General features: G+C 36.1%; 1 protein-coding gene across 1 annotated transcript; it reads left to right on the top strand.

Annotated features, from left to right (window-relative positions):
• Positions 1–15,479: 15,479 nt before the first annotated feature.
• On the top strand, positions 15,480–47,313 carry LOC142358432 (uncharacterized; the record flags this gene model as incomplete). The annotated part of the gene is made up of 3 exons (XM_075409831.1): positions 15,480–15,577; positions 27,197–27,925; positions 47,128–47,313. Coding segments are annotated over exons 1-3 (920 nt in total), but the record flags the coding sequence as incomplete, so codon positions are not given.
• Between the last annotated feature and the right edge of the window lie 24,776 nt (positions 47,314–72,089).

Here is a 72,089-nt window from a genome sequence, read left to right on the forward strand (position 1 = left end):
GCGTTAAAGTGGGTAGTTGGCGCAGGTGGGCAAATCTTTTGCCCCAAAGATGTGGCGTGTATACTGGTGTACCACAACATTTGATGTGGGGTCCCCCGCCACAAAAAACGAAATGATGTCTGATCACATGGTAACACTCCAACTTGGAGGAACATTCCCTCGATGTCAACGGATACGGCAAATGGATGTTGTCTGAACCGTAGGAGTACATAGATTAGGTTTTGCAGTAAGTCAGGTCCGGTGAGTAATGACTTGTTAAGAGATGCGCCGTGGAATTTAGCTGCTCCGTTTAGTACCCTACGGACCTTGCCCGGCTTGTTTGGGTTAACAACCGGATGGTGTGGTAGGTACCACTCTCGTTCCGAGCCACTTTTGCACCTTATGAGCATCATTGACCCTTACTACGTAGCCCTTGTCTAAGTCCTCTTTGATGGTATTCGAGTGCTTTTCCCTTGAAGTCTGATCTTTCATTAGCCGCTTTTCCAAAGATTTTAACTGAACCAGCGCTGAGAAATAATTGTTGGGCAGTTCGAGGTTGTCTTCAGCCCATAGCATTCCTACATCGTACCTTTTTCCATTATGCACGGTGATGTTTTCATGAATATCATGCGCACGCGCATCCGAGCCGGATTGTGGGTCTACTTGCTTAAAGGCGCCGTACGACTCCATGTCGTACCAAGATTTTACCTGATCGGCGAGTTCAAAATTCTGCTAAATATTTGCTTTAAAACAAGTCGAGACTAAACCTGAAGACGCCGGTAGAGGGCCGCTTAGAATCCAACCGACGGTTAAGCGAACAGCGAAGGGCGAGCACTTCTCGTCGGCAGCGGAGTACTCTAATGGGCAGATGGCATGATACACATCCTGTCTAAGTATCATCTCAATGTTTCCATAGCAATATGTAACTTGGTCCAGAACTGCTAGATGCGGGTATGTTTCCTGAAGTGCTTTAATGTTGATGACATCGGCGCCTACATTCTAATCTTCCTTTACGTAAGGGCTTACTTTAAATGGTTCAAATGCTTGGTTGTCGCGTAGTGTTACAATTAGTTCAACTAACTTAGTGTCTACAACCTCCTCGGTGTTTATACCCTTGACTTTTAGTTTCAATGCTGTACCGTGCAAACCAAGTCTATTTACAAGATCATTGGACACCCAAGAGTTACTGCAAGTGGTATCGAACAAAACTAAAGCCGTGGAATCTTTACCAGAAGAGCTCTTCAACTGTAATTCATTCACCTGAAGGAGGCCTTTCACATTTCTCACAGACGACAACGTAGTGGTCTTACTCGATGATTGGACACTAGAAAGTTTTTTTTTTGATTTGCGCCAGCATTAGAATTACTATTGTTGTTTGAAGGGGATTTTGATGGATAAACCCTCTCAGCTCCATGAAGAAGTGTTTTATGGGAGCTGTTGCAACCGTCCCTCCTGCATTTCCTGGGATTTGGGCACTGCCTGAACATATGCTTTTCTCTCAAACATGAGAAACACAGTTATGCTTCCGCCACTACCTTTGCTCGCTGAGTGGGAGCCTTTTCTTTAAATACCCTACACTCCGAGATGCGGTGGTTACCTTTACACACAATGCAGCGAGGGGTTGGAGGTGTTGTTGATGTTGAGGCTGGTCTCTGTGTGCCCTTAGATTGCGTAATAGCAGCGAAAATTCTTGAGGCATTTTTGGTCTTTACTACTGAGTTGGTGTTATCCTGAGTTCCTGCCTTTGATGAAGTTTGTTTCATTAAGTCGTGTGCCTCTGCCTTCTCCTTCAACCAATCGTTAAGTCAAGGAGTGTTGGCTTAACCCAATGTTTCCTCACAGTGAAGAGTGACCAAGACTCTTTTAGACTGGGCGGCAACTTTTGCACAGCCTTGTTTTGAAGTGAGGCGCTCCTAAGGTCCGAGTCATATGAAAGTGATTTAAATACCCCAACAAGACTTGAAATTGTTGCAGAATAGTTTATGATGTTATCACTCTTATGCATCTTTAATGGAGGAAAAGAGCTGAGTTTTTCTAAGTGTGCACTGACTGCTGCCTGTGGTTGGCCAAAATTACGCTCCAGTGTCTTATGTGTGTCCTTATACATTACACCACAGTATGCGAACTCAGCTATGACGTGTTTAGCTTTTCCAGTTACAAGAGTTTTTAAGTATGTTAACCTGACATCATCAGTCAAGGACTGTGCGTCTATGGCGGTTTTAAATTGTCCGAACCGTTCGTGCCACTGCAGTGGATCACCATTGTACTCGACAGCTTCCACTCGGGCAGTGGATCGTTCTTCTTACAAGTAATTGCGTCCGCCAACTACTTTATCAAATCCGCAGAGTCCAAAGAAGTCGCCGAAGGTGTGGGATGCGGTAAGGTGGGGGCGGTACCTGTGGAAGAACTAAAGGGATTCGCTTGCATGAAGTCTGATGTTACGTAATTTTGAGCACCTGCTGCGGCTTGTACATGAGAGGAGCGGAGCGATGTAGTGATATGAGGGTTGATTAACGGGGCCGGTTGTACGGTGTATAAGTTTGCAGATGTACGTACAAGTGGTACTGCATTAGATGGGACTGCTGCCGGGAAACGCCAGACATTTGGATCCAGAGGAGCAGGAGGTGCGTGGGTTATAGGGACACAATTTTTGGGCTGGATGAATTAATTGAGGTACAAAAACGCGTAGGAAATGAATGGTGCAGGCAGAGAATGGGGTAACAGACAGATTGACATTGTTCGCCACGGGGTTAGTGGCGTGTAGTGGGAGTGCTTGTGGCGGCGAAGGAGGAAAGCGGAGTGCTGGTGGGATTAACGGGAAATGCGGTGGTGCGGGGTTTAAAACGGGGGATAGGGGGCTGGTACATTTATGTGTGCTTGTGGCGGATTAGGTGCTAGCGGAGCAATAGCGAGTGCATTTAAAGTGGTGAACGCGGAGGGCTGACTAAATTCAACTCTCCCGGCACGCTCGACCTGCGCGGGAATTGATGATCTAACTGTAAACCATCGAAGTGCATTGTTGCTTGAAACTGTTGTCGGGCTGTGTTTGGGGCGTTTAGTTGAGTTGGCATACCAAAGTTTACTTGGGGTGATGGAGGCGTATATTGAGGCTGTTGCTGCTCTTGCATGATGTTGTTTGCATTATGTGCATCATTGGTTACATTGGTTCTAGTACTTGGTTCTTGCGGCTCATGGCCAGGGAGGGTGATGCTGGCCTCAACATGACCATGTGTTTTGAGATTGAAGTGTGAGTTTGGAAGTTGAGTTGATGAAGGTCATTGGACAATTGCTTGGTTGGATTGGGCGATGGAACCAGAAAAGTGCAAACTCGGTTCGTTTGCAACATCTGCCATGTTCCCGGCTGGTGACGAATTAACCCAATCTTGAACAAGTTTCTTGCTCTTGACTGAACTTCTTTCCGTAAAGAGTCCACTCATTTTGACTGTACCAGATCCGTCTTGTGATGTTTTTGTCATCAACTCAATTTCCTCAAGGGCTGCAGCAGCTAATTCCTTGCGATGATCCTCCTCAAGCTGCTCCATTTCCAACTCCCGCAGTTTTGTTTGTTTTTCAATTTCAAGACGCTGTCTATCAATGCGAAGCTTTGCCTAATGTTGTTTCTTAAGTTCCTCCCTTTTGAGTCTTGATAGTTCTAAGTCTCGTTGACGCTGACTTGACCTTTTTGAGGAAGTCATATGTGAACCTGATCTTGAATGGTGAGATGTGTACAGCTCTGCTGTCTCTTTGTCATGGACCGAATTGATATACCCTCGAGCAGCAGCAATGAACTCATCAGTTTTCTTTGTTACAGTCTCTAACCATTTTTCAAGTTTCTTACAGGCAGCATCTGGATCTTCAGTCTTTTGTGCCAGATCGAAGAGCTCTTCATTCTTATCAACTACTCTAGTAAAAGCATCCTTGCACTTCACAATCAGACGTTCAATCTTAACTTTCCTGTCTTGCTTATCCACAGCATTTTCAATTTCACCATAGATGTTATTAAGTACCGCCTCTAATTTTGCCCTCGCACTATAAAGTTTGTTGAATTCGTCCTGCAATATTGTCATGTCCTGCAATGTTGTCAGTACACACACATGCCACAACACAACACAAATGGGGTAAACCGAACCATAGTGTGACGGTTTGCCTAACAAACCGCCAAAGAGCAAAATGGTTCGTCGAGTACAATAGTACCCAGCGAAAAAGGAAAGAACGGTGAGCGCAGAAAGCGCGACGCGGGACAGAACGGGAGACGGGAAGGACGGGAAGGGAGGCGGAGAGAGTAACGCACGTTGCAACGGAAACCGCACGGACGAACGGGAGCGTCGGGCAAACAGCGCGCGACGAAGCGGAAAAATGGCACGGGCGTGGCGGAAACGTCGGGCGGACGGCGCACGACGAAACGGGAAAACAGTACGGACGAGGAGACGTCGAGCGTTGAGCGCGCGACGGGACGGGAAACCGGGATAGAACGGACGGGAGACGGTAAACCACAAGCGAGGAGGCGGGAAGATCGATGCTAACAGACAACAGCAACAAACTCAACCAAAAAAACTAGCCCTAACTCCAGAATAAACTTAAGTCACACCCTAGAAAGAGGGAGAGAAGCTACTGCCAAGAAAACTAGCACAAAACATTATGGGGCTTTATCTACGGCATCAAAACACCAAAAAAGTCAATTATTTTACGGCAACGAAGTAGTATAAACAAAAGTGGAAAAGGTCAGGAAATTTACTAGCCGCAACTCCTGAACAAACTTAAGTCACACCCTAGCAAACCACCAGACCCAGACAACAAAAGTGCATACTACCAAAAATAATTAAGCTACAACAAATTGCTAGCAAACAAGTGTGGTGAAAGTCTTGAAACAAACCAGCCGTAACTCCAGAATGAACTTAAGTCACACCCTAGCAAGCAACGAGACTAATCAACCAACCATCATTCTAGCAGAAAAAAAATTACTACTGCAAAACTCAACATACTACATCATACAACAGATTAACGGGCAATAGAAAGAAACAAGGAGACACGGAAACAAAAAGGACGGAACGAAAAAATGAAACCAGATAACCTGCGGAAAACTGACGGTAGTGAATAACTCAAAAAACGGGGAGAGCGAAACGTTTAGTAAAGCGCTATTGGAGAGGACCAACCACAAACTAACCCGTAACTCTTGACTAAACTAAGTCACACCGCCAGTCAGCGGGTACACTCCCACAACAACGCAAGACTAAGAGACATTCAGGGGTATCAAAGGCCTGAGGGAGTTCCAACTCCTCGAACGCATGACGGGTGCGGAGCGTTTTACGGCGGCGATTTGAAAGTTTTTTCGGTCGGGCGCGTGTCATTAAGGACCGGAGGTTGTTCTTATGGGCTAACACTATATTGAGTGTTTTCAGCTCAATCGCAGGCCTTTGGTGTAATGCTCTGTACTCTTTAAGTAAACTAGGGTCTTTCTGCTTACGTTTAGACACAATGTCTTTCACAAAAAGGATGGTAACTATAGTACTACGCTTGAGCTGATTGTAAATATCAGGAGTTCCCTCTCTGGGGCAATACACTATAGCTTCTATGCGCTCCTGATACTCTTCAAGCATTGCAATAAGCTGCGAAGGTGTTAAAGGCTTATTGTTGTTACTGCGATGACGGGATAATGAATTGTTCACCACATCATTCCATATAACTAGCCTCTTTTTATCCCGGAAGAAATGACTCAATTGGAACTTAGCGGTTTTTCGTACTTTCACCGCGTTAGGATTGAAACTCAGACCCGGTAATGCGTAAATTCTTTTTTTATAATGTTCTTGTAACGCTTGACGCAATGTTTTTATGGCGTGATGCAGTGAACTTGCAGCTAATATGAAAACCATAGAATGTTTTTTACAACATAATTGATTTGAGCTTTGCTCAAACTCCGAACTCTGATGTTAAGTGCACAATTTTCACGAGTTACCAAGAATAAGAGCTTATGTGCCAAAAACAATCAGTTATAAGTATGCTAAAATGATCGGACAGATTTTTTTTCTCAATTTTTCAGATTTGGTCAATTTTTTCAAACTTTTTTGCTTCGCTTAATGTGTATTAGACTGTACCCAAGTACCAACCTTCAAACCGATTTGGTCAATTCTTATTTTGACCAAAAATTTTCAAAAGTGGTGTTTTTTAACAAAAAATTATAACGGATAGGTTATTGGTGACCAGGGGTAATGTCGAAAATACCGGATTATAGGAAATGAAACCGAAAAAAAATTGAGGGGGTTACTAGATTTGCCGGTTTTTATAGTATTAATTTACTGCTTCAAATTATCAAAAATCACGTTCAAGTTGTCCGGATAGTTCTTACAGTTTTTTTTGTTGATTTATCCCTGATTGTTGCTCAGTTGTAGACCATTGAGGAGCCAATCACAGTTTATTCGTGGCCCAGTCCCCGTTCAGTGATGCTCTTGAGTGCTTGTACTAATGAATGCAGTGGGCAGCACTGTGTTGAGGAGCTTAAACATGGTGTTCTTCTAATGTTCAGACTGAACTCCTATTCGGTATAGTTGCCCAACGGCTCCCAGTCCTCGTGGTACTGTACTTGGTACGGGATCAACTCGCACTCACTGTTCTTCATGTAGCTAAATGTTTCCGCAGCAAAGTTCCCGGGTTTCACACTTAATTCGAATGGCTTGTAAGTCCAGGAGCCAATGTTGATTGTACAGTTATGGGCATCAAGTATCTTTCTGGGAAGGCGCATATTCCCATAACTGCTGCCGTTTTCAATCTAACCCCAACAAGCATAAACAAACGTTTAAAAAATCCGTTCACAAGTAACGATTAATATCAGTAACTATAATTGCTAAAACATTTCTCAAGCCGGTCGCAGCATCAAAAGTAAAGGTCTTAAAACAATCTTTCGAACAAGGTTAATTGATCATAAATCCGATAAGACAACTGTTCGTAACGTCATCATGGCAAAAAAGCACATCTAAATGGCCCGGCAAATCTAGCTATATTTGCTAGCAGGTAAATTGTCTGGGCCGATTTTCGGCTCAGATTGCTCACCGCTACGTTTTCGAAACATAAAAATATTAAGCCTAAAAGGAGCGCAATCGATTCAGTATATTAGTAGGCACAACGAAAATTACGTTTAACCAACTTTATGCCACATAGAAGTTATTTTGTGTGCATTTAATGTTTTTAAGGGAATTTATGGTTAAGAAATTATGACGTAATACTTTCTCGCTGGATAGATTTAAATAGCGCATTTCAATCCTCGCTGCTCTTTTGTTTACTCAGTAACACGCAGTCCGAGTAAACAAAAAGCTTGTGCAGAATTCTATAGCACCAAAGATCACATTAAGAGAGCAAAAGTGATTAATACTCTCGGGGTAAAAGGCTATCCCAAGCTTTTCAACATCATCTGCAACTCACCCGTACAGAGCCAGTGGGCACAATGCACCAGTTTTATAAGGGAGTGGCAAAAAGATGCTTGATTTTTTGTGACCTCGATTGGATCAAGTTCGTCAGTAGATTGCGCAATTGAAATATTCAAGCCTCACAGCGAATTTAGGCTTCAAAATAGAGCACTGAAATATAGGAGTTATTTTAAAGCCAAGGAAATGAAAGTTGTTCTGATGTATATGTTTCCGAGAATTTTTTGTCTATGTATGAGTGTCATCAATCTAGTAGATTCTCATGCAGAAAAAATTTTTGATCGAAATGGTCTACGAAAAAAGTGCTCAATACGTTGTCAAATTTTGTGCTCAAGAAATTGGCTATCTGCATTTTCAAGAAAAATTGTTTTTCCATCTAGTCAAGGACTTATTCAGTTGATTTGATGGTCTATGTAGGAGTGTCATCATCCTAGTAGGTTCCAATGCAGACAGTTATTTTGATCTAAATGGTTTACGAAAAAAAGCTCGATACGTTGTCAAGTTTTGCGCTCAACAGATTAACTATATGAATTTTCAAGATTTTTTTTTCAATCTTGTCAAGGACTTACTCAAATGATTCGAGATTCTATGTAGGAATGTCATCACCTTAGTAGGTTCTAATTTTGTCAAATTTCTCAAATTTCTGTAAAGTGATTCAACATAAATTGCTTCTCTCCCTCTCTATCTCTCTCTCTTTCTCTCTCTCTCTCTCTCTCTCTCTCTCTCTCTCCTTCGCTTCCCTCGCTCTTTCCAGTCTTCTTTGCTCATTGCAAAGTCTTTTAGTGTTTTTTAGGATGGCCTTCTGTGCAGATTTGGTCGATCGCGCTGTTTCGTTTTTGTTTCGCTTGTTTTGCGCTCGCTCTTTTTTCGTTTGTTCGCTTTGACGCTCGTTCGTTTTCGTTTCGCTTGTTTTGCGCCTGCTCGTTTTTCGTTTGTTTGCTTTCACGCTCGTTCGTTTTCGTTTCGCTCGTTTCGAACCCCCTCTTTTCTCTGTGCCCCTTTCTTGTGCTTTTAGATGTTCATTTACATGTTTGTTTGCTTCTTTTTTCAGCGCGATAACCCCCAAGCCTTGTTTGTGACCCCTTCGAGCAGGACAATACCCCCCGCCATCTCTGTGCCTCCTTCGATGTGCATTTAGAAGTTCATTTATATGTTTGTCTGTTTTTATCTTCAGCGTGATAACCGCTGCCCTTGTTTTGAGACTCCTTCGCGCAGCGCGATAAACCCCGCCCTTGTTGATGACCCCTTCGCGCATTAGTCTTAGCTATTTTGGGTCCTTGTTTTTTGATGGCTAGGTCAATTGCGCTCCTTATGCAGCACAGTAAAAAACCGGCTCTAGTCTTCAAAGAAATTAAAAAGGCCCATACAAAAGCTCAGAAAAGTTTAGAAGTTGCGGTTTCCAGTTGGTCTTTTACCTACTGCTGTCTTTATTATCTGCTTGCTTTGTTATTTTTTTTATTTTTTTTTTGTTTGTTTCGGAGATCGAGTTTTTGGCGTAGGCTTTGTACCTAGTGCTCTGCTCAGTTCTCCTATAGCTATTTTAAAAGTAACTCCGCCAGTGCCCGTCCCAAGCCAGGAAAAAAAGGAGGAGGGTGAAAAAACCAGAACATACTGGAAAATTCTCGAGGTGGGGTTTCAACCACACTTGAGACAGTTTTCCGACACAGTATTAGCTACTTAATCCGCTCATTCCAACCATTCCGCTCATTTCTTACAATTTTCATTCCGCTAAAATTCCGCTCATTTCTTGCAGTTTTTTTCCGCTCAAATTCCGCTCGTTTCCTTCTCTTTTATTATTTCGCTCAAACTCTGCTCATCTCTTGAATTTGTTTCCGCTCAAACACCACTCGTTCCAGTCGAAAAAAAATGTAAGCGCTTTGAGCAGATTTTGGTAAACTATCGGCTCAAATTCCGATCATTTCCTGCATTTCTTCAGCTCATTCCTCGGCCCGGGAGCTCTTTCTCAGTTTATATGCAACGTTAAAGCTCTTTAAAGACAAAAACACTTTTTCAAATTTGTAATATCTGACGTTTTAAAAATCTCACAGAGCTAATTGTTGCACTTCGCTAATGTTTGTGCTTGGGTTAAAGGGTAGATTTTAAAAGCAGAGCATTTGTTCCGAGGTACTTTAGCGTCTTTAGTAGTTTAGCTCTTTCCTTACAACTTTTATTTTTTTTTTGTTCAAACCGCAATTGTGGGGGAAGCTATTTACTCAAATGGTTTTTTTTGTTCCGACAATTTTGGCCGATTGATATCTTCATTGCAGAGAAATGTGAGTGGTGTCATTAAAAGCTCGTCCAGTGTAGAAATCGAAAGAAAATAAACTTTTTTGAAGTCCGTAATTTTCGAGGAGTTATGGCGGGTTAAATTTTTGTGTGAACACAGGAAATATTTAGCATGATTTTGTTCACTTTTAGCGTTATTTTGGTTCAAATTAAGATTTCTTGCAAAAAAATATTAAATGAAAATTACATTTCACACTGCAAAAGGAAGTAATTTTGTGTTGCCAATAGACGAAAAACAATAAAAAGGCAAGTTCAGGTCTACTAGGGAAGTTCACTATCAAAAAAATTGAATTCACTTTGAGAGCTGCTTTTTTTAAAAGAAGTTTTCATTTTTTTTTTGTTTTTCAAGTCACTTGGAGACAAGTCACATTCACTTCGAGGTTCCGTCAATTAAAAATCTTAATTGCAGTCAAATGATGCCCAATCAACAAAAAATTCGTTTACAAACTCATATTATTTTTGGATTCAACTCTGAGTTATTGAAATTTTTAATGAAAGTTTGGTTTCTTTTTCGAGATTTTACTAAATTTTTGAGACCTATGGCAAAGACTCGTTGACTAAAAGCGCAATTCGCTTTCTAATGATTATTAGACGGATATATCTAGTGATTTGAGTGGACAGCTAATGGTTGTTAATACTTCAGAAACATTTATCTGAAAATTTTACTTGAAAATCATCCGATATTAATCTTATCTTCGTGAACCGTTGGTCAGTTTCAGAAAAGAAAGTAACCCCGACCTATCTATTGTAACCAAAATCAATCTGGTTAGCGGTTTGATCTTGTAACTATTGTTTTTATAATTTTGATGACACAAAAATTTTCCAAAATTTTTGCTCTTTTTTAATATTTTTTGGGATATATTTTCCTAAAATTTGTTTGCTTTGAAATCTCTTTAGAATATCATAAAATTGATAGTTCTTATTGGTTTAAAGACGACATTCAAGGGATCATAGATATATTTTTCAGGGAAAAAACTTATAGTTTAATTGGCTTCGTCACATTCTTCTCAAATTTTCTAGTTGTTGCCTGTATTGTTGTGTTGTTTTCATAGTCATAGTCATCTTTGTCCTACACTCAAAGCATATCTTAGTGTATTTAATGACTTTCTTTGAAAGCTATTGAATTTAATTGCTGTAAAGATCTTAAAAATAAATTTCCGAAAACTGTTTGAAAATCAACCCATCTTAAACTTAACTGCGTAAACACTCAGACCGACCGCCATCATTTCAACTGAAACCAAAAATTTTCTGGTTAGCGGTTTAGACTTCTAACTATTGGTTTTATGACTTCAATTCCTAGAATTTTCATTTTTTTTAAAAAAAAAATGGGTAATTTTTCCTCGTAATATTGGTTCCTTTTGAAATTTTATCTTTTCATTCGACAATTATTAGTTCCTATTGGCTAAGAGAAGACGTCCAATGGATCACAAACAAAGTCTTTTAGGAAAAAATTGTTTTTAATGGTTTCATCACTTTCATCTCGCAATTTTCTACAGACCTTTTTTTTGCTTGTATTTGTTGTTGTTGTCATAATCGTAAGACATATTTTGATGTCTTATTTATAATATTTGATTAAAAAAAGTCCTTATCTTCCCATCGAGGCATATTTTAGCGTATTTTATGACTTCTGTTGAAAGCTAATGCATTTAATGGCGTTAATACTACAGGTTTTCTCCAAACGTATTGTTATTTTAATGTTTTATTCAAAATTGTTGATTTTTTGAAGTCAGATTGTTTAAAACAGAAGAATCCAAATGCTGAAAAGATCTTAGAGAATGGAAAACATTGCTCTAAGAAGTTTATTTTCAATGACTTCGACACTTTTCTGTCTTCATTTCTTTTGAAATTGCTGTTTTTGTCTGGATTATTCTTTGAAAATTGATCCGTCTTAAGTAATTGATCGGTCTTAAGGATTGAAAGAATAATGTTACTCTTGCGATCAGTTTGTAGTGAATAGTTTTAAGTTTTATGATAGTATTCGTTATCAAAATTTTTTAAACTTTTTCAGTTTTTGTTGTTTGTTTCGTTATCTTGTAATTCATTCTCATCATTGAGCGGTCTCATCCAAATCTCTTGATATTACAAATCTTTACAAAGAAAAACAAATCTTTTGATATTATCATTTAAATGATGTTTTGTATGTTGGACAATCAGAGTTTTCATAAAAGTTTCTTGGGTTGTCAATATTTGTGTTTCTTTTTCTCTACTTTTAGCACATTCGCGTTATAACAGAACCCAATGATTTTTAAGTCTGGCATATGTGAACTTATTTCAATTTTCCATCATAGTTGTAACTGAAGAAGTATAAATAACAATTTAAAGGAAAACTCATAATATTCAGATAATAGCTAAGGATTTAAATGGCTTCTAAAATTTGTGTTTTCGCAAACTGTTTGTAATTTTTTTTTCTTTTTTTTCTACATCTTTAGTCCGTTTCTATGGGATAGTCTAAACAAAGAAAGGTTCTATTGGTTGCATTTTGACTTTTCAGTAAAATTATCAAGAAATATTTTCTCTAAAAATAATGATTTTTAAAACTTTTGAAATTATTTGGTTTAAAAAACGTTGATTGACTTATGGGATGTTTTTCAATTGTACCTCACAGGACATTATGCGCCCCCCGTTACAGAACACGCGTCAGTGCAAAAAAAATCGTTTTATGAACATATGGCACGTGCTTCTGTGGGTTGCAAAAAACATGCCCCACTAAGCCGTAGGCGCACCAAAGAACAAGATCTCATATTTGAATTTCGCCTCATTTATTCTTCTTTTTTCGACTTCTTACCCAGTTTTATTACAGAAAATTCCCATCTGATGTGTAGGTAAGAAAAAAATTAAATTTGCGTTGTTAAGGTTTTATCTGATTGCTCCTCGTCGTTGTTTCTCGGTGCTTTTAAATTTAGATATTGAGCTTTTTCCGTGATTTTTTTGTTCTTGCTTATTTTGTTGATTGTTTTTTTCTCGTAATCGTTTTAATAGCAGATCTCGTGAGCGCCCGAATGACGCATGCCATTATAAAATGCAATTAGTAGATCTTTGGCTGTGTAGCGTTTTGTTCTACCTCAATCAATTATTTTGATTATCTCTTCAATTAGTAATTGAGACAAAAGTGTTCAGTTTTTGTTGTTTGTTTTGAAATCTTGTAACTTATTCTCATCATTGTGCGGTCCCTTCCAAATATCTGTGAGTGAATGAAAAACAAATCTTTTGATTTTATCTTCTAATTGCTGTTTTATATGTTGGACAATCAGAGTTTTCATAAAAATGTCTTGAGTTGTCAATATTTGTGTTTCTTATTCTCTTCTTTTAGCACATTCGCGTAATAACAGAACCCAATGATTTTTAACACTGGCATAAGCGAACTTATTATCCATAATTTTTAATTATCATAATTAAAACTGAAGAAATATAAATAACAATTGAAAGGAAAACTCATGATATTCAGATAATAGCTAAGGATTTAAATATTTGGTTTAAAAAAGGTTGATTGACTTGTGGGATGTTTTTCTTTTGTACCTCACAGGACATTATGCGCCCCCAGTTACAGAACAGGTGTCAATACACAAAAAATCATTTTATGAAAATTTGGAACGTGCGTCTGTGGGTTGCAAAAAATATGCCCCACTAAGCCGTGGGGGCACCAAAGGAACAGACCCATATTTGAATTTCGCCTCATTAGTTCTTCTTTTTTTGACTTGTTACCAAGTTATATTAAAGAAAATTCCCATCTGCTGTGTAGTTAGTAAAAATTGAATTTGCTTCGTTAAGATTTTATCCGAGAGCTTTTCGACGTTGTTTCTGGGTGCTCTTAAATTTAGATATTGAGCTCTTTCCGTGAAATTTCTGTTCTTGCTTATTTTATTGATCGTTTTTTTTTGTTTTTTTTTCTTGTAGACATTTTAATGGCAGATCTCGTGAAAGCCGCAATGACGCATGCCATTATGTAGTTCAATTAGTTCTATGGCTGCGTAGCGATTTCTTTTACCTCAATCATTTAATTTTGATTATCTCTTCAATTGGTAATTTATTCAAAAATGTAGATGAGCTCGGGTCGGAACATCTTGTTTTCCTTATTTTAACCTCAATTTGTGTCCTCCAAATCTGTGCAGTTTTTTGACATTCTATGGCTACTTGTTTTATAGATTTTGAATTGGCAAAAAACCGTTTTGAACGCTAAACATTTCGAAAAAGACAACTTAGCGATGGCTTTTGCATTTTTCTTTTTTTTCAAAAAGATTAGTCTCGAGACTTCTGGACGTCAAGTGTCCAATTGAAAGTTGCTTGAAATTTTGCTTGAAGTTTCACATCAAAAATTGTTTTCCAGGAAGGCAAAATGCCTTGAAACTTAAAAGGATCTTATCTATTTCCTGCATAATTTAGCATAGTTAAGATTTCTTGTCAGCTTTTTTTCCGCCTGACTTCGCAAGGCCAGGCCAAACTCCCTCTAATCTGAAGTTATTTTAAATTTATGACATTGTCTTGCAGGAGTTAAAAAGACAAATTATCATAAAATGAGCAATGATCAGAGCAAACTTCCCGGCGAAATTTTTGAAGCCTTAAGGCATGTTTCTGGCAAAATTTTGGGTCTTTCTCTTTGCAGACCTCAAGGAATTATAGCCGCCATAATATTATAGTTACAATGATTTGGACTCTAGGTAATTTTACCACCAAGCTGGGGGCGGACTATAATAGGAAAGACCCAATTTTTTATTATAGAATCCAGGGTACAAATTTTTTGGTCGCTAAAATTTGGAGGCACGTGCAATTAGCAATTAGCTCGATGTAATGCTAATTTTTGCGGCCCTAAGATAGCTGCGCGCTCGCAGTAAGGAAAAAAAATTTTTGGCGTTGATGCCAAACTCACTAATAGCTTTGACTACATGAGCCAGCAATCCAAATCAAAAGTTGAGCTAATTCAATGTTCCAGCAATTTTGAAATTGTTGCAGACGCTACTAAGACGAAGAAAGCTCAGCTTTCTGGTGGTAAAGAGGTCAACTTCTCTCAATGAAATTATTGGATGCCAAACAGGCAAAAAAAGGTATCATGATAGCAACGATTTTATTAGCGATGACGAATTGGAACAGAAAATGATTGAAATAGGTAAAAAAAAACAGGAAAATTAGAAAAATTGACGAAAACTTCTCGTTTAAAAATTTGCAAAACTGTACACTTAATGTAAATTTTATTTAATTTTTAACCCCTTCGTGCCCTCCGGTTCTCTAAATAAGTTAGCTCATAAATCTTGGCGCACCTCGGGCCTTATGCCCAACACCAATTTGTACAAGATCAGACACCGCAGTATCGACTGATAATTTCATAATTCCACCACTATTATGTTGTGTATAGTTTGCTTTTTCAATATGTTGAAAGATTGAACATGCACCTAACAAATTGAAAGTCGCATTTTTGTGCTAATAATAGTGTCCAATAGGACCTTCCCCTATTAGAGTCTAAATATATTCTTTCAAAGTAATCGACCTTTCACGACTCATTGGTGACCTATGAAATCGAACCCTGCGTTTTTACGAGTTTTGAACGGCGAATTTGGGCTCTGAGTTAGACAACATTTCGGGGAGACTCTGGCAACTCAGCTTCGGTCGCAAGTGCCCGCAGGTTTGAGCTTATATTGCCTAAAGCTTCCAATGAATTATAAACAAAATACACTCAGACTTCCCAGATTTTTATTTGAACTAAAAGTTGTTGCCCGTTGTTTACATGAGTTAAAGTCATCTGCATAAAAAATGAAGGTGGAACGGGGGATGTTTTTGATGACTTTCACAAAAGAAGATTGATGACTTTATAATACAACATTCAACTCACTGGATTTAACCAGAGCATCAATCGATTGTCGTAGAAGAACAATATTCACGCGCATCGGATCTGAAAATTCAATGATGTGAGTGAATTTTTTCAAAATTCTTTTCTAATTTTTAAGCAACCTACGCTAACGATAATGTTGCTATAAAAGAATACTTTGTTTCAAATTGAAAAGGTAGTATGAAAACAGAACCACGGAGAGCCAAAATGACAGCAGATACAATTTTTCCCCCAAACTGAGTACGAAAATCTTTAATTGTTGACGAAATCCAAATTTGGCAAGGATAAACCTCATTTTGTTACAATTTGTAGATTGCCAACTTACTTTCAACAGATTGCAATTTGGGGCTCACTATTATAGCCTGAGAGCTTTAGAAATGCAAGCACTAACCACAATTAAGCTTGAGCTTGACCAAAATTGTGGAATCATTGATTTGTAAGGATTCACAAAAGCAAAACCCATATTATAAGTTTACAGAACAGTAAAAGTTTCATCTTTCAAAATAAATTTTATAACAGCTAATCCATTGGTATTATAAAGATTTGATTTCTTTTCCAATTGTGCCCTTAGTTTACTGGGAGCATCGCATTTGCGCTCATGTCAAATGCATACATAGTACGGATTTTCTCCATTTGCGTTTCCACCCTTTTAATGAGTGCTCATTATTTTAACTTCCCGACATAATTTCTCAACCTTTGCTTCATATTTCACTATGAAAGAGCACTTAACTCTAGCGGGGGAGGAAGGCGGGGACAAAAGGGAAAATATCTTGATTGACTATGTAATGACATCCTCTCTGTAATGGCAGAGCGCACTGAGGGCATAATTGGCAAAATGTAACAGACGCTAGACCACAAGCAATTTCGCTTAGGTGGTTTTGCGAATCTGAGAAAGTTTATGTAGATATGCATCGCATCGTCAAAAAATTTAACTACAAATTGTCTCCTAGTAGTTCTTATAGTCTTTTTCTGATTTTTTTTCATTTGGAGTGGATATTTGTCATTTAAATTTTCATTACTGTATTTAGTTCTTATTTAGTTTCTCACAATTTCAAGGGTAGTTTATTTAGTTCATTTATTGTCATCAGTCATCTGATCTTCATTTAACATTTGTTCAGTTTCTAGACAGGAAACTGTCTGTTCATGCATGTAAACAAATACTGATTTCCTCTTTCGTGAATAACTCATGATCATATTAACTTCCTCCAAATCAACATCTGTTGCGATCATAGAAGTTAAATAAACTGCCAATTTAAAAATTTTTAATGCCAGACCGATACTGATGAACGCTTCGAGTTTCTCACACTCTTTTATCGCCACTGTTACTAAGTAAACAGCAGGGATAAAAGAGTTTTGATAAACTCGTAGTCTAATGAAGGAAACAGCTTGATAAACTTGTTGTTTAAAAAACTTGTCTTATGTGCGTGGTGTGTGTTGTGTGTTTGGTGAGTGCTGTGGGTGGTGTGTGTGCAGTGTGTGTGTGTGTGTGTATGTGTTTGTGTGTGTGGCGTGTGTGTGGTGTGCGTGTGATGTGTTTGGTGTGTGTGCGTGTGGTGTGTGTGATGTGCGTGTGGTGTGTGTGTGGTGTGGGTGTGGTGTTTGTGTAGTGTGTGAGATGTGTGTGTGTGTGTGCGTAAGTGTGCGTGTGTGTGTGTGTGGGATCTGTGTGTGTGCTGTGTGTGTGTGTGTGGCGTGTCTGGAGTGTGTGTGGTGTGGGTTTGGTGTGTGTAGTGTGTGTGATGTGTGTATATGTGTTTGTGTGGTCTGTGTGTTTGGTGTGTGTGTGGTGTGAGTGTCTGAGTGTGTGAGTATGGGTTGTGGTGTGTGTGTTGTGTCTGATGTGTGGTGTGTGTGTGTGCGTGTGTGAATTTGTGTATGTGTATGTGTGTGTGCGTGCATGCGTTTGTGTGGGTGTGTGGAAGTGTGTGTGTGTGTGTTTGTGTGTGTGTGTGTGTGTGCGTGTGCAAGTGTGTGTAAATATGTGTGTGTGTGTGTGTGCGTGTTTGTGTGTGAGCGCGCGCAGGTGTGTGTGAGTGTGTGTGTGTGTTTGTGTTTGTGTTTGTGTGTGCGTGTGTGTGTGTGTGTGTGTGTGTGTGTGTTTGTGTGTGTGTGCGTGTGAGTTTGCGTTTGCTCAATTCGAATTTTTGATATACAAGTGTGGCCCAATCGACGAATAGCTCAGTCAAAAAGCACAACATGGCGCATCAGCAGTTGACTCTCGCATTACTCTCCGCTATGTCGACACTTTCTGGGAGAAGCCAACCACCACACCAACCCTTTCGTTAGACAAAAGGATGCAACCATGGAAGGTGGCATTGTCGGCCAAAAAGGGGATACAATTGGAGACTTTGCTCAATGGACCACCCACAACGGTCACATATCCACTGGAACCTGTATATGAGGAACCAGTGGAGAACCACACCCAGGCAACTGAACGCGAGAGAAAAGTTCATAATCAACAACTATAGGTGACATGGCAAAGCAGATGAAGGAAAATTGACGAGATCGGTATTTTTAGGCTATAAACCTTAGGAACATGGTGAGCAGAAGGCATAATGTCTTCTCTATATCTGTTTTGGGACAGAGGGCCGTAGAATTTTTGAAACCAAAAATCCGCATTTCTCACAGAAAAAGACCCGGTGAAAGCACTTTGGCGCGTGATGCAAAACTCTTTCATGAAAACTCGGACCATTTTTTATGAACGTTTTGTTTTCTTCTTCTCAAAATAACAAAAAGGAGAATCGGTGGAAAGTTTCCATGGGCCATTCATAGAATAATCAGAAAATTGTAGCCTGGGAGATAAAGAAACTACACTATTTCGAATCACCTTCATTCTGAAGACGTTGGACTACCATAATGAAAAAAATTTCTCAAAGAGACAGTTTCGACAACAAAAGCTTTCGAAATTTTAATCCATATGGAGATGAGGGCTCAAAATCCGCAGAAGGTCAATCAAAGTTTCAATGCAAACGCTCCGTCAGTAAACACTGTTTACAATTTTTAAGGACGCAATCGCAACACGAACTACAAACAGCAACGAAAAGATTTCACTCGCTACCCAACTGTTCCTCAAAACTATCAGTACTCAAGCTTTTGCGCTAAGTGTGGCCAACGGTGGAATCGTAATCATCGTCAAGTATGCCCCGCAAAAGGCAAGAATGGTAACAACTGCGGAACTATGGGTCATTTTGCCAACAAACTTTGCAAACCCCAGAAACCACAGCCCCAATCGTCGCAATCTCGACAAACGAACGTTAACCAGATTGACACAACGACCACTAAAATTGATGACGAGGAAACTGTCAACTACATCACTAGTTATCAGCAACTTTATGATCAAGTCTACGACTCCAACTATGACAGCGATTCTGATGACTATGTGGCAGCTATCTCATCTCTAGCGATGCTGCAAATCTACTCGAACGTCTTAACGCAAAAATTCAAAAAGGAAATTTTTTGCAAGCTCGATGATTGACTCGGGTATTGTGAGCAGTGTCAAAACAAAAACCCTGGCTCTGAAAAGTACTCAAAAGTACGTCTTCTGCTCTGCACGATGGATCACCACAAGATGTAAAAAAGACATCAAAACATTTTCCAATGAACCGATAAAAGTCCTGGGCGAAATTTCAACCACTGTTGTCTAGAATGATTGGATCTGACGCGATGCCTGCCTAATTGTTATAGAGGATGGACACAAAACTCATCATTGAAAGAGACCTCCTCAGTCATCTGGGACTGCCAGTGGTGCAACAACAAGCAAAAAGGGGTAAAAGTGTTAACAGTATTAAAAATTCTTTATGCAAAGTAAAACAGACTGACGCCTCGCAATTTCCCAACATGGTTTCAAGATTTGGCTTATCAAAGACACATGTCGTTAAATCAAAGTTTCATCAGTAATTCACAGCAAAGCACCAAAAACGTCGTCGGCTTCCAATTAACCTGCAACCTAGCGTTACGACTGAATTAGAACGTCTACAACAAGAAAGAGACATTGAAAAAAAATCTAATTGTTGCGAAGTGATTTATATATCACTAATAGTATTTACAGTAAAAAAAAGATCACTCAATAAAATTAGCATTAGATTCTAAATTCCTAAAGAAGTCAATCCATAAAAATAAATATAAAATGCCTAACATAGAAATATTAATAGACTCAATATCACAACATCTAATGAACACACAAAATGGCCAACGAGCTTTTTTTCAACCATAGACCTCAGATATGCCTATACTCAACTACAATTACACAAAAACACCAGACAACACTAAGTTTAATATCAATTGTGGAGAATCCACAGGGATATACAGATTTAAAACAAGATTTTACGTTCTCACTGACATGCCAGCTGAATTCCAAAAAGCAATGAACTACGCAATTCTAGGCCTTCAAAACAACTATTGTTTCCTTGATGATATCATAATAGTTAGTACTGGATCAGAATCCGATCATTTCAGTTACGTCATCAAATGTCTCAAAAAGTTAGATGAAAATAACTTGCGGATCAATCTCCAAAATTGTCATTTCGCTCAAACAGAAATTAACTGGCTCGGTTCTAAAATTATCATAACTGGCATATCACCACTTGAAAATAAAACTGCAGTTTTCTAAGCAATACCACCACAAACAACATTCAAACGCCTAAGATCATTCCTTGGATCAGTGAATTACATAAGTAAATTTATAACAAATTTAGCTCAAATTTGCCTTCCTCTTAGGACACTTCCTAAAAAATCTACCAAAATTATATGGAGGGAAATACACGCCAAACATTTCAATCTCATAAAATATATAGTTGCTACAAGCACTGAAAATTGCCGCACTAATCCCAAATTGGACGTTGCAGTAAATTGCGAACGTTCCGGACTTAGTGCAGCGCTTGAACCCCCCCCCCTGACGCCAATTGGACGCCAATTGCATTTCTATTCTCGACGGAAAAGATTTCAACTGAACACAGAGCCTTATTGTCAATCCTCAAGGAACTTCGTCCAAATAAATCGTACAAAAGTCGACAATATAGATGGATTGATTGTTTACTTCTCCATAATTTTGCCACTGAACAGATGCCCGGAGGCAAAATGGACCTTGTAGATTACATTTCTCAAAACTCTTTTGTCAAAGCTAAAAAAATTTCATCATACGATGAGCAAATTGTGGTAGCAACAATATCTAAAATCCGCAATTCGTCTAAACACATTATTGAACATAAACTGCAAACATTACAGAAATTAAATAAAATTTGAAGTCAAATTCACCGGTACTAAAATCAACAAGTTCAATTATACCGCAAACACTTAGTTTAATTAACGACAATTCATAAATTCGGAATGAGGCATTTGCATCGCATTCATCAATTCATAAAACCTATTTGCCAATTTTATCGCAGTTTACAATCCCGAATATTTCCAATAATCCCAACTTAAAATCTTCAATCTTGTCGCAAATTCCCTTCACACCTTCTAAACCAAACTTTGCACAAAATGTTCTACCATTACATAAATCGCATTCTATTAACAAATTTGCTGCGTCTACATTGCAAAATTCAGACAGTAAAGAATGTGAACAATCTGTAAAATTAAGTCCAATAAGGCACATACTTAATATCAACTCATATAATCGCCACAAAGTTTCCTAGTTAGGCTCGAAAAATAAAATTCCATTTATAAATACGACGCACTCAATAAAATTTCACTTTTTGCCCAAAAGAACTCTATAATCAAACACTCAGAAAAAAACTCAATCAATTTCATCTCAAAAATGCCAAAAGGAAAATCCTAAAGCTCTATTCCTACCAAAGCCCGAGTAACCTTCTCGGACAACTCGCATACAAACACAAAGCCGGGACTTATTATTCGTCTAACACTGAGACAACAATCTCAACAAGAGCAGTAGACAAACAGATGATCTCCGATTAACAGAGACAATCAACCGCATATTCACTAAGAAGCTACAGGCCATACTCAAAGGAAACGACGCCATTTTGAAGGAAGTCAGAGGCTGTGTCATCCGAAATGACGAGGAACAACTCAAGGATATCAGTCCTCACATCTCCTACTGGCACGACATGAGCGTCAAACACGGATGTTTGTGCATAGACGAACGAATAGCCATCTCTAAGGCTAATAAGAATGCCGTACTGGAAAATATCTTTTCCACCCAACCAGAGAATTTCGCTATGCTTCCGCTGGGCCAAAACATGTGGTGGCCTTATATCCACCGCGACATACTACCTAATGCTAGTGAGTGCAAGGCTTGAACGGAAATTGGTAAGAATTTTAAAATCGGTGATTTCGAATAGCAAATGGTCATCCTTACCTAATTGAATTGAACCGAATGACGAAATCCAAATAGCATTATGCGGACCTATTATTAAGAAAAAGGGAATAGAAAAATATTTCTTACCAAGCATTGATCGCTTCTCGAAATACCTTAAAGTAGAAATAGTAAATAACGAGTCTAGTACAAAAGTTAATAAATTCCTATATATATATATATATATATATATATATATATATATATATATATATATATGTATATATATATATATATATAATCATGGGGTACCTAGAACAATTTGATTAGATCAAGCTAGATGATCAGGCTAGATCAGGCAAAAAGTTTGAAACATTTTGAGTTGAAAATAATGTTGAGCCATTATTTGCACCCGCAAGCGTTCATAGAGCAATAGGACTTGTAGAACGTCTTATCCAACCTATTAAACGACAACTGTCATATGTGAAAGCACATTGAAAAAACAATTTAACCTCGAACATGCATTACATGCAATCAGGCAAAGACTACGATTATCTGAACAAAAAACAACAATTATCACGCCTTTTGAAGCACATTTTAGCAGGCAATGTTATACACTAATCTCTAATATTACAACAAAATCAAGTCATAAAAATTTAAATTACAATAAAATAACATTATTTAGACAAAGATACAATCGCAGGCCGATCGTACCTTACAGAAGAACAGTGGGCGGATATCGGATTGTGCTCCGATATGTGCTCGACTGGTATACTGCGCCGTAAATGCCAGTGCTCATGAAGAGCAGCAGAACATGAAGCACAATAAGGCTAGACTATTTTGGTCGGAGGGTATTTGTCGATTAATTTCGCAAACCGAACGCAGCATCCAAGTAAAGACAGCCAGTAAAATTCACGCCGCACATCACCAAAAGAATTTGAACGGCCTTTATGATGGTTTGGTTCCGGAAAGAACCTTTAGAAAAGCCATTTCAGTGACCAGTATCATAAAGGACCCAACAAACCCGAAGTACGTGTTTGCAACTTGGATATTGCCAATTTCAGCACGAAGCACGGGCGCGACCAGGAATTGTGTCAGCGTGGAACAAAAAGTTAATAACCACAAAAAAGATGTTTTGAGAAAAGATGGTGGGAGTAAAAAATAAAACGCTCTCGAAAACAGCCTGATGAGGTAATTGGACATCAGGACAACCATCAAGACGATCACGTATCTCCATCTCAAACAACGTGGCCAGAGCTCTGAAAATTAGAATTCCTAAATGGTACCCAAAACATGACGAAGCGTTCCAAAATCGACCACATTTAAGACAGATTCTCCAATTTAGCCCGGAGGAATCAATTGCTGCTCCACCGACAACATAACGGCAATTTTAGGAAACGAAAAGCGCTCAATTCAAGTCAGCGTTAATTCCGACTCAGACACGTCATCCGTGCGACAAAGCAAAAGGCAATTAAAGAAGCAAAAGAAGAAACTTGATCAACAGACGCAATTCATTATTTAGGATATACAGGATACGAATGGATATGAAACTGAACTTCCTGTTTCCGACACAACGTTTATCGGAATAGTCTCTCCCAGAAAATATAATGAGCGTTGGTCATTTGACCCTAACCCACACTTAACAACTTTAAGAGAGATGACGATACTCGAGGCACAACAGCAATCGGATAATTCAGAGTACAACTAACTGAAAACTTTACAAGCTATTTATTTTGATTTATTATTTCAATACTTTATTATTACATAGCCGGTGAATAAGTGCTAATTTTCTGATTTCATTTCATTTTGAAACTTAACAATTTTTTTCAAACGGGGGAAATGTCATACGGACTGGATATTTGTCATTAGAATATCCATTACGGTATTTAGTTCTTTTTCAGTTTTTCCCAATTTTAAGGGCAGTTTAATTACTTTATTTATTGCCATCAGTCATCTGATCCTTATTATTTGTCCAGTTTCTAAACAGAAAACTGTCGGTTCATGCATTTAAAGAAATACTGATTTCTACTGAATTTGTTTAAATCTCTCTAACTAACTGTTCCAATTTGTGCTCAAATAAATCAGTTGCAATTCAAATTAGTCAACTGCTTTTCTGAAGTAAGCTTTAGAGCAAATTAGCCATTCGCGTAGCGAATAACCAATTCCGAAAGTGGAATTAAAATTGAATCTTTAAAAATTGGTAATCGCAGAGCAATTGACCAATTTGAATACTAGATATACAAGTGTGGCTCAATTGAGGAATAGCTCAGTTATCCAGCACAACATTTTTAAAGCAAAAAATTCAAACAGCAAAAATTATTAACTTGGGCCAACATTTCTCTGTGTCAAGACAATGAAATTCAGTATCGCATTGAATTCGTGATATAAACTTTTTTGCTAATCATTTGATGAGATTTTTCTCGTTGATTTTTGATTTTTGATCTGAGATTCAATATTGCAATTAACTAATTTTGATGTTAATTTCATTTGAATTGCTTCTGCGAAATTAAAATTGATTTATATCCAGTAAGCCTAGGCATTTACTGAAGAAAAAAATTCCCTTCACTCACCTCTGAAAAATAATTTTACACTCAATTGCTCTAAAGCAAAGTTCAAAGCAATGCTTGTTGATCGTTAAATGCAAAAACAGATGACAGATTTACATTTTGGAGTGACTTTTGCGCCCTCGACACTTTCATTGTTCGTGATCTACCTTTCTCTCTCATTCACAGAGTCCAGCCGTTGAACTCAAGTGGCGGCAGTTTACTAGTGAGAGTCAAATTTGATAGTAATTAAAATTGTAAATAGTAAACCCTGATGAAGTCTTTTAAAGCCTCTGTTGTGAATGTAGTTACCTCCCCCATCTCGACTGAAGCAGTATGCACAAGATGTTCGAGAGCATTTATTCTGACGATAGTTGGTTATGTTTCAAATCCTAATTTTTTCACCATAACTCTTAAAAATTGCATTGATTTCAAGCACGCCAGAGAACTTTGGCATTGCTAAAAAAATATACATTTTTGCTGGTTTCTAGCGTCTGGAATTTTTTTTTGAGTTTTTGCTTTATTTGTTGTTAAAACATAAAAAAAGCGTGAAAGATCATATCTTCGACAATATAGATCTTGTAGAAATAATAGTTCCATGTTCAACAAAAAAAATGAAAATGTTTCTATTTGATTGGTTTTGTAAACACTTTGCTTCGCTTTCATTTGTGTCCTTAGATTATTGAGAGCGTCGCATTTGCGCCCCCTAAGCGCGCATGCCATATTCTTGCCTTATTCTACGGATCATCTCCATTTGTGTTTCCTCCTTTTTTTGTGAGTGTGTATTATTCACACCTATCGACACAACTTACTTGAGCTAAAACGTTTGAGGCAGGTTTGAAGTAAATATTGTAAAGGTGTATATTTTATACTGTAAAAAAATTTTCCAATGACGGTATTGTTTCTTCGACTGACGTTTGCGCCCTAGACTTTTTCAACGTTCGCGTTCAATATCGCTCTCATTTCTCTTTTTCAACACAATGTAAATCAGAATCGCAATGAAGTCGTGATTTAAACTAATTTGCTGATCATTTCCTTTACTTTTCGGCGTTGGTTTTGAATTACTTTTCTGAGACGCAATGTTGCAATTAACTAATATCGATGTTGGGTTCATTTGAATTGCTTCTGCGAAAGTATCAATGAATCATATCCAGTAGGCTTTGGCATATACTGAAGAAAAAAGCTTCCTTCACTCATCTTTGAACAGTACTTTTATAATTAATAGCTCTAAAACGAAGTTTGAAGCAATCCTTGTAAACGTGCTGATCTTTTAAAGCAAATTAACAGACGACGGTTTTTGGATTTTTGGAGGAGCTTTTGTGCCCTCTAATTTTTTTCATTGTTCGTGATCTACATTTGTCCCTCATTCACAACATCCGGCAGCTGAACTCAAAAGCGGCAGTTTTCTAGCACGAGTTCATTAGTAATTAAAATGGAATATAATGAAAAATCATTAAAATGATAAAATCTATTGACGTCATCAAAAGCCCCCTTAGTGAGCATAGTCACCCATCACTCGATTGACGCAAGGTGTACTGATTGTTTCAGGCTATTCTTCTGACGGTTACGTGAAAAACATTAATTTTTTAAACAAAAACTTTGATATTGCTTTGAAACACGCCAGAGAACCATGGCATTTCTTCAAAAAAGAATCTTTTGCTGTTCATCAGTGGCTTGGACTTTGAGGCGATTCAAAACTTTTGATGTTGAAACAAACAAAAAGCGTAAGGGTTGTTTTTTAAATGGAGAGTGTCATGGGATTGTGAACGGTGAGGATGTTTGTAGCACTATTATACCGCACATGGGAATGTTTCAATCTTTCAGCCAAAATCTCGCTGCAAGTTTTACTAGCAATTGTGCTTCTTACTTATCAACAATAATCCCCTAGTTGCTATCGATTTTTCGGATTTATTATCATTTCCATGGATCAGTTAGTTCACCTGTTTTTTTTCTAAATATTTACAACAAAAGAATGGCACTAGTGCGTGAGGAGCGAAGATTTCAAGTTCATTTATCTAAGAAGTCACAATATGTTCCATCTAAAGGCAAAATGTGTAATCATCAATTGAAAATAATTTTAACAATGCAATTCTTTAAAAATATGAGCTATCGAGCAAAGATTCATGAAGTCTAGGCAAATGTTAATAGCTTTCGTAAAATTTAAAATGAGAGAGTTGTTGAAAATGAGAGAAACAATATTTTATCATCCAAGGGTTTTCTTCGCTACATCTTAAAGGCTTGCAGTTTTTCGAAAGTTTTTTCTGCATATTGGCTCTGGTACTTCAAAAAGTAAACTTTTCAAAGTATTGGTTATTGTAGTTTTGTCTCTATTCCAGTGTCAATTGCAGGATTTCTATTATATTTTCACAATCGATAACACGAGAAGCGATATAAGAAACGATAAAAAAAGTTGCAATTTTCTGAACTTTATTGCAAACTGACCAGATCACCTTAGTTTTGAGATTGATATTGAAAATGAACCAAATGTATTTTTGTATAGTAAAGAGAAATCAATAGTTTAGAAAGCGGATGGTTCAAAGACTGTTTTCAAAAGTGCTTAAAACTGAAATTGTTTTTTTTTGTATTTTTGTAACGTTGTCGGGAGTTTTTTTTATCTCAATATTCAGTATATATTTTTTCAGCAAGCATGTTTGGTTTAAATTGTTATTAATATGGAATTTAATGTGAGAAAGAGTTTTTTCAGAAAACAAATCAGTGAGATTTACGATGCTACACTTGCAATACTTCCATAACAAAAAAAACGCAAACTAAAGTTTGATATATCTAATGTTCTAGTGTAATTTGAGATGGAGGCGTTCATCTAAACTGCCAATTTACTCGAAGCAGTTTGATGGCTGAAATCATTCTAATGATCAGTGTTTTAGCTCATAATAATTTTGTTTAGGCCATTGGGCGTTCGTACTTCCTCAAGTTCAGCCTCGAAGAAAAAATTTGGTACTGAAGAATTTCGCTACACTAAAAAAGTTTCTCGGAGACTTCCAATAGCAAAATACAACTTAATATTGCTACAAAGCAATATTCTGTTATGGTTGATGTTTGATGCCGGCGATGCAGCGAACGACCAAACCCTTGTCCCAGATGCAGCTGGATGTGAGGTCGCAAAAGCAGCTTTGGACAGAGTGAAATCGAGTGGAATTTTTAAAACTGATGACAAATTCCTTCTCGTGAGGGTGGCTTATACAAGTAAATTTGGTAAAAAAGTTGCTGTAGCTGGAACTAAAGGCATCTGGCATTTACCACAACCATCTTTGAAAAAAGCGCAAGACATTTCGACCAAGCTTAAGTATGTTGAGCCAATACGTAATATTTTGTGCATTGAATTTGAGAAGGCCACTTTTGAAGACTACAGAAAACCCCTATATAGTGCAGTTGGCGCTGCTCTCTTAATAGAAGAAGAGGCCAAAAACGTTCCGTTGAGATCTCAACAAAAAGAACAGCTTGAAATGTGGAAGAAGGACTCGTTGGTGTCTAATGACATTGACAAGCTCTGGGGTTCAGCTGTTAAAGTACTTGATGAAAACAATGGAGAGGAAGATACCAAGTGTTTTGTGTGCGTTGAGCCACCAACCGACGTTTGCATTGCATTCGACGAGTCTGGAAGCATCACACCACCGTAATGTCTTATTTCCTGTTCCTCTTTTGATGAGTAGAATATTAGTAAAATGTGTTTACTAGTAGTAAACCTTGAATGGAAGCCATGTGCAAATTTCAAAACAGGCCTCTTTAAACTCATCGATTGTTTGTTTTGAAATGAAACAAATCATAGCCCTAATTTAAAATGAAAATTAAAAATGAGATAGATCTCAAGCTTTGTGCTTCTATGTTACCCATTAGGTTGAAGGGCTAACATTTATGTTCTCGAAAATTTCCAAAAATGAAATATATATCAAAATCACAGAAGTTTCATTGTAATTGTTGATAACTATTTGATGAACGATTACTCTAACAACAGTCTGAGTCAAACCTTATATAATTTTCAAATCAGACAATAATCCTGTAGAATGCAAAATTGAAGAGTTGTTCAAGAGTTTTCTTTTTCGGATAGTGAAAACGGCTTGCAGAGGAATCCGATTATAGGTAAGAATTTGAGAGAATTTTGCTTTTGACACGTTACCTCTATTCCACTATTATACTGCTCAATCAAAGATAGCATTCCAAATTTTTAACGGTTGCTGTGGAATTTCTACACCAAATCGTTAAACTTACATGAATTTGAAACTTTAATATTGAATGGTTAAATAGTTTGCAGAGTTTAAGAGCCAATCCTGAGCATATTGACGATGTAAACAAAAGGAACAAACTTGAACGACGTAAGTTTGAGCGAATTGATTGCTTGCTTGTAAAGCAAACAAAAGGTAGACTAGCTTTGCAAAGTGATCAAGTTGTCTGAAACAGGCAGAATGAAACTCAGAGGTCATCGGAGGAATGAAACACCAGAGGTCACCAGAATGGAACAAAGTATGGTTACAGCAGAAGAATGGAAGTGCTTGCGAAAAGCAATGATATTTATTTATGAATTCCTCAAAACCCAACAAATGCACCATCTAAAATTCATTTTTGGTATAGTAAAGGTGAGTAATTATTACCTATAAGTAACTACGAGTTTGGGTTTACCGGTTAGTGTTCTCAGGAAAGATGTGATGGTTATGCTTACTAGAAACTGCTAAGGAAGGGAGAAAAACCAAAAGATATGTTTGAAGGATTTGTCGGCCAAATTTATTAAACTTTTCTCAGAAAAAAGATATTTGTTTGCATCTAAAGACTACCCAGAGCACGAGGAATAGAGAACAAAGAAAAGCAGAGAAGCGTACTTGTCACGAGTTTTATTGTTTGAAGAAAAAGCGTACTGTATAGTAAAAATTACACGTTTGCGAATCAATTGCTTTTGTTTTGCGAATGCTAGGAAAAAACAATTTTGATACCTAAAAATGGTTCTTTTATGGTGTAATTGAGCAGGTGATTCGTTTCTTTGTAGAATATTTAGACGAGTTTGGTATCAAAACCGAAATAAATAGATCAGAAGGTTGGTTGAAAGGAAGTGAAATTTTGTTTGTTTCTTCATATAGCTGTAGTTTTGGATGAAATGTTGTTAGCCAATTATAAGGAGAATCCACTGGGATAATATTTTCAAAGTGAATTTGTGTTTAAGGTGCACACGCGGAATAAATCTGAGTAAATAAGGCATAAAACTGTTGGTGTTCTGATTTTAAAATTGTCGTACAGTTGAGTATATTAGGTGAAAATTGGGAAATTTACAGAACTTAATTGAAACCAGAGCTAGGTAAAAGAAACATTACAATAGTTTTAGTAATAATACAGTGGAAATACTAATTACTGTCAAGAAAAAGTGGTAACTAAAGTATTGGAGGTTCAAAAGTTCAAAAAGCTTGCAAAAGAGAGTTTTTAGTGGAAATAACAAGTTATGAAGTGAGTTCGATGTTTAAGATAGAAAAATTATTGCTCCGAAGTATTCTTGAGAATAGATTGATAAGTCCAAAAGAGCACAAGGGCTGTTTGGACAAAATTCAGATAGAGGGAAACCAAAACGCTAGAAAACCGAGCGTCCATACTTTCCCACCCCCCCCCCCGCAAGTCCTGAAATCTTATTTCCTAAGGACCGGTTGACCTCAAACTTTAAATGGTGACCCTTTGACAATTACAAACGACTTAGAAAGAACAACAGACTTTTTCCGATACTAGAAACTAATCATTTTGGCTTTTAAATCAACCAAAAAAAGAGACGATAACTGATTTTTTGTGCTCCTATGAAAGAAACAACAATCTTATCCGAACCAAAATACCTAGCAGAAACGACATTTAAACGTGGAGAACGCGAATTAGTTACAATTCAGCTTAATGGCATTAACGCTAACGAATATTCTACAAAGATAAAGGCAGAAAGATCTTAATTTTCCCTGATTTTTTCGTCATTGTGATTATAAGAGGATAATTAAGAGTTGGTTAAAACAAACATTGCTATATCCACAGGGCGATTAAAAGTACTCATGGGCTAAATCAGAGAAGCATCATTAACAAGAAAAGGGATAAAAACGGATTGCATGTACTTGTATAAGAACTGTTGAACATGATACATAAATTTTGTTGGATCCTGAACTTATCAAAGCGAGTTGTCCACAAAATTCCGGTCATATTGAGCAAAAATTTATATAAGATAAATGGTAGCGCGTAACTGAATTTCTGCGCCAAATTTTGCACTTATACTTTAGGTCAAAATGTTCTAACAGGAACGACACAATACATTTTGCAGATAAAAACTGTTAAGGTTGAGTACTTCTAAGCACAAGAAAAACCATCACACGAGAGAGAGCGAGTCTGAGAGAGTGAAATCTGAGAGAGTCTGAGAGAGTCTGATAGAATTTATTATAGTTATCTGGGGTAGGAAGTAAAGCGACGGATTTGTGGATACTTGCGGAGAGAGTGGTTGAATTGGTTTGATTTAGTGTGGACCATTAGTTTTTTTGATAGAAATTTTTGATTTGGGAATATATTCAATTAACTGTCTGTGGCCATATCATTACTTGTTGCTAGTTTTACGTATTTTGATTATTAATTCAATTATTCAGAGTGAAGTTTTCAAGCAGCTGAGAGAGCAATTTTTTTTGGGACAACATAGTCCACTCCCTACAACAAGAGCAACCACCAAACAAATCTTTCGAAATTTTCATAGAATTTTGGGCGCTAGCCAGTCCCCAGCCAGAAGCCTTCTAACGACAAAAATACAAAATTCCACAGTGCCGCTCCTGGATGGGCTCTCTTGTTAAAAAGGGTGTTGGAATTTTGAATATGAGTGTGAGAGTTCTGAGGGACTTGCAGCAAGTGCTCAAATCTAGTGATTTTCAACGCAGAGCAAGTCGAGGGACACGTTGACGATAGTTGGAACACGATTACAAGAGTTTTGGAACGAGGAGATTGAGAGATTTTGAGCAAAATAGATAGATATTACCGGGAGAAAGTTATTTTGGAAGACAGTCAGTAATTTTTGCTCGTGACGAAAATTCTAACTCAGCGTAGTGGTGGAAATACCCAAGCAGATAGATTGAAGAGATAACTCAGATAGAGACAGGAAGAAGAGCTGAGAAGATTTGCAGCTGAAATTGAAGCCAGAGAGGAGCATTCGAATAGAATGAAGCATTTCGGAGATTAATGGCAGAATTCGGATTTATAAAACATATTCTATCGCCTGGGTATGAAGTTTGGAAGGACTGGCGTGAGTAGAACTTAGATGTTTGTGAAGTGTTGATGTGGACAGAGACAGAAGTCAAGAGATACTTGCCAGAGAAGTTATGTGGTCGGGCTTTTGATTCTTTGATTTACTTGCCACATGCATTTTGGAAATCCGATCAAAAGTTTCGTGCTTGGATTCTTCAAGAAACTTTGTACTTCTTTGACTGGACACAGCCCATTTTTCTAAAGAATATCAAGATGCCTTTGAGCAATACTTGATAGAAAAAGAGGAAATTGAGAAAGTGGCTTTGCAGTGTGAAATTGAAAAGCCAGTGTTTCAAAGTGACGGTGCTGAGAGAGATGAGTTACCGCGCCATGAGCGGCCTCAAAAATTTGACAAAAAGGAGTACCCTCAATTGACTGCCGATATTTGCAGTCAGTTATGTCGGGAAAATTGGCAAAGTGATCGTTTACTAAGCGTTGGTCCGCAATTAAAGCTATTGGGTTTGGAAAAAATGCGGTGCTCGAAGAGAAGCCTGACGTCAGAGACGAAAGCCAAGAAAGCCATTCAAAGAGTATTGACAACCAGTCAATTTTGGAGACTGTCGCGGATTTGAACACTGGTGGAAGCGATGAAGATTTTGGCTCAGTTCGAAAAATAGAACAGCGCAATGTGGCTAAAGCAAAGACGGGCGACGAGCAATTCAAGGAAAAGATGGACCGATGCAGTGCACGGTGGGAAATTGGAAAGAACATAAAAGTTGAAGAACTGAGAAGTGAAGCACGCGAAAAAATTCCTAACAGTAAGTTGTAGGATGATGCAATTTTAAGTGAAGAGTATTTTAACGATGACGACAGCTTCTTTGATTACGACGACCAAAACAAATTTGAATGAATGGACGGCGACGTGTTCGTTCCAAACATTCATGAGCCGCAAAGTAACCCTGAAATTTTTGAGCCACTTTTTGAAAATAAAATAGCAGTTGAAAAGCCGTTCTCGAAAACTTTGATAACTCTTGAACAAATCAACGCCGGTTCTTGCTTGCTTTATTTTGGCAAATGGATAGATGCTGGAGAAACAGCTATGCCGCACTTTATTTTGCTCAGAGAGCTGATTTGGCCACTGCAGCAGAAAATATCTTCAATGAAAATTTTATTGCTAATAGTTCACGCCAGGGTATAGTCAGTACTAGGTCGCAGCACAATGATCAACTTAGTTTGACCCGAACATCATCTGAGGATAGCTGTGAGAAGTTACAAGAGGGTTTGTTAATTTCCCAACAGACATTCCTGCGAGGCGGCCAAAAATTGTAAAAGCCCGAAAGCAAAGGCAAACGCGGATAGATTTTCAGATGGGAGCAAAGGAGAAAAATCGACTACACCCGCAAAATGAGGTGAAAACTTTTTCTCCAAGATTTGAAAAGAAAACGCAAATGATGAAATAGACAAGAATGAAAGCGAGGATTGAAAATTTTTTTGCGACTGTTGGAGGCAGTGGCGATACTATACGGGAAGGTGAAAATTTTTTTGGAACTTTGCGTCAGCAGCTAGCGCCTGCAATATTTGAAAAGCTGACGGATCAAGTCTTCAATGCAGAAATAGCGGCAGCTGTTGAATCAGTTACTCATGATGTTTGTGACTATTCAACTGCTGAAGAATTAGTGATGTCTGAAACTTTCATTGTTGGCCAAGATGGAATTTGTGATGTTAATTTTGGCTTAGTTGAGAAGAAGTTGGAATAGCCAGATTGCAAGAAAAACAGTTCGTTAAACTCGAAGCCTCAATTACTCTACTCAAACGAGAAAACCTGGAAAGTGAGTTTCTTCTATGCTGAAAGTGACAAAATTTCATAGCAAAAAAAGCAAACAATAGCAAACAATAAAAAGCATATTGTTGAAAGCGCGGTTGAGCACTCACTGATGTTGGGGCAAAGAAAGGTTTCTACTGCAGAAGAAATCTTTTTCCGAAAAATTTCAACTAGCGAATCAGATTGTGAAGTGATGCAAATCCAAAAGGGAGAACATTGTAACAAAAAGTTGTTGTCACCTTCAAGGAAAAGTGATCTGCGGCTGAAATTGCCGAGTGGTGGTGGAAACTCTTGTACATTGGACTTTGGAGATAATGTAGTTGCAGCACACTTGGAGAGTTCTTATTCGAAGCAATCTAATGAACGTGAGCAGTGCACGGATTTTGAAGTGACGAAAAGAATAGGTACTGATCGAAATCAGTTGTTGATGGGCTTATCCGGCCAAGGACACAGAGTACAGCATAGAAAGGGCGTGCTGTGTAGTTCTCCTCCAAATTTGTTGAGGGCAACTGACGATCGTAGAAGTCTTGAATTGAAGTACCATGTATTGTTCAGGCTTAAGATTGGAAAACAAAATGACAGTCGAAAATAGAAGTGGAACAAACTGATTTCGGGTTGTCAGTGGTCCAGGGTAATTAGGCGCAAACGAAAGAAAATGTCGAAGAAGGAGACTGGAAGCGAACAACCCTTCAAGCATCGGAGGAAGAAAGAAGAAGTGGTAAAGTTGGTAAAGTTGAACTGTCTGATATGAGAGCTGGTAAGTCTAAATTGACTAGGCTGCAGTCCTTATGATTGAGAGTTATTATGTCATACATTTATTCAGTAGCTCATAAATGAATCAGTAATTCGGCTGTTTATAATGAAGTTCATATGCTCTAAAAGACAAAAACAATTGAAAAAGATGCCCAGTTTAATTGCAATTTTCGGTATTAGCTTAAGATTATACAGATTTAAAATTACTGTCTGCATAGAATTGTTTTGAATGTGAGCTTCTCTTCAGCCAGTGATTTGTTCCGAAAACAATTGGTTGACTGATTCACTTTTTTATATGATCCTGATTATGTATTCTAGTAATTTTTTAAAAACTTAGCGGTGAGCAATAACTATCCATCATTTACTGGAGCTCTATTTGATCGGTTCAAACTTACGTAGGTTCACTAAGTTAAAAAATAGTTCTCTGCGAATGGGAAAGTGTGCTAGTAACAATGGCCCGATGGATTTTTTTAAATTATTCCAGAGAATAATAGTCTAAGAGGGAGGAGTGTGGAATTTCCACTTCAAATCGTTGAACTTACATGACATTAAAACTTTAACATTGGGTGGTTAATTAGTCTGCAGAGTTTAGGAGCTAATCATGAGCATATTGACAATGTGAACAAAAGGAACGAACTTGAGCGACGTAATTTGGAGCGAATTGATTAATTGCTTGTATAGTAACCTTTGCATAATAATAAAATTTTCAGACACAGGCAAAATGAAACTCAGAGATCATTAAACGAAAGGAACAAAGTATGATTACATCAGAAAAAAAGAATGGAAGTGATCGGGAAAAGCAATAATATTTATTTATGAATTCCCACAAACCTCAAAAAATGCACCATATAAAAGCAATTTTTGTATAATAAAAAAAATTATTTATTAACTATAAGTAGCTACAATGTAGGTTTACCTGTTAGTGTTCTCAGGAAGGATGTAATGGTTATGTTAACTAGAAAAAATAACTGCTAAAGAAGGGATAAAAACAAATGATATATTTTGAAGGATTTGTCGGCCAAATTTGTTGAATTTTTCCCAGAAATAGGTCTTTTGTTTGCATCTAAAGATTACTCACAGCACGAGGAAGAGAGAATAACGAATAGCAGATAAGAGTACTTGTCACAAATTTTCTTATTTTTTAGGAAAAAGTGTTCTGTATAGTAAGATTTACACTTTTGCGAACCAATTATTTTTGTATTGCCAATGGTAGAAAAAAAGATTTTTGATAACTAAAACTGTTTTTTTATGGTGTAATCGGAGAAGTTTTTCGTTTCTTTGTTGAATAACAAGATGGTTTGGTATCAAAACGTGATTAAATAGATCAGAAGGTTGGTTGAAAGGAAGTGACTGAGGAATTGAAACTAAAAAAATAAACTGAATTGAACATTTGTTTGTTTCTTTATATAGTTGTAGTTTTGGGTCAAATGTCGCTAGGCAATCATAGTGAGCATCCAGTGGAATAATATTTTCAAAGTGAATTTGTGATAAAGGGGCACATGTGCCCTTTTGTGATCCTGAAATTCCTAGTTCCTGAAGTCCGATTGGCCTAAAACTTTAACTGGTGACTCTTTGGACAGTTACATGCAGAATGAGAAGAACAAGGGACTTTTTCCAGCATTTGAAACCGTTCATTTTGGCTTTTAAAACAAACAAAAAAGAGGCGACAACTTTTTTTTGCCTCTATGAAAGAAACAACACTCTTACCAGAATCAAAACGACATTCAAACGTGAAGAATGCGAATTAGTTTAATGGCATTAACGCTAATGAATATTCTACGAAGACAAAGGCAGAAAGATCTTAGTTTTCCCTGATTTTTTTGTCATTGTGATTATAAGAAGATAATTAAGAGTTGGTTAAAACAAACATTGCTAGATCCACAGGGAGAGCAAACGTACTCATGGGCTAAATCAGACAAGCATCAGTGACATGGAAATGATTAAAAACAGAATGCTTGTTGTTGTATAAAAATTGTTGAACATGAAACATAAATTTTTTGGGATCCTGAACTTATCAAAGCGAATTGCCCACGAAATTCCTGTCATATTGAGCAAACTTTTCTATGAGAAAAACTGCAGCGCGTGACTGAATTTCTACGCCCACTTTTGCCATTATACGTTAGGTCAAAATGTTCTAAAAGAACGACACGTTACATTTCGCTGATAAAAAGTGATAAGGTTGAGTACCCTTAAGCACAAGAAAAACCATCAGACGACAGAGAGCGAGTTTGAGAGAGAGAGAGACTTAAGAGTCTGAAAAACATCGGTTTGTCATTCAAATTTGAAAGAGAGAAAACTCACGTGGAGCAGTTGGTTCTCAGAGTGAGAAGACCAGAGTTGTTTAGTGATTTCTTTGCGAAAGAACTTAGTTTCGCAGTTGCAGTGATTGAAACTGCAAAGTTATTCAAAATTGTTGAATGCAAATATTATAAAATTCTGGCTAGTAACAAAGCTACTGGAAGACAGAATTTATTATAGTTATCTGGGGTAGGAAGTAAAGCGACGGATTTGTGGATACTTGCGGAGAGAGTGGTTGAATTGGTTTGATTTAGTGTAGACCATTAGTTATTTTTGATCGAAATTTTTGATTTAGGAATATATTCAAATAACTGTCTGTGGCAATAACATTACCTGTTGCTAGTTTTACGTATTTTGATTATTAATTCAATTATTCAGAGTGAAGTTTTCAAGCAGGTGAGAGAGCAACATTTTTTGGGACAACATAGTCCACCCCCTACAACAAGAGGAACCACCAAACAAATGTTTCGGAATTTTGATAGATTTTTTGGCGATAGCCAGTCCCCAGCTAGAAGCCTTCTAACATCCAAAGTACATCAATCTACAATTGCTGTGGTTTTCTTCGACAGAAAGATATTCACTCTTCTTTTTGCACATAATTTTGCTGGCTGAGATTTTTTTACAACGCCAATTCATTCAGCATTTCCTTAAACAAAAGAATATCACATTTACTTCTTTTCGAAGTAAATTTGGTTTGACAGCTGTTCTACTTTGTTTTTGTTTTTGTTTTTTTAAAGCTTTTTGTTTTTAAACAAACCTCATCTCAACAATTAGGGCTGCTCTCCGCTTGTTTTCCCATCCCTTAAAAACTTTCCGAGACTGACATTTTTACACTGGTATATATTAGTTAGGGATGATAGTATCACAAGAGATGTTATCTTTGAACAGAAGTGTTCATTGTTAGTTAAAATAATGGAAATAAATTTTTTACTCAAATTAAGTGCTCAGGTATGAGAATTAGGTTTAAAGTGTCAGAAGTTTTTTTTATTGTAAAGATTGTAAGGTCAGCTTTCTGGATAAGAAAAGCAGGCCACTTACATCACTGTTTTCATTCTGATTGTTAAATATGGCTATAACAATAAAAAAATGAAGGAGGGGAAAAATTAAAGCAAAAAGTATCAACAAATTCCTCTGTGTTGTGAAAATGTCACTGGAGACATTTTGAATTTCTTTGTTTCAATATTGCGAATTTTAGTGGTTGCGTTCCATGAAAACCCAAAAACGTTTTGAGGTTGAGGTATTTCAAGTCTGGCCTCAATTATTTTTCGTTTGCGATGAATTTCAGGAGTTGGTCAGAATTATTCATGAGGTTCCATTTCATGAGGTTAAAATCAATGAGTGAAAGACACTCTTGAGCTGCTGATAATGTTCACATTGTTTTCAACGTTTCCTGTTGAGTTATAAAAGTCGTCAACAAAGACACTACGCTAGCATGAGAAAAATTGGTCTGGATTGTCACAATCTCAAGGACACAGAGCGCAGGACGCTATGCACCAATCTTTGACGGATGTGTTTGTTTTCTCTGATTTCGCGATTTCGGCATTGAGATTTTAGAGGAACCGATGGAACGCACGATCAATAAGTGCAGCTTTATTTGCATAAACATCTGCTCGAGGTCGGCTGAAACTGCTAATTGCTGCTGGCGGAATCTAAAGACAACTTCAAAAGGAGTATTCAACAAATGGGGGTCCCTTCAGGAGGCTTGACTTCAAGCGTTTATCCTAAACACTTTGCTTGCCTTGATGGCTATGTAAAAATTACTGAATTTGTTACAATGAAACCAGATGGCCAGGAAGGTACAAAGATGTTGTTCGATTTTTGTAGCTTTGTGAAAAACTCAGTATCCTATGATGATGAAAACCGATTTGTGTTTTGAGCACTGGATTCTGCTCATACAAAGTAATGCTTTTCTTGCTGCGCAAATCCCTGCTAAAGGATTTTCGACAACCCAAGGTGTCCTTTAGTTAACTTATATGCAATGGATCAGTTGATTATTGCGATTGCCGATGAGTTTGGAGACTTAATTGTGATCATCACAAGGGGACAAAATCAGCTGCAGATGATAAAAACTCTCCAAAAACTTGCTGAGCTCATTAGTGCAAACATGACTCATATTCATATCTGGAATACTTCGTCATATCAGGAGGTTTCAACGATACCGGAGAACAATCTTTCTCTTTTTTCGTCTGATAGCGCCAGATAGTCATGTTACCAAAACGGTTCATATCGATGTCAAAATAATGGACTGCAGATTGAATGAGGAAGCTTTGACAACTTCTGTTCTCGAGATACACATGTGTCAGGCGCCTTTTTTTCTCTTAGACCGTTGATCTGGTAAAAATGCTATCTGACTTTAGCCATGCAAATGAACAGATATAAAGGTTGTCGGGGTTATTTCTATTACTTGTTGTCAGAATTAAAATTTTTTGTAAGAAAGTTGTCTTGAAGCATTGTGTGGTGCGTTTTGCAGCAGTCTTCAGTGTCACAAAAATTTTTGATGTGCTGTGTTGTACTGTGGTTTCCAAAAGAATCGAAACACGATTTTGGTTTTCTCACTTGCTTTTGTCTCTCAGTTAAAAACGAATTAGTCATAAAAATATTTGTATAATTATTAACAACTGTCACGGTTTGAACAAATTACACCTTTGAAATAACACGGTTGAAAGCTCGTTGATACGTTGAACCAATAATTGTAAATTGGGCGGATTCTTCTGATCTGATTGCTTCCAAAAGTCATTAGAGTTTTTGAATGATTGCTTGATCAACGAGCTGATGCAAGAAACTTAAGCAGAACTCCGCAAACATGTACATAAATTAAAAACACTCAAAAGTCTCCTGAAGTATAGAACAAATCTCTTTTCAAACAGTGTTTATTCGTTTCAAGCGAACCGGTGTTAGAAACTTGATGAAGCCTTATTAAAAATTTATTGTAGAGTTTATGTCACACATGAATCAGGTTGCTTGAATCAAATTGTTTGAGCGTTTCCACTAAGTTCAGGAGGAAATTAGAAGTGTTTTGTCAGTGTCCGAAAATTTTCAGTTGTCCTGGTTTTCCGCTTCGGTGTCAAACAAGTGCCAATTTTTCGAGAGCGACATTGACAACAAAAATAGGATGACAAAAATTTTCTCAAGTCATGCTTACGCAGTTGCCAACAGACAGTCAATCCAGGCGTACCTGTCAACATAGCCTCCGCAATAGAAGTGGCTGCAAGTGAATCATTTTCCTTCTGGCGACATTCAAGAGCGACCAATTTTCTCTCGAATTCTCTTGTTAGGAAGCTGACTGCTGCGGACTGTATCGGAGTTGGGAATTGTTAATTGAATCAAGACAATTATGCTAACTGAGAATAACATGGAATAAAGGAAAACGACCGTCAGTTACTGCTAAAGGTAAGTTGAAAACACAGCAGTTAACTCCAGAGGACAAGGTATTATTCATTGTATAAGGGTGCTGGCACTTGACACGAAATGAGTTGTGATGGTAAGTTTTGAGCCAAATCGCTGTGGGCAAAATTTGATTGAAGCCTTCTATGGCCCTCTTGCTCTTGGTGCAGCAATAATGAGGAAAGTTTTGCTGTATGAACCAGTCTAAGCCCGCGGAGAGAACACTTTGGACGATAATGTTTTCTTAGTATGAATTTGATCTCTGCTGTTGCTAAATATCATCATTCAGGTGTCAAGTGCTTGTTTGCTATATTGCTTGAAAACAGGTTTCCCTTTTTTTCGAAGGTGGTCTTTTTTTCTGATGTAGTCTTCCGTACCTTGTGAGCTCAAATGAGAGCAAAGTATTTCCGAGTCAAATGATGATTCTTTTTCTAAAACGTCTGGACTTGCAAAATCGTATTTTACTTCGATATCATTGATAATTTCCACAACCGGATATGAAAAAAATCAGTTTCTGACTTCTTTTTTTTTCAGCATCGTTTTGTTGTTCAGATGTTTTAACTGAGGATTCACAGAGACGTGCTCGTGACCTATAGGGTTGTTTACTGAGTACTTCGTCTGCTGTTTAGAGGATTTCATACTTTAGTTATTGTTGCTGTACATTCTGCAGATATAGCAAAGTCACTGAAGTCGTCCTGGTGCACAGAGAAAATTTTTTTTCCTCGAAGAACTGTAACACTTTCTAACCAATCCTGTCAGCACTTTCCAAAAACACCTGACAGAACAAAACCAAAATCTAAAAATCAAAATCTAAATCATTCTTTCTAAATTTTAACTACAACCAACTCAATATCTAATAAACACTTCGAAGTTATCACGTGAAGCTTACCTGATTCTACCTGAGCCCTGAACATGACCGCAACCTACCTGACACCTAACCACAAACTGCCCAATACCTATTTGAAAACTTAACGAATACCACCTGAAACTTACCTCATAACATTCTGAAACCCAATAAGAACTTAGTTGAGAAGCAATGCTGCTTGCATTATCAAAACTAACACTACCCACCACCTTGCAAACGTATACGTCAGAAGAACGCAGCAACTCTGGACAAAAACTATGAGTAAACGCTGCTGAAAAACGAGTCGTTACGCCAGTTATGCAAAAAAGGGAATGTGGATGAAACCAATCCTTTGTTAAAATAGGATAGCGCAAGAAGAAATTGTTGCAAAATCATCCAAATTATGTCTCCAACGGGAACAAATATCATCAATTTCTATCTCACGCAAAACACATTTTCTTCAAAATCTGTTGAATTGAATATTTACTTTCTTTTACTTAGTTTATAAGAATTTCTTTGAAGAATTTCAGTCTTCCAGTTAGCCAACAAAATTTTCATTGAAAATGATAGAACTGGATTCTTCTTTTTGAAATAACGTGAAACAAAACAGTCTCGTCAAAGCTATTTTTTCTTCGTATACTGAAAGTACTGGTACTTTCAGTAGACGAAGCAAAGTTAGCTTTAACGAGACTGTTTGTTTATCGATCAGGTTATTTCAATGACTTTAATTTACAGCAAGCAGAATGAAGACTAAGAGAGATTCGATTCAGCAAATCCTTGTTCATTTGCAGGTTAGTGCAGAAAACGGTGTCGACTTAAAACGGGGTAAAGCAGAAAGATAGCCCGTACACTTTTTGGCATGCAAGTCATGTATGTTTATGCAGAAGTTTCACGTTATTTCATATAAGAAATCAACGCCAAGAGTCGCAAATCATGCGAAAATTGGCAAGTCTTACAAAAATTCAACGCATTTGTTTTCAATAACCTTTATTTAATCTGATTTAACTTCACAAGGAATAGAATAGAAGTAAAAGGTAGATTGCGCAGTGATATACGAGGTTTTGACATGCAGTAGGTGAGAGGTCGAACACGTGTAAGTGCTTTTTTTTGTAAGAAATGCGGTAAATGCGATGGAAAAAAATCACCACTAAAACCGCAAATCGCAAATCTTAAAAAAATTCACCGCTAAAAACCGCAAATTTTACCGAAATTCACAGCTATCGCCGCATTCATCGCAAAAAGATGCGGGCGCTTTGCGGTGAAATTTATATTTTTTTTTCACCGCTGTTCACCTCAATTTTTACAATATTTTTTGACAGAAACTCGAACCGGGAAAACTTAATCTTGTGTTTATTGACAAATGTAACCTAAATTTTTTCATTGATGTGGTGCAATAGATTTAAAAATTAAAGTTATTGTAATCCAAAAAAATAATAATAATTAACCATGGCAACACCAGATTGCTTTCTGAAAACATAACAAAACTTTCAGGCAGTTTAATTGGAGAAAAAGTTTATTTATGAGATCTTGAAACGATACGATCCAAAATTTGAAGCTTAAACCGGTCATGCAGCACTTATTGGTTCTAAGTTATTTCAGAAAGAAGAATATAGTTCTTTCGTCTTTTTTTTCTGATGTAGTTTTCCGTAACTTGTGAGCTCAAATGAGAGCAAAGTATTTCCGAGTCAAATGATGATTCTTTTTCTAAAACGTCTGGACTTACAAATTCGTATTTTACTTCGATATCATTGAGAATTTCCACAACCGGATATGAAAAAAAAATCAGTTTCTGATTTCACTTTTGTTCATCATCTTTTTGTTGTTCAGATGTTTTAACTGAGGATTCACAGAGACGTGCTCGTGACCTATAGGGTTGTTTACTGAGTACTTCGTCTTCGGTTTAGAGGATTTCATACTTTAGTTATTGTTGCTGTACATTCTGCAGATATAGCAAAGTCACTGAAGTTGTCACAGAGAAAATTTTTTTCCTCGAAGAACTGTAACACCTTCCAACCAATCCTGTCAGCACTTTCCAAACCCACCTGACAGAAGAAAACCAAAATCTACCTGAAAAATATATCTGAAAACATAAAACGATTTCAATCAATAGAACCAGTGTTCTTTCTAAATTTTAACTACAACCATCTCAATATCTATTAAAGACTTCGGAGTTATCACGTGAAGCTTACCTGATTATACCTGAGCCCTGAACATGACCGCAATCTACCTGACACCTAACCGCAAACTACCTGATACCTACTTGAAAACTTAACGAATACCACCTGAAACTTACCTCATAACATTCTGAAACCTAACAAGGACTTATTTGAGAAGCAATGCTGCTTGCATTATCAAAACTAACACTACCCACCACCTTGCAAACTTATACGTCAGAAGAACGCAGCAACTCTGGACAAAAACTATGAGTAAACGCTGCTGAAAAACGAGTCGTTACGCCAATTATGCAAAAAAGGGAACGTGGATGAAACCAATCGTTTGGTGAAATAGGATAGCGCGAGAAGAAATTGTTGCCAAAATATGTCTGCAACGGGAACAAATATCATCAATTTCCATCTCACGCAAAACACATTTTCTTCAAAAAAATTGGCCGTCAGTTGAATTAAATATTTACTTTCTTTTACTTAGTTTATAAGAATTTCTTTGAAGAATTTCAGTCTTCCAGTAAGCCAATCAAATTTTATTGAAAATGATAGAACTGGATTCTTCTTTTTGAAATAAAATGAAACAAAACAGTCTCGTCAAAGCTATTTTTTCTTCGTATACTGAAAGTACTGGTACTTTAAGTAGACGAAGCAAAGTGAGCGTTAACGAGACTGTTTGTTTATCGATCAGGTTATTCCAATGACTTTAAATTACAGCAAAGAGAATAAAGACTAAGAGAGATTCGATTCAGCAAATCCTTGTTCATTTGCAGATTAGTGCAGAAAACGGTGTCGACTTAAAACGGGGTAGAGCAGAAAGATAGCCCGTACACTTTTTGGCATGCAAGTCATGTATGTTTATGCAGAAGTTTCACGTTATTTCATAAAAGAAATCAACGCCAAGAGTCGCAAATCATACAAAAATTTGCAGCGAAAATTGGCAAGTCTTACAAAAATTCAACGCATTTGTTTTCAATAACGTTTATTTAATCTGATTTAACTTCACAAGGAATAGAATAGAAGTAAAAGGTAGATTGCGCAGTGATATACGAGGTTTTGACATGCAGTAGGTGAGAGGTCGAACACGTGCAATTGCTATTTTTGTAAGAAATGCGGTAAATGCGCTGAAAAAAAATCACCGCTAAAACCGCAAATCGCGATTCTTAATAAAATTCACCGCTAAAAACCGCAAATCTTACCAAAATTCTCAGCTATCGCCGCTTTCATCGCAAAAAGATAATGGCGCTTTGCGGTGAAAATTTTTTTTTCACCGCTGTTCACCTCAGTTTTTACAATATTTTTTTGACAAAAATTCGAACCGGGAAAACTTAATCTTGTGTTTATTAACAAATGTAACCTAAATTTTTTATTGATGTGGTGGAACAGATTTAAAAATTAAAGTTATTGTAATCCAAAAAAAATAATAATAATTAACCATGGCAACACCAGATTGTTTTCTGAAAACAAAACAAAACTTACAGACAGTTTAAGTGGTGAAAGAGTTTATTTATGAGATCTTGAAACGATACGATCCAAAAATTAAAGCTTAAACCGGTCATGCAGCACTTATTGGTTCTAAGTTATTTCAGAAAGAAGAATATAGTTCTATCGTCTTTTTTTTCTGATGTAGTTTTCCGTACCTTGTGAGCTCAAATGAGAGCAAAGTATTTCCGAGTCAAATGATGATTCTTTTTCTAAAACGTCTGGACTTACCAATTCGTATTTTACTTCGATATCATTAAGAATTTCCACAACCGGATATGAAAAAAAAATCAGTTTCTGATTTCACTTTTGTTCATCATCTTTTTGTTGTTCAGATGTTTTAACTGAGGATTCACAGAGACGTGCTCGTGACCTTTAGGGCTGTTTATTGAGTACTTCGTCTGCTTTTTAGAGGATTTCATACTTTAGTTATTGTTGCTGTACATTCTGCAGATATAGCAAAGTCACTGAAGTCGTCCTGGTGCACAGAGAAAATTTTTTTCCTCGAAGAACTGTAACACTTTCTAACCAATCCTGTCTGCACTTGCCAAACCCACCTGACAGAAGAAAACCAAAATCTACCATAAAAATCTACCTTCACCGCTAAAAACCACAAGTCTTACAAAAAATCAACGCAATTGTTTTCAATAACGTTTATTTAATCTGATTTAACTTCAAAAGCAATAGAATAGAAGTGAGTGGTAGATTGCGCAGTGATATAAGAGGTTTTGTCAAGCAGTTGGTGAGAGGCTCGAACACGAGTAAGTGCTTTTTGTAAAAAACGCGGTGAATGCGATGAAAAAAATTCACCGCTAAAAACCGCAAATCTTACTAAAATTCAAAGCTAAAAACCTCAAATCTTACAAATATTCACCGCTCAAAACCACAAGTCTTACAAAAATTCAGCGCATTTGTTTTCAATAACGTTTATTTAATCTGAGTTAACTTCACAAGGAATAGAATAGAAGTAAGTGGTAGATTGCGCAGTGATATAAGAGGTTTTGACATGCAGTAGGTGAGAGTTTCGAACACGAGTAAGTGCTTTTTTTGTAAAAAAAACACGTTGAATGCGATGAAAAAAAATTCACCGCTGAAAACCGCAAATCCTACCAAAATTCACCGCTAAAAACCGCAAATTTTACCAAAATTTACAGCTATCGCCGCATTCATCGCAAAAATATGCGGGCGCTTTGCGTGGAAATTTTTTTTTCACCGCTATTCATCTCCATTTTTACATTAATTTTTCGACAGAACCTCGAACCGGGAAAGCTTAACCTTGTGTTTTTTAACAAATATAGCCTAAATTATTTATTGATGTGTTGCAATAGATTTAAAAATTAAAATTTATGTAATCCAAAAAAAAAATCTTTTTTCTTGAGAAAACAATCAATAATAACTAACCATGGCAACACCAAAGTGTTTTCTGAAAACATAACAAAACTTTCAGGCAGTTTGAGTTGGAGAAAGAGTTTATTTATGAGATCTTGAAACGATAAGATCCATAACTTATAGTTTAAACCGGTCATGCAACACTTATTGGTTTTAAGTTATTTCAGAAAGAAGAATATAGTTCTATCGTTTTCGGTGAATAATTGATTGGCTAACTGGAAGACAAAAATTCTTCAAAGAAATCTTTAAAAACTAAATATTAGAATGTAAAATATTAATTCAAATAGCGGCCAATTTTTTGAGAAATAGTGTGTTTTGCATGAGATAGAAATTGATGATATTTAACGGGAAAAACGGTCTGTCAGTTTTCTGCGACCAGTTGAAGCTTTCAATTTTGATGGCACTTTTTTGTCCGAGATATGTTTATTTATATTCTATATTTGAGAGTTTTCAAAATTAGAATATCAATAAACATAACTCGGACAAAATATTGCTATCAAAATTCAGACCAATTTGTATCGTATCAAAGCCTGTTCATCATGTTTTTGAGAGATTTATTGATTGTATTGGTTGATACAAGTTCAGGCGTTTTAGGTTTTCAAATAATGCTTTTTAATTATCAAAAAAGTTTGCCCATTCCTCTACAATTTTGTAAGGAATTCCTCGCTATTCATTAAATTCGTTCAAACAACTTCAGAACTCCCAATAGATGAAAACGGTGCAACTCACCAAAAAATATCTAAGCATCATAAATAGTGAGAATCAGTAATATTTTTTACCAAAGCCTGACCTTAGGCAAAACAAAACCCTGGGTCGAAGTGTCAACGCTGAAAATTGCTAGAAAAAAGTAAGATTTGTGATGATTGCGGTGAAAATATGTAAGAGTTGCAATTTTTAGAGTTGAGTGCGGTGAAAGCGTTGAAAGAAAAGAATTCGACGCTAAGAATCACAAATCCTACAAAAATTTACAGCGAAAATAGGCAAGTCTTACAAAAAATCAACGCATTTCTTTTCAATAAGGTTTATTGAATCTGATTTAAAATCACAAGGAATAGAAATAAAGTAAGTGATGGATTGCACAGCGGTATATGTGGTTGTTGACATACTGGAGGTGAGAAGTTGAAACCTGCATAAGTGCAGTTTTTGTAAGAAATTCAGTGAACGAGGTGAAAAAGAAGTTTCACCGCTAAAAACAGCAAGTCTTACGAAAATTCACCGCTATCACCGCATTCATCGCAAAAATATGCGGGCGCTTTGTGGTGAAAACTGTTTTTCCCCGCTATTCACCGCAACTTTTACATTATTTCCGACAGAACCTCGACCCAGCAATGTTTAATTTTTTATTTTGTAACAAATATAATCTAAATTTTTTATTAAAGTGGTACAAAAGCTTTATAAAGTAAAATTATTGTAATCCAAAAAAAAATATTTTTGTTTCTCCAGAAAACAATTAAAAACATTTAATTATGGCGACACCAAAGTGTTCTCTGAAAACATATCAATACTTTCAGGCAGTTTGAGTTGGAGAAACAGTTTGTTTATGAGATCTTGAAACGATATGAGCCAAAACTTAAAGCTAAAACCAGCCATGCAGCACTTATTGGTTTTGGAAATGATGTTTGCAGAGAAGTTCGCTTTACAACTGACTACAAAAAATTAACAGATGCCATGATTCCGCCATCAAATTATTCCCAAAAGTAAGTAATTGCTACGGTTTGACGATTTATTTTGGTTTATAAATGTGACAGGTCATTAATTGCTCTCAAACGAAGTTTGTAGTAATTATATTAGTCCTGTCGGTTTTTTTTGCAATTTTTCGCTTGACAAATTTTTCGTCTGAGGCTTTTGAATTTTCGTCCTCACAAACAGAAAAAAATTTTGTAGCGCCCAGCGGGCACTAAGTGCTCTTAGAGCCTTTCAGCTCTGGTTCAGCTCAAACTGTTTTCGAGACTTATACTTATTGTGTGAAGGGCGGTTTTTAGAGGTTGAAGACACCCACTGTTGACCCCCACTATTGCAAAATCCCCCACCACCGCGTTGTTGTCCCCCAACCCAATGGAAAGTCTTTTTAGCCATGGATTAGTTTTCAACTTTTATTATCAGAAATTTTAGCAGTTTTTTATGCAACTTTTTTTCAAGTTTTTGATTTTTTTTGTCAATTTTTTTAGGTTTCTCCAGCCCCAATAGCCATATAATCTGCTCTATGGTTGGATGATAGGTTACTGCATATCTTCTAGAAGTAATGAAATGTTTTTCAAGATTTTAATATCAGCAATTTTTAAAAAAATATTTGCAGTTTTTCCAAGTTTTTTGAAACTTTTTGAGTTTTTTATCATTTTTTCGGCACCAGGGTGCTAGAGACCTACTCCGAAGTTTGATGATCAGCTGCTGCATAGCTTCTAGAGTTTATGGAATGGTTATCAAAATTTTAAGGACTCCAGCTTTAGCAATTCTTTGATAAAGTTTGTTTTCTTTTCAAATTTTCGGAAAGTTAATATGTTCCAAGTTTATGGATCTATATGAGCCAGTGTAACTATTTACAGCATGAAATAGGGATACTGGATAGTCTCTTGAGACAATGAAATGGTCCCAAAGAACTTAAGGTTGTGAATTCTAGTTTTGAACATCTGGAAGCTTTTCTTTTAAATTTTGCAATATTTTGCAAATCTTTTAAATATCAGTTTTTTATTTGATTTATTTATTAAGAAGGCTAGAAAACTAGAAAGTTGCTGAGTTGAATCAAGCTGAAGCTAGCCTCACTAAACCGTGGATAGCTACTGACGAAGGCAACCGCTCGCCCGTCGTTTGAGAGCAATTCGGCCGACGTTAGTCGGTTATGCTTAATAGCCGCCCTCATCTTCTCAGCCGGCTTTTATAAAGATCCTAATTTGTTTATAAAGATCCTAAGAATTTGAATTGTATTGGGGCGCTGTCTTTTTTTAAAGATCTGTTCACAGATTTTCATGATTTTTGAAGTCAAATTGGAGTAGTGATTTTGGTAACGCCGAAACAGGAAATGGAGCGAAAAATTGAGTGGTTTTGCGGCGTGAAAATTTTTCGCTCTAATTTTAAAGCGGAGTGAGAAATCGGTGTTTTCAACAAAAATTGGCTTTCTCGCTAGTGGTTTTTTTGATCACATGCGGCAACTTCACTTTGATTTTTACTGTTTTTTCGATTTTTCTGATCAGATTTTTTTCCAAATTGTTTTTCCAAACCTTTCATAGTTCATTATTGGCCTAGTTATTTGTGAAAATCAGATTGAAATTTCTCCCTAGTGGTTTTTTGTTCTCGCTAGCGGCATTTTGACATTATTTTCTGTTTTTTTTTTGTTTTTGTATCTGATTTTTTTTAGAAATGGTTTTCCCAATTCACTCATAGTCCGTTTTAGGTCTCATTTTTTGTTTAGTCAATAAAAATTCTTTCAATTGTACGTCAGGACTTGTCCTGATATGTTTTTTTACTTTGTCGAACTTTTTTTCGCTTTAACTTTTTGCCGCTTTTTGACATTTTGCGTGAAATTTTTTTGACTTCTCTAGGCTAGTTTCACTCTTCTGCCACTCTACTAAAAGTCCTCTAAAACAGCAGCTGTTCAGCAAAGCAATTCAAAATGAAGATAGTCATTATAAAAATTCATAGTCGAAATAGAAACGGGATAAACCCATAAAGCCTATATTTCGATGCCCGGTACTTGAATTTTGTTCTCATAACTTTTAGTTACTATCTATAATGCTTATTGGTATTCATACTAGAACCTGAAGCCTCACACTGAGAGACAGGAGTATGTTAAACTGAGAAATGACATCAAAATAAATCGCACTTAAAAATGTTTTTGTACAAATATCAATTTTTGTTGATATTTTCTTTTCTTTCAACACCAATAGAGTTATGGGAATCAACGGCGTCTATTTTCCGCCAATCTGCCGGGTATGTTTGCTTTTGCACTTCTAAATTACACCAATCTATTAGTCGACTTTTTGTCTACTGTATACGTCTACAAATATCTCAAACAATAAGCGAACGCAACTCTGCGTTAACAAAATTTTCTCTCAACTGATCTGAAAAGAGAGTTGACTCTGCTTAATAGCCACCGTCATCTCCTCTGTGGTATTTTTTGTGCTTAATTTTTGATTAAGTTCACAAGGGTTGGTTTTTTAGTGGGGTGTTGTTTTTGATACTATCAGAGGAGGAGTGTTTTGAATAGTTTTTTTCGAAGATTAGATTAGGGCGAATTTGAGATATGAAATGCCGCACTTAAAATAAAATTATTTAGTTTAGTTCAATTTGAAATTGAGAGAGAAGCAAGCTATTAATTGTTCTTGGCGTATTTTTGCAGAACAGAAAATGTAGCTGACAAACCAATTTTTAATATACGATTGCGGTTTTTTCTTGGCAACTTTTTCTGTTTATAGTCAAGTTTCGAACAGAACTGATTACAACAGATTGCACTAATACGTTAAAAATTGAAATTTTGACCGATTGAGGTAAAAAGCTGTGAATTCTTGACAAAAATTTTCAACTCATAATAAGATTTTTAAGTGTTTTTAATAATAAGTGTCTCTAAATAAATTTAGGCCAATAATTTTATATTTTTGTGTTCCTTTGAGGCCGGTTGGCCTGGAGTTGAGAATAGCCACATCTCGTGTCTTCGGATGTCTTTGGATACTGATTGCTTTGTTTTTTTGCGACCGATTTTTCAAGCATTACTGCACAAAATCTTGGAAAGCAAGCATTGAATGATATAAGCAGAGTACTCGAGAAAGGACAAATAAGACTGTGATAAGTTAGATACCGTTGGAAATTTAAATTAAGCCTAAATAAATACGCAAATTTTGTTTGGTGAGAGCGTGCGTGCTTTTCAAGAAAGTCTGTCAAAAACACCGATAAACTGGAGAAACTTTACCTAAAAACAAAAAAGAACTTATTGACGAGATGAAAGAGGATTCCTATATAATTTATGCTTAAATTCAAAATCACAAACGATTATTTGTTTTAAATAGGTTTGAGCAAAAAATTTTTCGAAAGTTTTTTTTTTCTCAAAACGGATCAACAATGCCAAAATTATGCCAATAACTCCTTTTATTCGTTTTCACGTTTGGCATTACGTTGACAAGAAACAAAAAGAAACAAATAAAAACAAATATCTGATTTTTTATGAAAAATAACGAGTCTGCCCGGTTTTCACCTAACCGCAAAAAATGTATTCCCGCAATATAAAACTCAATAAAAACACGCTAAAAGTTTTGCAATAAACCAAAGTTATGATCAAGTGTTTAAAAAAGTCAATCGTAGTTGTCTAGATTGTATTTCCCAACCAGGAGGGCGACCCCCAAAAATGGGGACAGTTTTTTTTCAAATAAATGTTTCCAAGTTTACAATCATTGTTGTCAAATATAGGCCGTTTTTTAGCTGTTGTTCTCTTTTATAATGGTATCAGTCTTAAAAAGAATAAAGAACAAAAGAAAACTCTTTTTCATCCCTAGAAGCAAAAAGGCAATCTCGGGTAGAATATTTCTGAAGTACAATTTCGCATACGATTCAGTTTGAGTTGGGGCGTGAAAAAGACAGAAAAAGTTTTGAAAATCATGGCCTGTAGTAAATAATATAATTAACCCAGCCAAAAAATATTCCAATGTTTTCATCTAAAATTTTGTCCCTCTTTGCATTACGTGACGTAAGAAATTATAAAAACATAGAAAGAAAAAATTAATGTCAACATGGCCACGAAAACAATAAACGTACTTGTTAAGAAGAAAAAACGCAAAGAAATTGATTTATCACACATTACTTGTAAGTCTTGTTTAAGCGAGAGCATGCCCCCATAAACGAACGAAAAGAGTACCAAAAAACTTGAGGAATATAAATTCTTTGGAAACATTTTTGGAAATTTCTTGTTAAAATTATACTCAGACCAGTCAAACCCACGTCGTTGTATGCAGCTATTTTCTGTTCTAACAAGTATTTGCGTTCTGTTGGAAACAGAAAATACAAAAAAACCTGTAACCTATTCTGTAAACAAGAAAGAGATTTCTCGGTTAATTTCCAGTAACAATAAAAATTTTATTCTGAAACACTAGCAAAAACACTAATAGCAACTGAAGCAAAAATAATTCGTAAAAATTTGCAAAAATACTAATGATGTGAAAAAAGATAGAAATAAGTTTATGGATAGCAATACTGATGTAAAACTAACAAAAGGCACGCTAATAAAAGCAAAAAATGCAGACAAACTAATTTGAAAAAAAAATGGGAACTTTTGTTAGCAACTGTTTGCAAATGTGTGTCAATCTATCGTCTTTTTCAATCTGCCATTGAAAAACGCTTCATAAAAATAGGGTAAAAAACGGTTCTTGTCTACTGATTTTGAGATCTTTTATTAGAGAGAATAGACCATCTTTAGAGCTTTTTGCCAATAGCATTGAGCATTTTTTAGGAGCCGACTTTCCGAGTTGTTTCACAAAATAACAATTTTTCTGCAACATGAAAAAAGTTTGAGCATTGACATTACGTCGGAATGTGAAAAGAAGTTTTTATTTGCAATGAAACTTTAATTGCAACGGCTTTTACGACGCAGTCAAAAAAGTTCTGGGGTAATCTTTACCAAGAAAGCGTCAATAGAAATTATTGGATGCAACTGATTGTATTTTATTTGTGGATTTTCCTTTGAATATAATGTTTTCAAATTTTTTCTGTTATTGATGTATACTTAACGGATTGTCTATTTTTTAGTTATGATGTAAGTATAATTTTTAGCTCGTTGATAAGATTTGGCGCACGCGTGGTCAACAAAATCTTTCCCTGTGCCTGTCAAATTTTTGAAATGAATAATGATAAGGATGAAGTTGGTCAACCCATCGGTTTATGTGGCTGTTACATGGCATTTTGAATATTATCTTCATAATTTTTGCTAAAAACTGCTCTTTGATCCCTAATTACAAGGAATTCATTTTCATATTAAGTTCTTCGAAGCAATCACTGTCCCATTCCGCTTGAAGAATGTATGTACAATTTTTGTTTTGAATTTTCAAAAAACGATTTGAATGGTTTCCTGCCATTGATGTCAGAGATTAGTTTTCTAGGTTTTCCACAAAGTTCAGCCACTTGCTTTTGCAGACTGAATTAATTGCTCCGTTTTAGCAATGTAAAACATATTTTGTCTCAGTGATCACATAAATCCACAATTAGTAGATACCCACCGCAACGTTTCTCGGTAGGAATGGAATTTTCCCGGTAATTTTTGCGATATACTTTCCTAATTTCCCGGCGGGAAAATACCAGGAATCCTACCAGGAACGGCATTTAATGGTAATTTACGGTAATTTCTCGACACATCGAGCGGGATTACCAGGATTTTTATCAGGAAAATACCAGGGAAATCGGGAATTATATCAATCTTTGATTTTTCCTGTCAGTCCTGGAATTTCCTGACAGAAATTTGGCAATTTTAGCGGGAAATACCAGGAATGGTAGTTATCCCGGTTTTCCCGCCAGAATTTATCGGGAATCATCGCACTGGGTAGATTGATCGCCTTACGGGAGATTGAAGTTGTAAACAAATGAGAAGATTCGAACTGGTGGGCGCAAGTGCTGTTGTGAGTTAATTGCATTTACTTTCAGCATTCGGAGAGGCGTTGTTTTAAGTTTTCGAGTTTTCGGCTGAGCTCTTAATTCCTTTTTAATAGCTATTTCGAATGTGCCCTATTGTTTTGCAGTTGCTTTGAATTTCGTTATCTGGAATATTTTCAGTCAAGAAACTACGAATGAGTTTTTTTTTAATTTCAAGATCTTAGTTTTTGGTCAAATCTTTTATCTTTGTGTAAAAGTGTCCCTTTTTATCACCTCCTAATTTGTCTGTTGGTAAGAAAAGTTACCTGTCAAATGTGATAGCGATAGGGCGGCTCAGTACTTCTTCATTAAGATGCCAAAAGTATGCAGTGGAAAATTTTCATTTTTGCTATGCAGATTTTAGCTACAAAATTTGGTCATCGCTTAGCGCCAGTGTTGAGGTACAAAACAGAGAAAGTCATTCCATTCGCCTGAGAACCATGGGTTTTCGGTTTTTCAACCCATTAGTTTCCAACTTCCATTATTCGTTGATCAAAATTTCTCATTTTTTTTTTGGTTGAGGATTTCTTCTGTTGCTTTTCGCTTGCATTGAGCTTACGCAACTAAAATTGAATCCTGGTAAATTGAATTGAGATGCAATTCAGCTAAATTGTGTCAAACGTGATAGCGATAGGCCGGTTCAGTGCTTCTTCTTTAAGATGCCAAAATTACGCCGTGGAAAATTGTCATTTTTGCTATGCAGATTTTAGCTACAAAATTTGGTCATCGCTTAGCGCCAGTGTTGAGGTACAAAACAGAGAAAGTCATTCCATTCGCCTGAGAACCATGGGTTTTCGGTTTTTCAACCCATTAGTTTCCAACTTCCATTATTCGTTGATCAAAATTTCTCATTTTTTTTTGGTTGAGGATTTCTTCTGTTGCTTTTCGCTTGCATTGAGCTTACGCAACTAAAATTGAATCCTGGTAAATTGAATTGAGATGCAATTCAGCTAAATTGTGTCAAACGTGATAGCGATAGGCCGGTTCAGTGCTTCTTCTTTAAGATGCCAAAATTACGCCGTGGAAAATTGTCATTTTTGCTATGCGGATTTTAGCTATAAAATTTGGTCATCGCTCAACGCCAGTGTTGAGGTACAAAACAGAGAAAGTCATTCCATTCGCCTGAGAACAATGGGTTTTCGGTTTTTCAACCCATTAGTTTCCAACTTCCATTATTCGTTTATCAAAAATTCTCAATTTTTTGGTTGAGGAGTTCTTCTGTTGCCTTCTCGCTTGCATTGAGGTTATGCAACTAAAATTGAATCCTCGTAAATTAATTTGAGATGCAATCGCACCAAATTGTGTTAAGGACAAAGGGGATTGTCCCAGACGATTTTATCTGTAGCTTAAATTTCAATTTCATATTGCATTCTCCACTTCTTACATCTGAGATGGGGTTATCAGTGATATTTTGTCCCAAAACAGGACTATGCCGAGTTGTGTGTTTTGTACCTACTGACTGCATCATGTCGTTTTTAACAGATTTTTTGGAGCGAACTCCGCTTCTTTTGTTTATTAATTTGACTTCGTAAGCTCATAACGATAGACTTAAGTTTTGGGGCTCAAGGAGACAAGCAACGCAAATTAGGGAGTTGTATTAGTGACTAAGCTACAACAAGAAATGAGTGACAGGTGAAATCAAACTTGAACAAATATTTTTGAAAAATGCAAAGGCAGATCCTTTACTAAAGCTTAAGAATTTAACTTCATAAATCTAAAAATGACTTCGTACGTAAATTTACTGAATAAAGCTTCAAATAATTAGATATTTAGGGTATGACAGCAGTGTTGGACAGAGACGAAAAAAGGAAAGAAGAGCGGTGTCAAAGAATGTGTTTAAAAAATTGAACACAAAAAAGATTTGGTTCTTGATTTCTCTTGGCAGTAATCCAGGAAAAAAAGAAAAGCAGCTAAGTTTACTTGAAAAAAAAGCAATACCGAACCAACCACAGAAAAAAAATAAAATGTAATTAGAAAAAATTAATGTATCATACTATTGAAACTTAAAATTATACAAAATTTGGCTACCTTGCGGAAATTAAAGACAGACAGGGCAAAAAGAATAGAAGACACGGCAACAACGCAACAACAAACGAAATGGTGAATATCATTTTGGCAAAAAATTCCCTGAAAGTCAGGCGCCTCAATATAATAGCAAACAGAAATCAAATTGAAGGCAAGGTTCAAAAATTCACCTAAAATTTCATATAGAAAAGTTTCTCTGTGCCGTCAGTTATTTCTGAACTAAGCTATTTGACCACGCGAAGAAAAAAGAACAATAACAAAAAATTTCGAAATCAAACAAAAACTGCTCTAAAAACTGATGTTAAAAATTAGATTCACTTGTTCCTCATTGGCAACCAATCTCATTTACGAGATTAAAAGGAAACCGAGAGAAAAATATAGCAAAATTTGCTAAAATTCAAAATCATGCAAATATTTTAGGAAAACAAGTAGTATAGAAATCACAGAGGTCAAAAACTAAGGTTTGAAACATTTACTTCGAAATCCTTATTCGAAACGATGCTAGCTTCCATATATGATACTGAAAGATGCGCCAACAAGTTTCGGGTTGCATTGTCCACTTCTAATATCTGAGAGAAGTTTCAAGGTTTTTTTTGTCCCAAAGGGGTTGATGCTGAGAGGAGTGCATTTTCGTCCCTGCAATATACCGTATTTAACTGATTTTGTGTACGGATTTGGCTCAATTTTTTAAAGTTTAAACTTTAAACTGGACTTCGCCAGGCTGAACCGATAGCCATATGTTCTATGGCCCAATGAGATAACCAACGCAAATTAGGAATTTATATTGGCAACTAAGCTACAACAAAAAAAAAATGAGTGAGAGGAGAAATTAGAATTGAAAAAAAATATGCTAAAAAATTACAAAAGCAAATCCCTCGGCCAAGATAAAGAAATTAACCTCATGAAACAAAAATGACTTCTTAGGTAAGTTTACTTAAAAAAGCACCAAGAAATTAGATATTTATTGTATGACAGAAATGTTGAATAGAGACAAAAATAAAGAAAGATTCGTTTTGAAGTGCGGTGTCAATGATTGTGATCAACGCATCAAAAAATACCAAGTGTTTCCTCTATTTTTGATTTTGTTACTGGATTTCACTTGGCAGTAAGTCTCCTGGCTAAAATGGAGAAATGTATCTTGCTGTTGAAACTTGATAACCATGTAGAAATCGGCAGACAGGGCAAAAAAATAAAAAGTAGTGGGAAAAAAGTGCCCTGTGACCAGATTCTGGCTTTTGTCAAAATGCTCATTCTGCATAATCTCGAGCCCTCGGATCATCATCAAAAATTGGGCATTTGTCTCACGTAGTTACTCAATTTAAAATTTTAATTTTTTTTTAATTATACCCTACGTTTTATCTCTTACTATATCTCTAACTATGTCTTAATGTTAATGGGCCAACCCAGTCACAACTATGGCTTTTAACTACTCTATGGTTTAGGTACAGATTATAGTTTTGATTCTAAATCTAGCTAAAGTCTCAACTCGGGCTAAAGTCAGACCTATGGTATCAACCATAACAAAAGATGAGGTATTTTAGTAGTAATAGGGTGAGCAAGTCTCCCCGGGGGATGTAGACCCCATGTATAAGGAAAGGGTATAGGAGTTCTTTTTCTGAGCGGGTCTACAGTAATGTATTAAGATTGGGGATAAATCTAGGGGCGCCTACATGTGTTCCAGGGTGTGAGTAGTAAGGTAGGAGCAGATCAGGGTGATTTTCCGGAGCCACATGTCACGTGATTTTAGAGGTCATTTAGGGATTAATGCAGCGCGCAGGGGAATTTTACAGGCGGGGAATTGTAGAGTCAGCGCGCAGGGGAATTGTAAAGGCAGCGCGCATTAACGGATAATTCCCCTTGCAGTAAATTTCAAAATTTTTTTGGTTTAACCACCGCAATGTATTAAGATTAGGTATAGCCACCGCAATGTATTGAGATTAGGTATAGCCGCCGCAATGTATTAAGATTAGGTATAGCCGCCGCAATGTATTAAGATTAGGTATAGCCGCCGCAATGTATTAAGATTAGGTAGAGCCGCCGCAATGTATTAAGATTAGTATAGCCGCCGCAATGTATTAAGATTAGGTAAAGCCGCCGCTATGTATTAAGATTAGGTATAGCCGCCGCAATGTATTAAGATTAATTATAGCCGCCGCAATGTATTAAGATTAGGTATAGGCGCCGCAATGTATTAAGATTATGTATAGCCGCCGCAATGTAATAAGATTAGGTATAGCCGCCGCAATGTATTAAGATTAGGTATAGCCGCCGAAATGTATTACGATTAGGTATAACCGCCGCAATGTATTAAGATTAGGTATAGCTACCGCAATGTATTAAGATTAGGTATAGCCGCCGCAATGTATTAAAATTAGGTATAGCCCCCGCAATGTATTAAGTTTAGGTATAGCCGCCGCAATGTATTAAGATTAGGTATAGCCGCCGCAATGTATTAAGATTAGGTATAGCCGCCGCAATGTATTAAGATTAGGTATAGCCGCCGCAATGTATTAAGATTAGGTATAGCCGCCGCATTGTATTAAGATTAGGTATAACCGCCGCAATGTATTAAGATAAGGTATAGACGCCGCAATGTATTAAGATTAAGTATAGCAGCCGCAATGTATAAAGATTAGGTATAGCAGCCGCAATGTATTAAGATTAGGTATAGCCGCCGCAATGTATTAAGATTAGGTATAGCCGCTGCAATGTATTAAGATTAGGTATAGCAGCCGCAATGTATTAAGGTTAGGTATAGCAGCCGCAAGGTATTAAGATTAGGTATAGCCGCCGCAATGTATTAAGATTAGGTAGAGCCGCCGAAATGTATTAAGATTAGGTATAGCCGCCGCAATGTATTAAGATTAGGTATAGCCGCCGCAATGTATTAGGATTAGGTATAGCCGCTGCAATGTTTTAAGATTAGGTATAGCTGACCCTAAATAGCAAGATGGCGCACTGGTAGCGTGCTGAGCTCATAACTCAGAGGTCGGTAGATCGAAACAAACTCTTGCTAGTCTGGCACTGTCACACTACTAGTGCAATTTTACGCGCTCATAACTTGGAAAAATGTTAAATAAAAGAAAAAAAAGAATTAAAAAAAAACAAAATAAGAGACAGAGTACAAATTAAGTACATGCAAATACAAAATTAGTCAAACGTTTACATTGTGATAGTACAAAAGAAAAGAGTTTTAACGTACATTTAGCCAAGTTGTTAATAAAGTCGACAACAAAAATTTGAGTAACTAACGAAGAATTAGGGAATTTAGAAAAAAATTACCGTCCACTTTATTACACTTCGACTTATTTTACATTAAATTTATCTAATTGCCATATAATTACTGATAAAGTTTAAAACATGAACATCATTAACATTGTTCAGTTTTGTTTGAAAAAATTTAAATAGTTGAAATGCTGCAAATATTGTGTAAAATCCACACACAAATTATCAGTTTTCTGAACTGGCTGTTGTATCATTTTCTGATACCTTTTATTCAAAAATTTGTATTTTGTGATTAGATGGGCCAAAGAATCAGCATAGTAATAAGTTCGAGCAATCATTATCCAATGCTCCCCAGCTTCACTGCTCCGAGAAGTGTTGATGATAGCAAAGCTGAATGTGGGTAGTCTTGGAACACAATCTGCGGGAAAGGATCCAATACAGCGGTATTTGAGTTCTGGGATTCGTTCAATAATCTGTCTCAGTGAAGTGTTATCCATGACAAACAATTTTCTCTGCTTTATATCGCAAGTACCATTAACACACGGATTTCTAACTGTACAGTCAAGCTGAAAAGACTGATTCTCTTCAAAAAAGCAACAATCATTGGACTTTTTACCTTGCTCTAAGGAAACTTTGCTTGATTTTTTAATTTTGTCAACAGAATTGTTATGGAAGTTGGGGTAGAAAAAAATAATTAAGAAAAAGTACAAGAAAACTTAGGAGAGGAACGTAAACAAAAAAGTTTGAATTAGTTCGCCCCCAGTTAACGTCCAATTAAAGAAATTATTTGGTGAAGAGAATGGCAACTGGGTGATGATAATACATAACCCACAAATGTTCCAATGCGGCAAGCGATGATGTAAAACCCATAAAAAACTTAAAAAAGTATGAAAAAATTTTCGTTAACGCAAAAATCTTCAGACATTTTTAGCAACCGTTCCGAACTGATCAATTTTGACAGTGGACATCCTTTCTCCTAGAACAATTAATTTTGTCACGTTTGTTAGCGGGCGGTCGAAGAACATTTCTGATCGGATACTTTCACCGCTGAGCTCAGGATAATGAATATTTTCGCCAGCATCTTGAAGTGAAGTGAGATCAAATACAAGCACATAATGGTTCTGAAATAGATTATTTGGTAACGCAGGAACCTCTTCGTTGAAATTCATTGCTTTCAATGTTGTTACACATGCTCAACAGTCATTGGTTGTATCAACTGATACTATAGCTCTACCTCCTCGAACAATTCTTAGTTCTCGTAAGCCAAATTTCTGATAATGGAAAGGATTTTCTTGAAAATGTCCTGTGAATGCTGAATTTGTGTTCATCGCAATAGCTATTCTTCTGATTGGATCATTGTTATAAACATTTTCCTGAATAAACAGGTTCTGTCCCGAAGGAATAATAAATGTTCGTGCAATTGTTTCCATAAAGTTGTAACAAGCAGGTTGATGAGTTAATTGATATTTGATAGTCTGGTGATACACTTCGTTAACAACAACACGTCTTGTAAACAGGGAACAGTCAAGAACTTTAAGGGAGACGTGAGGATTGTAGGAGATCTTGTAAAAATTGGGTCTTGCAGGCATCAATTTCAGTCTAACTTTTGCATTTGGAAGCAGTAACTTTTCACATTGGAACAAATCAATTGCTAATTTACCGTAATAAATAGTTCCATTTTTCAGCAAAAGTCCTTCCTCTCGATCTATAAAAGGGCTTTTATCAAAATCGCTAGGTTCTTTTTCAAATTCATATCCATGACAAGCCAAAATACCTTCATAATTTCTTGCGGAAGCGTTAACTTCATTGGAAATTAAAGCTTTATGTCCATAGAGACCATTTGAGTTGTAAACCTGTTGATTGTTCAGATACACCTGACAGTTGGAGAAGAGCGACTGCAATAATTTGTTGACGTGAGTCAGATAAAATAAATCATCATCTGTGAAAGACATTCCCATATCTGATATTCCATGCTCGTCTTTTTTCATAAAGTCATCAAACAATCTTCCCTTTTGTAAACCAACTTTGATTTGAAGTTGGATATCTCTCATATCCAGATATATGCTTCTATCTGTTTCGAACTCGAATTCAATGCTGCTGTCATCCAATGAAATACTGGGATAAACTTCTTGAACGTGAGAAGATTCAATTGGTTCTAAAACAGGAATTTTGTCAAAAATCTACAAGCAAGAGTTCGTAAAGTGATCATAACGAAAGTTGCTATCGTTTGTTGATCTAAAACTCATTTTAGCTTAGAAAAAATATCTCTTCCAGTTCGACGACGTCGACTGGTTTTTGGGGGAATTCTTCGAATAATGCGACGTTTCCTAATTTTTCCACCACCTAGCTGTTTACGTAATGTTTTCTTTCCAACATCTGCAGCCACAGATTTGAATTTTTTCTTTCCCGTTAGAACCTTTCCAATTTCTGGTGTAGCTATATCTAGCAAATCAGCACCAACTCTTTTTGCTGCTGGCACACCAAATCTCCTCAAGAATGGAATAGCTGTCCTCCCAGTTGTTTGTGCTAACGCTCCGAATCCTCTTCCCCTCTGTCTTAAATAACCACGAAAATACGGTAAATCACTATCAGCAACCATTTTCTACAACTTTAAATCTAAAAATGATTGCCAGAAATTTTTCTAAACATTAGTACCGCTTTTGTTACACCAACAGAGTTGAAAGGAACTTTTTCATCATAAAAGTCCCGGAGCTCAAGTTTTAGGCTGTGGGATAAGTTTTTTAGAATTTTTTTAAATTGTAAGTTTGGAAAATTTTGATAATTCAAGTATTGTCCCGTTGAGGTGATATCTCCATTCTTAGTTTTTGATACCAACGGAATGCATCGTAAAAGAGCAGTTTTTGTATCACTCACAATATTGTATTCAACAATATCACTATATATCTTTAAGTTGTGTATTCGTACAATGTCGTAAGGGAACTTGGGAAAATGTGGACCAGCACCACTCATGAAAACACCCAGATCATAAGCAGCTTCTTCGCATCCAAAGACATGACAAAGATCGGCACTAAAAATGACAATTAAAGAGTTTTGATTCGGAAGACTCAAAGAAATTCGCTGTGTAATTTTGGTAACGTGTAACTTGATTGACGTTTTTTCATACTCTTCACGTTCCTGTATTTTTCTGTTTGTTTCATTGACAATGACAGAGATCGAGTGGTATAGACCTGGATCAAGTGTACATTTATCCGATGGTTTTGTATATGGTGTTGCTTCATATAGATAGAAGAGTTTACCTCTGTTATGTTTTGGTACATGAAAGGATACGACAGTTCTGTTATCGCTACCTCCCATTCTTCATCAAGATTAACTTGTTCAGGTAGAAAACTCGTGAAAGAACTTTGTGTATTGTTTGGGTAACAACCAAACGACGCATTGGAAACCAACTCAACAGTGAAAGAGCTCATCTTTAAACGATACACTTTGAAAGCTCTTGTTCATAAAATTCACCAAGAATTTCATCACCTTGTTGTCCACAAAGGTTATAGGTTGGTGGTTAAAAAGTAGCAATTTTAGCAATTTTGAAGGTTTCATTTGTGAACTGAGATTTATAACCTTTTCTGAATGGAATATCTTTTTTTGATATTCAAAATTTTTCACTCACAATATTGTATTCAACAATATCACTATATATCATTCAGGTGTGTATTCGTACAATGTCATAAGGGAACTTGGGAAAATGTGGACCACCATCACTCATGAAAACACCCAGACCATAAACAGCTTCTTCGCATCCAAAGACATGACAAAGATCGGCACTAAAAATGACAATTAAAGGGTTTTGATTCGGAAGACTCAAAGAAATTCGCTGTGTAATTTTGGTAACGTGTAACTTGATTGACGTTTTTTCATACTCTTCGCGTTCCTGTATTTTTCTGTTCGTTTCATTGACAATATCAGAGATCGAGGGGCATAGACCTGGATTGAAGAATTTACCCTCTGTTATGTTTTGGTACAAGAAAGGATACGACAGTTGTGTTATCGCTACCTCCCATTCTTCATCAAGATTAATTTGTTCTGGTAGAAAACTCGTGAAAGAACTTTGTGTATTGTTTGGGTAACAATCAAACGACGAATTGGAAACCAACTCAACAGTGAAAGAGCTCATCTTTAAATGATACACTTTGAAAGCTCTTGTTCATAAAATTTACCAAGAATTTCATCACCTTGTTCTCCACAAAGGTTATAGGTTGGTGGTTTAAAAGTAGCAATTTTAGCAATTTTGAAGATTTCATGTGAACTGAGATTTATAACCTTTTCTGAATGGAATATCTGTTTTTGATATTCAAACATTTTCACCAACTTTAGAGCGTGGTCTCTTATATTGGTCAATTGGGTTTCTGTAAAAAATTGACAAAAAGTCTTTATTTGTTACATTTTTTGGAGCTTCGCCTGTTGAGCGATTAACTCTTGTTTTCATTGTTTTGAGATAGAAGTCAATTTTTCTCATGTATTTGTTACCATTTTCATCCATATAGCAATAAATAATGTTTTTCAGAGATTTTGTATCTGATTCTGCTACAACAACTTTCGTTTCACTTCTAGTAGAGTAAATTTTGATTTTCTTGTCCTTATAAAACTTTCGAAACTCACCACTAAACTCTGTTTCCTGATCAACCCATACTTTCGCTGGCATACTCTTTTTGCGCAACTTTTTTTTGAAAGCTAAAACTGCATCGGTAGAGTACTTTGACTTCATTGGTTGCACACGAACAAAGCGAGAAAAGACGTCAACACATACTAAAAAATACTTCACTCCATTATTAGTATCCGATAATTTATCCATAAAAGCTAGATCGAGACACCACATCTCATTCGTTCCAGATCTTTACTGTGACACCAGATCAACACCAGATCTTTACTGTGTAGAAAGTAGGCAACTTTCTTTTTGGATAACCCACTTGCCTTTTGTAGATTTTTAATTGATCCATATGCGGCTTTTCTATAGAGCCTTTGTAGCTTGGCTTTTTCAGATTTTGAAAGGGATCCAGCTCCCTCTGTCTTTACTTTTGGCATCTTTGTTTTTTACTTTTTGCGGATTTATTCCGGTAGCATCAAGTATTGTGTAATATATGTCGGAAAATCAACGTTCTTTCTTTTTAATGCAAAAGCAAAATCTGCGAAAGCTACTTCTGTATCTCTTCCATCTAATAAAATTGTGTCGTTGAGAGATAGCTTGACTCGTGGTGAATTCAAAATTTGATCTATAACTCATTCTTTCTTTAAAGATCTGGTTTTGTTGCTGATTTCCTTGTAATTAGGGTTCAAATTTGTTGGGACAGAAACTGGTTTCTGCTCAAAAGTGTCCGAATTTTTAACTTCTAATTTGAATTTTTGTTCGTAAAGGCGTTTAGGAATCAAAACAAACTGTTCCAGTTCAAGACAATCGATTAATGATAGATGGTGTCGAAATTTATATGAGCTCTATTCCTTTTCGTGAACTTAAAATTGCTCTTCTTTTATTTATTCCAGTTCTTTTTAGCACGAGTTGATGAATTTCCTCTCTGTACTTTATTACGTCTTGTTTTGTATTTCCTGTAGTTGTCCCTCGAGAAGGTGTTAGAGTAGAGATGTTGTGTGTTCATTGTTCAAAAAATTAATCTCTTATTTCCTTTTAAGGAGAAAAAAATAGTGGGAATAGAACCACTGTTCGTGCAAATTATAAGAGAGTCGACTGTTTTCGGAGTCAGATCAATGAGTAAATGACCATACGGGACTGAAGTAGCTTTTGTATAGCATTATTTTAATTGTGATCCTAACCCGAGCTGATGACTGAGAGTGTTAATCTGGACAACATCTCTAGAAGACTTGAATAAAACAATATGAGTATTTTGTAACTCAATATCTCTTCCCAACCTACTCTGTTGAAAAAGATTGTGCTTTATATATATATATATATATATATATATATACGTATATAAATATATATATATATATATATATATATATATATATATATATATATATTGTACTAAGTCCTTTGTGTCTTCAAGCTGTGGCGATTTTGACAAATTCTTTCGAGCTTGAGATTTCCTCACAAGAATAATCAAAAATCAGCAAATACTTTGTTTCATTATTGGGTAGACTCTGAATGAACTCAAAGTCAACTCCTTGAATAAAATGAATGTTCTTAATGTTTTTGGACATTAGTCCGTAAAGTGATTGATAATGTTGATAAAAATAGTAAATTTTATCAAAATCGGGTTGAGAAGTTCCAATAATTAGCCAATCATGGATAAGATGAGATTTTCCAGACGCGCTTGGTCTCACCAATGAAATGAAAATGCGTTTATTAGAAATTATTTTGTTCATAGTTTAGGAGAAGGTAAAATATAACCGACTGTACTGAATAATATAGCAATCCAAACTGCTGTTTCTTCACAGGTTTCAGCAAGAGTTGTTCTTGCTATACAGCACGCTAATATTAACAAAATAACAAAAAGTTGGGATAAAAAAACCACCAGAGATCTATTACAAGTCTGTCCAAAACATTACCACAATTGTCGTTCCTGGTTATTATCATCAAAGACAAAATTACCTAAATTTAAACCGTTATTTGTATGCTCGTTCATTTATACCTTATTTTTAAGGGAAAATCACTTTTGTGAACTGGGAATTCTACTTCTCTGTGATTTCAAAAGTAGTAAAATAAAAATAATAAATTACAAAACGATCACAAATACAAATAAAAATTACATATAGAAATTAGAAATATTATACGTTAAAAAATATTCTAGAGTCCAAGTTCCGTAAGCATAAGCTTTCTTCTCTGCACAGTAATATGTCTTTTTGTGTCGATACGTATAATTGCTTCCCCAAATTTTTGGTTAATTTCCTCCAAATTTATATTCTCAAAAAAACAGTTTTTGCGTTTTTCATTTTCGGGAAACATTGAAGGGATGCTTCCGTATCAATTGAATATGTTGACAAGAATGACAATGTCCTTCAACTTTGCTTTCCTTCATCCATGTCAATGCAAGTTTTCTTAAACTTTTCAATTTGATAAAAGTGTAGGGAGATGCTCTAGTAAGTTCTCAAACTCTTCTTTTTTTAATTCAATATCACTGATATCCGTTCCAACGATGTTGTGAAATGGTAACTTGTTGTTTATCTGAACGATATATAAGACTTGTTCTGCGTAATCCGTTGTGAATAACTCCTTTAAATTCTGAAGTTTGGGACTCTATGTCCAAATTTTCTAGTTTAGAAAAATTTTGAGCTTCACGAACAGTATAGGAATTTCCTTTAAGTTCGTAATGAAGTCTAACGTGAAAACCTTTGACTTATCTCTGAGATTCAAAAAAATGTTTCTTGAGCAACAATATCCCAAATCATTCTCAGATCAAAGACTTTTAAAATTTTTTTGTAGAGAAGACAAAGGCATTACAAAATCACCCAACATTTATTACTGAAAGGTACATTGTTAAATATTAGAAAAGCCATTTAAATTTTGAATCGGTTCCTTGATCTCATATATTCGTTGAAAGTCACAAATATTTGTCGATTTCGTCCTGTGCTGACCTCTCTGACTTTATAACATCGTTGCAGCATATCCTTCATACATGGGTTCTTGTCAAATTGAGTCGGGGATCACTCAGTTCCAACTCCCCATCCAGGATACTGTTCTTGAGGAAACAGAATTATGTGAATTCGTAATCTCCAATTCGAAGCTGTTGGTAGTTCTCAAATGTTCCAGAGTTATCTTTTTTGAAGACTTTGAAAATTGGTTCATAATAATTTTGTCCGTTTTTAAAAATCTGGGACACAGTAAATCTCCCAAATATTTTTGGGTTAGAACCAAAGTCTATATAAAACGGAACCGAATCAGTTCCACTTTTAGGTTGAGAATCGGTAAACATAGACGGAGCACTCGATTAAAACGGAGAAACTTTAGAGAGAGAAATTTTATCATCTTAATCTGACAGAGAGAAATTAATTGAATGATTTGACTTGTAATTTTATTCCCTCTTTTGTTTCCGATTACCTTGGTAATTTTGGTAATGATGTCATTATCCTTTTTTAATTTCCAAGTATGGAAATTCAATTGTGTAAAAATTCTTTATAAGGAAACTTAGTCAGAAATTTTAAGTTGAGCAAACATTTGAACCAGAGCAGCGTATTTATTTTGAAGTTTAGCACGTCTGTGGTGCATTAGCGAGTAATTGTGTTTGAAATATTTAGAACAAGTAAAACAACGGATTTTTCTGAGCTGCTGTCTCTTGAACTGTGTCATTTTTCAAATGAAATTTTTGTTGCATTTGAACTCAATTGCGTTACTTCCTTATACGGCAGATTAAAAGAATCACTCCAAAATCACTTTGGTTACAGAATGGCAGCAGTAAAGTGTCAAGTTTCACCTGACTTTTATAACAAAATATTGTGAGAAAGCTTCGTTCATTTGCGTATCGATTAAGGATTATAAACCTTACTTGCTTAATAACGAATACTCTGTTGCGTCTCACAATTACACTTTTTGTCCTCTGAAAAATTGTTCCTATCACATAATTCTCATTTCATATTCCATTAATGAATTACTCCAAAAAATGGATGATTTATCTTTTCAATATCAGACAGTGGACTGCTTATACACCTTATATAAACATCAGTTTTTTGGCTACACAATGGACGAAGCAGGACTTGTTTTTACTCAATTGAAGAGAGCGGTACAACATAAATTGGATAATAAAATTTGTTGAAAAATTACCCAGCTTGTCTAAGAAGAGATTGAGTAGAAGGAAGTTCAAGAGACATCTACTGAGAGCTGAGCAAAGAAATGCAAGCACACAAACATTGAGATCGTCCTTCTGCGACCGAATTCAGTCACTTAAGAACTCAAAGTATGAAGTGAATTAATAAAAAATATTGATTGTTTACTAGATGGTCATGGAATAATTGATAACCCAATGTTGTACTTTGAAGTTAGAAAGTAATAAAGTGTTTGTACTAAAATGTTTCAAATCTAGTGTAAAAACTAAAAGACAATTATTGAACTCAGTTTATTTGTTAAATGTCGAATTTTCAAACAACATTTTTTGTTAAAAGACAAAAATAAAATCACAGATTTTTCGTTAAAAATAATTTTTACCAAATTGTGCGAACAAAATGAGCATTTTTTTCTCATTTTTTTTTGTTTTACGGTATGATTTTATGCAAAAAACAAAAAATTTAATCATTTTTAAAATGACAAGTTTTGAATCTGTTCTTGCAGCTTAAAAATCGGATTTGTAGCAATATTTTTTTCTTAAAAATCGAATTTTTTCTCGACACTTTTTTGTTAAAGATCGAAAATAAATTCGACAGCTTTCTTAAATATCAAAATTCAATTCGTCATACACAATGTTTTTAATAATAATCAAGTACCTAAATTATCAACTAACCTTTCCTGTTAATCTTTATTCTGAAAAACTTGAAAAAAGTAATTAAAAAATTTTATAATTGAAAATGTTTATTTAATAGAAAACACCTAAAAAGTATTCAGCAACTTTATTTTTTTATGAACAAATATAAAATAGTTTACAAAATTGAACATACAAATCATTCAAAAAGAGTTTCAATAACATATTCTGGCAAGTTCTAAATTTCATTACCGAAGCCTCTTTGCCGCTCTATTCTACCAGGTAGTTGGGTTGGTTGAAAAGTGACTGGGGTATTAGGTACATCACTGAAAAAGATAGGGTTGCGAGCTGTTCCTTCATCATTCGAAGGAGTTGTCATCGAGGGTGTAGTTGAAATGTCAGTGGATCCATAGTACTGCGCTGGATCAAAGTTTTCCAGATCGTTGAATGACGTGGTGGTACTTGTGTCGATACTCAACTCGCTATGTTCTCTACTACGAGCTCTTGAAACTATTTGGAGAAGATTATTTTCCACCTACGGGCTTGATACCTGACATACGTCCGGTGTAGTGAACCAGCTGTTTGGAATTTGCCCTTCCTCCCACGGAAATGTGTACTGAATGTTTCCAGCTACGTAGTTGGCGGTAAAATCAGATCTATTAACGTGAGGATAGTGGTGTCCACTAACAACAGCAACTTCGTGTCACATCGCGTGAGTTCCGAGCTGATTCTCTGTTATTGGAACCTGTCCCTGATGATATGTATCAAACTGTTGTCGCTGGTGCTCAATAATGTGCCACACAGTAATGGGTAAAGTGATCACAGACTCATACATTCCGTTTGATAAATCTCGCACTCCTATCCGAGCAATATCCTCAGTGAAAGAAATTGAGTACAGAAGGTTATTATTTTGAACAGTGAACTCCATTTTGGATTAAATATCAGAAGAGATATTTGTTAGAGAGTGTTGAGAATGGAACAAAAGATCCTTGTTGAGAACGTGATAAAAGTAATCAGTGGAGAGAAAGTTAGAAAGCAACAAATTTCCTTTTTAGGAAGGAAACAGAAAATCTAAATTAGATTTAAACAAAAATTAGAACTAAATTAAGTGTTTTTTTAATAAGAAGAATTTGAATGTTGGTGCTCGATAGCAGGATAAAATGTTGAGGAGTAGTTGGTATAATGTGAGAAACAACAACCTCTATATACAGTGTGCTCTGTCCAATCAGAGAACAGTAACCAAAAATGGAAGATTTTACGAGAAAAAGTGACGTTTAGCTGGAAATTTCTGGACGAACTGAAATTCAAATCCAAATTTGGGTAAAATTTCCCAACAGGGTAGGAAGTGAAGGATACGTACAGGTTTCCGACTATGCTTTTACCTAAAATGGTCTATTTTAATTGAAACGAAGTGACATAATTTACCAAAAAAGTCAAGCTTTGATAAATTTCTTCCAATTCGTCAAATTTCAGATCGATCTCGGAAAATGTTCCATTTTTGGAAACAATTTTTTGTATATATGCGTTAGGTAAACGAATTCTGAACCTGATCCGTACTTCCACTGCATTGTAGTCGTTGTAATAATGGAAGTACAGAGCACTCTGTAGTGAAGAAGTTATTGTTATTGGTTCTGGGAGAGGAACAAAGTTTGTTTATGAAATATTTCTGTACTGTTCCATATATCGGGGACGGAGTTCTATATGAACAACAATTCTTATTTGCTTACATGCAATTCTGAGGATAGATCGAAAGACTGTTTCGCAATAAACTCCCCATATTCAAATTTTTTAGTAGAGAACGCTGTAAAAAAGTATTAATCTACATCAATTTCGTCAATTTTGTATGCATCAGGTATACCTTCTTTTCTCGTGTAAATCTTCTCCAAAATTAGTAAGTGGTTTTTGATCAACATGTTTCGCAAATGAGTAAAGTTTCAGGTTTTAATCTATTAAAATAAAAAAAGGTTAAAAGAGAGAACGAGATAAAAGAAACGATATATTATTTTTCTCAAGTTTCCTAATACAAAAATTTGATTGGTTTCTAGTTTTTAATATAATCACGTTAATGTCAATTGTATATAAGTCATCTTCAATTAAAGTAGGAGTTTTCTTCTCTAATGTTTTAATATTATTGTAAAAACACATTTAGTGTTCTATCAATAAAATTACAAATCTAGTTCGTTTACAATAATATTTGTATTCTCTATGTGAGCAAACATCTGACATTTTGTTAAAAAGTCTGTATTGGGATGATTAGTATTGTTTTGTAAAAAGAGTAACACAAATCAGCAATATCACAAATAAATATAACTTAAGATTTCCAATTTTCCTCCAAGGAATAAGGTTACACGCTTTGGTTGTTTTCTGGATTCAAATACAATATAGAATGCAACACTGTGACTGCTTCGTAGGAAGTTCTTGAACGTTCTCATTGCGTAAAGTTACTAAAAATAGAATATATGTCATTTCCTTATATGGAAGTAATGAGTCATAAAAGTTATTCTAACTAACAAAACAAAAATGGTATTCATTTTCACATTGTTATCAGATACAGTTGCTCAGCACGTTACCTGAATTTTTTTTCAATTCATTTTGGATCACAACAATTCAATGCCTTCTATTGGTAGAAATCTACCTGTCAAATGCACAAAGTGCGAGAAAATGGTTGTCAAGCAGCAAATGGCTCGACACAAAAAATCGTGTGATAGTGAGACTTTAAAATGTCCCAAGTATCCACATTTCTATACAAAGAGGACAGAGTACTTGAACTACCACCTTGCTAAGCATCACGCTCCTCAAGAAAAGAAGCTTAGTACAGTGTGCACTATATGCTTGGAGGAATTTCCAAGTTTTTATTCTCTTCACAGCATAAGAGACGGAAACACGGAACATCGACAAAGTTGGAACCAAATCCAGCGAAAGCTTGAAAAAAGTACTAGAAGCGGAAGAATTGGATATGAGCAACGAACAGTTACAGCAGGAACTTAGTGCCTGTCAGCACTTCTTTGACAATACTGAGATGGAGAATGGGAGACATAGAGTATTCAATTTTAAATTGTCGAAACTTGATCCCAGCGAAATTAATGAAAAACTGAAGGAAGTGTTTGAAAAGCTTAACTGCGCTGCAAAAATAAATTTATCTCTGGGATTTTTTTTATAAATTGTGGACACAGACGAGTACCGATACTTTTATGCTCATGAGAACAACAACTCCTTTGAGAAATCTCATTTACTTTGTTCTAAGGGAGACTTAGTCTCACTTCAGGATAGAGTAGAGAAAGTGGATTTGATTGAGACTGCTGCTCAAGAAAGGGCAAATACAAAATGGCGGTACGCACTAACTACGAATGTAACAATTTTCTGTGCTCTTCTCAACAATATCCCAATGGGATGTTTAGATGCTGTTATACCTGAACAGTTGTTGAGAAGAAGAGATGTAAATTGTCTTGTTCCGAATGGATACGGAGAAACCTACAAGGACTACCATTGCTTGTTTAGAGCTGTGGCTGTTCACCTGTATGGATCAGCTGAGCTGGAAACAAACGCAGCTAAGTTGTTCAGTGACTTTCTCCACGAGTCTGGTAATGACGCAATTAACTTTAGAGGAGTGTCAATGGATCACCTTGTGTTTGTTGAAAACGATACAAAACACAACATTTTCATATATGAAATTGACATTGAGGACGGGTATTTTGTAGATGAACTTGCCAGAAGAAGTTTTGAGATGTACGAGAACAACATTAATCTACTGCGCTACAACAACCACATCTGCTATGTTGATGATATCAACACGTTCTTCAAACAATTCCGCTTTCCTAATTGTGATACCTTTATTAAGCGTGCTGGTAATATCCACCGTCACGTGAAATCTTGTAAAGATAGGATACAGCACATTTATCCGAAGAGTGTTTATGCTTTGAGAGAAACTTTGTTCGATAAACTTGACGGTTTTCGAATTGGATATGAGAAAGAACAAAAACTGTTCAAACACTTGGCTCTATTTGAATTCGAATCAATCTGCGTTCCATCTAATGAACCAAAAAATACCAATACAACTACTTGGATAGGAAAACATGAACCAATCTTTGTGTCACTTTCCTCAAATTCAATACAAGAACCTATTTTCCTTTGCAACAAAGACCCCAAGACAATGATTGTATCTTTTGTTGAAGCATTAGAAGAACTAGCTAATAAAAGTAAAGCAGAAATGTTGCAAAAATTTTCGCCAAAGTGACAATGCAATTAAAACCATAGTCAATTCTATT

Source organism: Convolutriloba macropyga, unplaced genomic scaffold (genome assembly GCF_964194025.1).
Source record: "Convolutriloba macropyga unplaced genomic scaffold, txConMacr16.3 SCAFFOLD_478, whole genome shotgun sequence".
Lineage (NCBI taxonomy): Eukaryota > Metazoa > Xenacoelomorpha > Acoela > Convolutidae > Convolutriloba > Convolutriloba macropyga.